This window comes from Cucumis melo, chromosome 12, assembly GCF_025177605.1.
Source record: "Cucumis melo cultivar AY chromosome 12, USDA_Cmelo_AY_1.0, whole genome shotgun sequence".
NCBI classification, from domain to species: Eukaryota; Viridiplantae; Streptophyta; class Magnoliopsida; order Cucurbitales; family Cucurbitaceae; genus Cucumis; species Cucumis melo.
Genome location: NC_066868.1, coordinates 27,138,994 through 27,192,038, shown reverse-complemented (window position 1 = coordinate 27,192,038; position 53,045 = coordinate 27,138,994). Strand labels below are relative to the sequence as shown.

The 53,045-nt window shown below is 34.1% G+C and overlaps 8 protein-coding genes and 1 non-coding gene across 20 annotated transcripts; 2 read left to right on the top strand and 7 right to left on the bottom strand.

Annotated features, from left to right (window-relative positions):
• The first annotated feature begins 1,835 nt into the window (after positions 1 to 1,835).
• On the top strand, positions 1,836 to 1,916 carry TRNAL-CAG (transfer RNA leucine (anticodon CAG)). Its single transcript has one exon. It is a non-coding gene; the product is annotated as a tRNA-Leu (tRNA).
• Positions 1,917 to 2,020: 104 nt separating this feature from the next.
• Positions 2,021 to 3,664, bottom strand: LOC103499929 (uncharacterized). The gene is made up of 2 exons (XM_008463118.2): positions 3,408 to 3,664; positions 2,021 to 2,378 (listed from the first exon to the last, which is right to left on the bottom strand). Exons 1-2 carry the CDS (start codon positions 3,616 to 3,618, stop codon positions 2,137 to 2,139), a joined length of 453 nt encoding a protein of 150 aa, XP_008461340.1. The 5' UTR covers positions 3,619 to 3,664; the 3' UTR covers positions 2,021 to 2,136.
• Positions 3,665 to 10,178: 6,514 nt separating this feature from the next.
• On the top strand, positions 10,179 to 13,174 carry LOC103500009 (E3 ubiquitin-protein ligase MBR2). 4 transcript variants are annotated; one of them, XM_008463356.3, is made up of 6 exons: positions 10,189 to 10,447; positions 10,694 to 11,265; positions 11,721 to 11,870; positions 12,177 to 12,278; positions 12,352 to 12,507; positions 12,601 to 13,174. In XM_008463356.3, the coding sequence occupies exons 2-6, from the start codon at positions 10,705 to 10,707 to the stop codon at positions 12,733 to 12,735; spliced, it is 1,104 nt and encodes a 367-aa protein (XP_008461578.1). In that variant the 5' UTR covers positions 10,189 to 10,447; positions 10,694 to 10,704; the 3' UTR covers positions 12,736 to 13,174. The 4 variants fall into 4 exon arrangements, with proteins under 4 accessions (XP_008461442.1, XP_008461578.1, XP_050936174.1 ...); XM_051080217.1 differs by having other exon boundaries at positions 10,191 to 10,447; positions 12,180 to 12,278; XM_008463220.3 differs by having other exon boundaries at positions 10,179 to 11,265.
• LOC103500486 (uncharacterized) lies at positions 12,509 to 16,671 on the bottom strand. Of its 6 annotated transcripts, none has more exons than XM_051080215.1 (10): positions 16,112 to 16,671; positions 15,805 to 15,882; positions 15,286 to 15,432; positions 14,929 to 15,129; positions 14,706 to 14,808; positions 14,479 to 14,579; positions 14,202 to 14,376; positions 13,922 to 14,092; positions 13,716 to 13,816; positions 12,509 to 13,624 (listed from the first exon to the last, which is right to left on the bottom strand). In XM_051080215.1, exons 1-10 carry the CDS (start codon positions 16,397 to 16,399, stop codon positions 13,565 to 13,567), a joined length of 1,425 nt encoding a protein of 474 aa, XP_050936172.1. In that variant the 5' UTR covers positions 16,400 to 16,671; the 3' UTR covers positions 12,509 to 13,564. The 6 variants fall into 6 exon arrangements, with proteins under 6 accessions (XP_050936172.1, XP_008462198.1, XP_050936170.1 ...); XM_008463976.3 differs by having other exon boundaries at positions 14,929 to 15,134; positions 15,258 to 15,432; positions 16,112 to 16,669; XM_051080213.1 differs by having other exon boundaries at positions 14,929 to 15,134; positions 15,264 to 15,432; positions 16,112 to 16,667.
• Positions 16,672 to 17,309: 638 nt separating this feature from the next.
• LOC103500410 (uncharacterized) lies at positions 17,310 to 21,215 on the bottom strand. The gene is made up of 5 exons (XM_008463735.3): positions 20,459 to 21,215; positions 19,530 to 20,381; positions 18,502 to 18,610; positions 18,277 to 18,412; positions 17,310 to 17,694 (listed from the first exon to the last, which is right to left on the bottom strand). The coding sequence occupies exons 1-5, from the start codon at positions 20,560 to 20,562 to the stop codon at positions 17,564 to 17,566; spliced, it is 1,332 nt and encodes a 443-aa protein (XP_008461957.1). The 5' UTR covers positions 20,563 to 21,215; the 3' UTR covers positions 17,310 to 17,563.
• A 1,502-nt stretch (positions 21,216 to 22,717) lies between these two features.
• Positions 22,718 to 24,810, bottom strand: LOC103500327 (uncharacterized). Its single transcript, XM_008463635.3, has 3 exons — positions 24,495 to 24,810; positions 23,143 to 23,639; positions 22,718 to 23,038 (listed from the first exon to the last, which is right to left on the bottom strand). Exons 1-3 carry the CDS (start codon positions 24,654 to 24,656, stop codon positions 22,942 to 22,944), a joined length of 756 nt encoding a protein of 251 aa, XP_008461857.1. The 5' UTR covers positions 24,657 to 24,810; the 3' UTR covers positions 22,718 to 22,941.
• A 317-nt stretch (positions 24,811 to 25,127) lies between these two features.
• Positions 25,128 to 30,962, bottom strand: LOC103500202 (nuclear poly(A) polymerase 1). Of its 3 annotated transcripts, XM_008463466.3 has the most exons (12): positions 30,077 to 30,961; positions 29,891 to 29,968; positions 29,629 to 29,736; positions 29,101 to 29,163; positions 28,832 to 28,993; positions 28,422 to 28,535; positions 28,271 to 28,333; positions 27,838 to 28,167; positions 27,123 to 27,287; positions 26,101 to 27,030; positions 25,663 to 25,730; positions 25,128 to 25,441 (listed from the first exon to the last, which is right to left on the bottom strand). In XM_008463466.3, the coding sequence occupies exons 1-12, from the start codon at positions 30,194 to 30,196 to the stop codon at positions 25,399 to 25,401; spliced, it is 2,244 nt and encodes a 747-aa protein (XP_008461688.1). In that variant the 5' UTR covers positions 30,197 to 30,961; the 3' UTR covers positions 25,128 to 25,398. The 3 variants fall into 3 exon arrangements, with proteins under 3 accessions (XP_008461688.1, XP_050936168.1, XP_008461746.2); XM_051080211.1 differs by lacking the exons at positions 25,128 to 25,441; positions 25,663 to 25,730 and having other exon boundaries at positions 25,932 to 27,030; positions 30,077 to 30,962; XM_008463524.3 differs by lacking the exons at positions 25,128 to 25,441; positions 25,663 to 25,730; positions 30,077 to 30,961 and having other exon boundaries at positions 25,932 to 27,030; positions 29,837 to 29,974.
• Positions 30,963 to 33,705: 2,743 nt separating this feature from the next.
• Positions 33,706 to 35,777, bottom strand: LOC103500729 (T-complex protein 1 subunit delta). Its single transcript, XM_008464168.3, has one exon. The coding sequence runs from the start codon at positions 35,586 to 35,588 to the stop codon at positions 33,987 to 33,989; it is 1,602 nt and encodes a 533-aa protein (XP_008462390.1). The 5' UTR covers positions 35,589 to 35,777; the 3' UTR covers positions 33,706 to 33,986.
• Positions 35,778 to 37,191: 1,414 nt separating this feature from the next.
• Positions 37,192 to 47,699, bottom strand: LOC103500812 (eukaryotic peptide chain release factor GTP-binding subunit). 2 transcript variants are annotated; one of them, XM_008464282.3, is made up of 20 exons: positions 47,555 to 47,699; positions 47,026 to 47,067; positions 46,827 to 46,895; positions 46,695 to 46,739; positions 46,395 to 46,439; positions 46,127 to 46,246; positions 45,726 to 45,837; positions 45,287 to 45,332; positions 45,008 to 45,079; positions 44,021 to 44,083; positions 43,753 to 43,907; positions 43,599 to 43,663; positions 42,905 to 43,055; positions 42,050 to 42,155; positions 41,820 to 41,955; positions 40,781 to 40,845; positions 40,489 to 40,653; positions 39,211 to 39,283; positions 39,040 to 39,110; positions 37,192 to 37,568 (listed from the first exon to the last, which is right to left on the bottom strand). In XM_008464282.3, the coding sequence occupies exons 1-19, from the start codon at positions 47,556 to 47,558 to the stop codon at positions 39,058 to 39,060; spliced, it is 1,587 nt and encodes a 528-aa protein (XP_008462504.1). In that variant the 5' UTR covers positions 47,559 to 47,699; the 3' UTR covers positions 37,192 to 37,568; positions 39,040 to 39,057. The 2 variants fall into 2 exon arrangements, with proteins under 2 accessions (XP_008462504.1, XP_008462576.1); XM_008464354.3 differs by lacking the exon at positions 46,395 to 46,439 and having other exon boundaries at positions 47,555 to 47,698.
• Positions 47,700 to 53,045: the final 5,346 nt, after the last annotated feature.

The following is a 53,045-nucleotide window of genomic DNA, read 5'->3' as shown; positions in this document are numbered from 1 at the left end:
TAATAAGAGATGTTTAGATTGATTTTTAAGTGACTTTTACTTATTACAAATATGTGCAAAGTCATTCCATCCTTTGTTTATTATTATTATTATTGTTTATATACTTTTATCATTTTATACAATTAAATATATATATCCTTAATAAAAACATGTTTTAAGAGTGATTATAAAAGGGTTAAAAATGGCTCTTTTTTTCATTTTTTAAATCAATGAGTTTTTTTTTTTTTTTTTTGATGAAATGCTAAATTAATTTGGAGAACTTGAATGCACGTTTTGAAGTGATTTTGAACAAGACAAAAGTGATTAAACAATTTAAAAATCACTTTCAAATATTTACAATGTTTTCAATACATAAAAGATTTACTAACTTTGTACCAATTGATGTTGTGAATAAGTTGTCTAACAAATTTTGAACTTTAGACGACATACTCGAATTGAAATTTTATGTAACATTTGATTCATTTTCTTAATATCAAAATTAATATCTTTTTAAAGAAAAGAAAAACTTCAAGAAAAGCAAATAATAATATTTCTAATAAAGTGAGAAAAGTAAGTATAATTATTATTGTTTAGAATAAAATCATGGGTTATACTTTATTTGTATGATGGTATTGCTTTGACAATGAAGAGTGGGATTATAATGCAAAGAAACCATCAAGCATCCACTACTCTCATTTTCACTCCCAAAATTCTGACACTTTTGCCTCCCAAAACTTTAGTGCAAATCCAATATCTTTCACACACACATACAAATAATGGACCCTTTGCCCCCAAAAAATAATAAACAAAAGAAAAAATTGGTTCTTTTTCTTCTTTTTTTTTTTAGAAAAAAATCCTACCTTAATACTTAATTAATAGTTTAGTTTAGATTAGAAATGCAAAAATTTGGACTTTTGAGCACTATAAAAGAAGCTCAATGGACAATGAAAACTTCCCAAAAAAACAAGAACTCGATTGGGTTTCTTCATTATATTCTTTGAAACCCATCTCAAGAAAAAAGAAAGAAAGGGAGATTGTAAAAATGGCAAGAATAATGAGAGAAATTAGCGGTCAAAATGGAAGCTTTGGGCTCGCCGGCGGTGAAACTTATTGGTTGTTTTGGGTGGCTCTTTTTACACTCTGCATAATTTCCACTGTAATTTTCTCTTGCTCCGATGGCATGTCGAAAGACCGGAATTCCACGGTGGACGTTGAGCTTTACGGCGGCGGTTGCGCTGCCGGGTGCGGCGCTGGATGTGGTGCTTGAAAAATAGAGAACCCCCTTCTGCTTCTTCTTCTTCTTTTTCATCTATAGGAAACAAATTATGTTTTGGATTTTTAAAGCCATGAGAGAATTAAACAGAGAGAGCTTGTTTTTGAAGATACTGACATCAATTTTGTTACATTTTAATTGTGATTTAGCAGCCTTCAGTTTAGTATTTCTCTTCTTTTATATATATATATATATATATATATTATTCTTAATGTTAATGCAAATTGTTAGAGCTTCTAACATGATTTGATATCTTTAATCAGCAAATATAATAACAACTTAAAAAAAAAAAAAAAAAAAAAAAAAAGCTAATATTTAAAATACATATAAATATACTTCACAATTGGTTTAATTTTGTTTTTTAATCTTTATCCCATTTTTCATACCCCAATTAGGTCAAACTAGCTTGACACGTATTATCTATTATTGGAGTTGCCATTTTAATTTGAAATACATGTAAATTCTTAAAATCGATCATTCGTATTAATCGATCTTAATTTAGTAATTTTGGAGGCAATTGTAGGATTGAGTTGTGTACTTCTTCAAAAGTTTATATAAAATCAACAAGTGGTTTGCTAACAAAGTCAAGATGGCCGAGTTGGTCTAAGGCGCCAGTTTCAGGTACTGGTCCGAAAGGGCATGGGTTCGAATCCCATTCTTGACATAACCTTTTTTCGTTCCATTTCTTTGGAGCAAATCCAATATTATCCCATAAGATGTTGTGCTAAACCCCAAGTAAAAAATAATAAAACATTATATAACAAAAGATTTGAAATAATAATGCTATCATTAACTATGAAAGTCCACTCCATCCAATTGAATTGAAGAAAAGATTCACTCAAAACGTAAAATCTAACATCACAACTATAAAATTCGCATTGTCTTTATATTCTTTTATCTTCTTCCTCAGAATCACTGGCGGCATCGTCCGTTAGTTCTGAATCATATTCTTCACCTTTGAAATCTTCAATTTCTCCGGGCATTCGCTGTCGAATTTCTTTCATCAGCTCATCATCGGCATCTTCGTGTTTACCCGACAGCTTCCTTTTCAAAATTGCTTCGAAAATTTCTGGTAATGAATCGGCATCACCACCCTCATAAAATTTATCAATTTTCCTCTTCAGCTCTGAATTCACAAATAAACAATTTCTGTATTAGCTCCTAAATCACAAGTGTAGAGGAACACCAAATGAAGAAGCTCAAAAACAGAAATTAATCATAAATAACAAGAATTTTACACATCTTTTAGGTCAATCAAACAAAGTGCCCTTGTTCATGACAGAAGTACTATTTAAATGGTTAATTTCACTAAGATCACTCATACGTATTTTTTGAACAAGTGAATGGTAGAACATAGGTGTTCTCTCAAGTATCTTTGACTACAATACATTACCCTTCGTTTCTCAAAATACAAACTTTCTTTCACTAACATTTCTATGTGAACACGTTTGTCTTAATACCTCTCTACACTAAAAACTCTTTCTACTCACTTTCTCTTCCAAACTTCCCTTTTATTTTTCTGAGCACTTTTGCTTTCTCTCACTGATCTCTATTTTCCTAACTTAATTGCTTTGTAATTCCAAGTATTCTCACATCTTTCTCAAATTATCGATCATTCAAAACTTATCTCTAATTTAATTAAAAGAACTTCCCATATACAGAACCAACAAACAAAATGAACTTTCATTTCACTACTTTTCCGGTTCCTTATAACGGAAATTTCTTGATTAAAAGTACTTTCTTCAACAAACGCTTTTTAACACATCTATTCTAAAATTTCCAGAATCAAACAACCTACACGTGAGAAGAGGATATAAATCCAAGATTGTATAGTCAACTATGGTGCTAAACGAACATCAACTCAAGAACTCAAACAATTAAACTGGAAAAAGTATACCTCTTCGTATCAGTTTTCAACAGAATGACAAAAAAATGTACAATAATCAGACTAACTGTAAAATTACGAAGAAGCCATCTCGTGAAATAAAGACAAAATTTAAAAGTAAAAAAATATCTCTGAACTTGAAATCCCACAATTATCAGCACACCAATATAATATGATAGAAGGCGATGACTCATGCTTAGAAATTCCTGGAGAGTATAGTCCATAGTGCCCCAATTTGAGAAATCGTTTTCAAATTGAATACTAATTTACCTTCTGTGCTGACATCGTCGTCGACGAGAGAGTCCTTGTTTTTGGTTGAGTTCAGTTCATTGTACTTGTCATTCCCGGATGAGTAACATCGCAAAGTGAAAACGGAAAATGGAGACAGTAAGGGGACGGAACGAAAGGTTCGTAGCGGAGGAGAGACGGAAAGCGTCCGAGAACAGACATTGAAGACAGCTCCCCATAGAGCTCGCTTCATGGCGTTTCTTTACAGTTTTAGGGTTAAACCCCATTTTCTGAGGGTTTATGATCGAAGAAACGTTTCGCAAAGACGACGAAGAAAAAGATATCGGGCCAATCAAGTGGGCTGTTGTATTAGTGGGCTAAGGCCCATTGAATTTCTTTACTTTATTTTTGTTGCAATTTATTCTCTTAGCAATCGAAGCCATCTAACCTCTTTCGGTTACATCAAGTTGGAAACAATTCAATTTGAGAAATTTATGTGTTCACTCTGTTCCACCCGAACTTACTACTAAGACTAGTTCTTGATGGATGATTCAATTTAACCATTTGATCTGGATTTGAGTAATGAAATATGCTCGATTATCGAACAAAGTAATAAACAAAACGAATGAAATACTTTAGATTTTTGAAATGGTGAATTAAGTGATTAAATACTTAATTAGTTAGTTTGAGATTACATAATATGTCGTAATGAAAAAGAGCAGTGAAGTGTAGTTGTTAGACAAAAGATAAAGTGGGAATTTATCTTTTCAAAATAGCCAAACTAACCCTCCATCTACCTCTCCCTCCTCACTCAAACCCTAACTTTCGTAGGCTTCCATTTTCACCCCAAAGCAGACCTCACTCTTTTCAACACAAATTCTTGAAGGAACCCCACTCTTGTTACCTCATCTACACATATTTAAATCTTTGGAGAAATCCATGAGCAAGAGTAGTATGAGGTTGCTTTTGTAAAAGTGTTTTGAATGTGTTTCAAAAGCACCTGATCACCTTCTTCAAGATATACCTTTGAAAGATGTAATAACATGTTTAGAAACCCTTATTGGATGTAAAATGGGAGAAAAGTAACAAACTAATTTTAGTTGTTGGGTTGATGAAAAACCAACTTATTTGATTCACAAATCAATAAATATTGGACTTGGCAAGTCTGTGGTTTCGAGAAAAAAAAAAAAAAAAAAAACTGAAGCACGTAATGGAAAACTGTTTCACTATGGAAATCAACATATATTTAGCAGTTGTGATAATCGTTTTAGTTGAGATTATAACTATTTTATTGACAAGATATGATACAACAAATGAGTGTTGGATATATCTTTAATGAAACTTTACGAAACCAATCCAACCAAAAACATATTTGAGAAACTTAACCGATTAAACAAAAATGCAAGCATGAGGTTGGATCAGCTAGGTGGCTATGGAAGTCAACATATTTTGTATGTTATTATGTTTAATCTAACATTATTAAAAGTTCAACAAAACACCCAGCTTATATATATAAACAGTGGAGTATGACTATTAGGTATCTCTAATTGATCAAGCATATATATATGTTAGTCCAGATCTTTGGCCGAACCATGAAAGTCACTGTGATCCTCTTCTTCTTCCTCTTCATCTCTTTATCACTTCATGCAAGAACAAAAATCACCTTTAAATCATTATATATAGATATGATAAATTAATTGTAGTATTTATTTTGATCTTATATCATTATCAAAAGCTGCTGTATATTATTGATCTTATATCAACTGCTAATTATAATTTCTTTTCACATGTAAATTAAACTATAGTAACGAAGAAACAAACAGATGATACCAGTTTTGAAATACTATGTTTTAATTTGATGGCATTTTAATTCACTAACCATAAGTTGGTCTCCCATATATGTTTGATGGTGTGCATTAATTAATTATTATTAACAAACTGTTCCATTTCTCTTTTGTTAATGTTTCCTAAGATGGTCTCTTATTTACCAACCAATAATTCAATTCTTTGTCTAATTAAACTCTAGTTTTGAAACCTCCATTAATAATATTAAATTATTGAGATACAAATTTTTGAAAAGTATAAACATAACCAAGTTGAATGTTACTGTTTTCTATTTAATATAAAGTATATGTTGTTGTGGGGAAATTGATGCAAAGTTCAAAATTTATACTTAACCTAACCAAGTAAGCCATGTTAATTTGAAAATAATTAATTGCCTTGAAGTTTACAAATACTTTTTGAAACAAAAGTTTTTCTATAATATTCTCATTACCATAATTATGACTTAATTAGTATATAGTATAGAAGGCATAAAATTAATTAATCATATTCATTTAAGTGTGTGTATTGGGGATAATTCTGCTGTGTGCATTCCGACATGCATAAAAGGCTAAGAAACAAAACATTGGCTTCGACTCCATAAAACAATTCATTTTGTTTCTCCAATTTTCGGGGTGTTTTTGTTTTTGTTTTCTTTTTTTTTAACATTATGTTCTTTGGTGTTTGTGAAAAAGGCTTTAGCTTCCCAATGCCAAACCCCATTTATTCTTCTTCTTCTTCTTTTTATATATAAATTAATTATATTATATAACTCTACTTTTGGTAAACTTATTACCTTTCATAGACACTTTTTTTTTTAATTTAATTTGCATTTTACTACTTAAAATTAGGGATGTTTGATTTCTAAACGAATAACTTTTGTTAAAAAATTTATCGATCTATCAATACTTGTTATTCTATTTGGATTTCTAGACTTCACTCGTAACCAAAAATTGGAATGGAGCCTAAAATAATTGTAAAAATATTCCCTTTAATAAAATAGAAAATGCCATTGTTTATTTATTATTATGTTTTTCTTTTTAATACATACTGTGTTTTGTGCTAAAATTATATAAAACATTAATTTATTGTTTTTAAATTTTGTTTATGTTTGAAACACACAACTATCAATTTAGATGTGATTTTTCTAAAGTTTCTTCACTCCCTTTATTTCGTTTTCTTGAATTTATTACCCAAACAACGTCAAAAGTTTGAAAAGAGAAAAAAAAACATAATCATCCGTTTTGAGATAAAGAAAAATGAAAAATACTTTTAAGAAAAAAGACAACCTCTCACTGTTATGTTTCAATGGAATAATTACATATTTTGGTAGCATATTCAAAAATGAAAATTTGTGTATTAAAAATCAAAACTGTTCACATTTTAGAATGAAGAGAGAGAGAGAGTTTGGTGAAACCAAAATGGTCATTGAAGGAAGAGAAAGGAAAGTGGAAAAAAGAAAAGTCAAAAAGATCTGTAGACAGCCTTTTCCCATTGGAAAAAAAAGTGCCAATCAGCTTCTCTTCTTTATTGGTTCTAATGACACAAATTTCTATGTGTAAATTTGTCACTTGTCATTTTCATCCTTCTCTTCCCCTAACCTTTCTAAATTTCATAACAAATTATATAATTTTATTTTATCCCCAAAGTTTTTGTAATCCCTTCATTCAATTTTCAAATTTAAATATCAAATTGTATTGGTTATATAAGTTTAAGATTCAATTTTTATCGTACGTAGATAAATTTTGAAATACTCTGATTCATCTTTGGCCGAGCGCATCACCAAGATGGTGTGTTTATTACTATAAATTTGAAAATAAGGGGATATATAGAATGACCAAAATATCCCTAAAAACCCAACCATGATCCTAAAGGACCGTTTGGGAGAAGAGTTGGGCTATGGAGGATTAGGGTTATGATAAACCTAGTTTTATCCTAACATGTGTTTTGGGGACATGTCGCCTGAGAACTAAGCGATAACTCCTAAAATCTTTCGAATTTTCCTGATTCTTGCTTCTCCAAATTTGAAGAAGCAATCCTCGAACTCAAATCGATCAAAGTGATTTACTTTGAACCATCTCATAGTTTAAATCTTAGGCTTTAGTTTATATTTTGAGTTTGAAATTTGAGACGGATGGGAAACTTTGTAGTTTTGGTATTCTAATGTATTTATCGTTGAATTAATATAGATTGATGTTGCTATTTTTTCTCTAATTTTAAAATATTTTCTTTCTAAATATCTACCGAAGGAATGTCAATATTAAGGTTCAAAATTGTAGATGAAAGAAATTGTTAAAAGTAATTAGTTAGCTTTACTTGGAGAAAAAGGAAATTAATAAAGGAAAAGTAATTAGTTAACCCTTTCTTTTTCTTTTAATTCCCAACTTTTAGTTTTGGTTTCAATTTATTGAAATGACTAATTTAACTTTTTTATAATTATTAGTATTTAATTTGTTTAAGAAAACCAATAATATAGATATAGATGTGATGTCATATTTGATATAATACTATTGAAAATAAAATGTCATGTTGCTATATCTCTAGTTTTAATTATTGTGGTTGTTGTTGTACTTATTTGTTGATTAAAAGCCAAAGACAATAATACTTTTATATTTATTTTTTTATTAAGAAAGAAAAACTCCAAATAATTAAAAAAAAAAAAATTAAATTCATTATTAGATGTTTTTTTAAGAATAATAATAAAATAAATATTTATATTTTACGGTAAAAACTCGAATCACATTATCATACGTGAATTTAAATATTTTGTCAAAGTTGATACTTTTTATCATTTATTTTTACTTTATCTAAAAAAATTTAAGTTTAAAGTTGTATTCAACACAATAGCAAATAAAAAATATTTTATTTGTAAATGAGAATGATTTGATCATTAGATTATAAGTTTCCATTTTAATTGAAAATATTGTTTTGACTTAATTAAATTTCAATTGTTAATGGTACATTATAAGAACCTTCATTGTATTTTTAATTACCTAAATATAATATTAGGTTTTCTTAGCTAACAAGATGTTTGAATTTCATAAATTAAACAAGTTAGCCTATCGTTTTTTTGAATTAATTATGATATCTTTTGCGAATAATTTAAGTAGATCACATAAAAGATTGAAAATAAAATCAAACTTATGTCATAAAAAAATTATAATAATACATGAACTAAGACTAACGGGGTAGGAGTTGATGAAATTATTTTGAAGTTCGTCACCCTAACTTCTAAACTCTCAAGGACTCAAATTAGTCAACAGGAATTCATTCTAAGATAGATGGTAGCTCGAGTGAGGATCGAAGCCTAACCCTATAACTATATAACATATTCTATTTTATTTGGTTTGAAAATAATTAGAATATGAAACAAAACTCAATATATTTTTCTCTTTCTTTCCTTTGTACTAAAATTTTTTTGTTTCACGTCGGTAAAACAACTGGAAAATGCTTATATACAACTATTAGTCTAAGGGAAACTTATATCAAAATGATTAAAGATGTATGATTTTATGACTTTTAATTTGAAGGTAGAATTTCAAATATTCGATGATTATATGCACTTGATTAAGTTTCTAATGATATCTTTTTCTTCCTGATTATGAAATTCTGTTATATTATATACTTTTTGAACCGATAATAATTATACGTGAAAATGATATCTATATTCTTTTACATTCCCTGTCAAGACCACCACAATCACTTCTTTACAATTTTAAACTTTATAGCCACACATATATTTGATTTTCTTCTAGGATTGAAATTACATTTTAGAACTAGTTTTAAATCCAATACAATATTTTATTGTGCATTTTTTTTTTGAAAAAGTGTTTTTTTATTATCATTGCTATTATAATTTTTGTAGAAGGTAAGAACATAATGATTCAAGCATGTAGTACTGTTTGGTTCCTTTACATATAAGACACATTTGAGTCAAAACAACACCAATCTTCACATGATTTCATCTCTTCTTACTAATATGCACAATGCCAATTTTAAATTTATTTTGAAATAAACTTTTTTTTTTCTGTTGTACGAAACAAAATTTAGTTCTCAATCGTACAAATTCACTGTTATTATTGATCAAATCCAAAATATTTATAAATATCGTAGATGGGTTTATAGTGTTCAAGAAATAGTTAAAAATCGAACCGATTGACAAACTGGACCGCAACCGAATCGAAACCAAATACACGTGGTTCGATTCAGTTTGTGTTAAATGGAAACCGATTGTTGTGCAATCCGATTCGATTTAAGATGTTAAATCGATTATAAAAACCTAACGAACTTGCTTTATTAAAAAAGAAAAATAATAATAATTAAATATTGTAGAAATTATTTGGATGAACTTTCAAATTTCATATGTATTATAATATTTATGCAAGATTTGATTTTATTTATGTCTAAATCGTCTGATTTCGATTCGGTTTGATATGGAGGATCGATTCAATTTGATTTCGAAATAGATTTTTTTATTTTTTGGTTTGAAGCGGTTTTCGCTTTGAACCGAACCGCAAACACCCTTTGTAAACTATGCTATAAGTGTGTAATTGTTTGAATGGTTTGAAAATGGGTTGCTGTTAAAAAATGCAATTACCCTTTGAAGGGTACTGTCCTTATTTTATAAAAACATCATATTGTTTGGTTCTGATTTAAATTTGGTAAACAGCCAATGAATAAAGTCTTGAAAGTTTTTTTATCTCAATGGGGAACACAAAATTCATTGATTCTGCACAAATCTGCATATAAGAGAAAGAAAGAAAGAAAGAAGAAGAAGAAGAAGAAGAAGAAGAAGAAAAAGAATCAAAATTTGACCCTCTGACCTTTCTCTGCTGTGGGACACTTCCATTCCAGCTGCAATCCATCCTGACCTATAGATCTGACTTTTTCAAACCCTACCAATTTTTATTATTATTATTACCACAATACCCTTTATTGTTATTGTTATTATTATTATTCTCAATAAATATTTGATTTGATAAGGAAGCATCAATTTGGCTTAGAATGCAATAAAGAGTTTAAAAAAAAAAGGGAAAAAAAGAGAGAAAAGGTTGTTCACAGATTCCTGAGTCTGTGAGACTCTGCTCTTTGTATGATGGCACATAACCCACAAACTCTAACAAGAAGACAAACTGAGCCCACCTAACAAACAGCACAAGAAAGGAGGAGAGGAAAAAGAAATAAAATCGCTTCATAATCACTCCTTTTTTTTTTTTTTTCTTCTTGTTTTTCTTCTTCCAATTCCTCTTCATTCAAATCTGGTAATGGAACAACAAAAAGTTTGATTTAACTAAAGTTTATTAAAGTTTTATGCTTTTCTCTCTTTCAACTCAATTTCACTTCCACTCTATTCCCTTTGTTTCACTTTCTCTTCTAAAAGCCTTTGTTTTTTGTTTCTTTCTTCCATTCATTTCCTTTTCTTCTTGTTCTTATTCTTCTTCTTCCTTCTCCTTCAGGTTCGTTCTTACATTCTAATCCTTGTTTAACAATCATGCCTGTTGTTACAGTTGGTGAACACATGAAATTGAGAAGACCCAGAAGTGATTTGAGCCATTTGAACCAACCCATTTCAGAATCAGATCCGAACCCATCAATTCCTTCTATAATTCAATCCACTCGTTGCAAATCCACCATTTCTTCTCTTCTTCTCTCTACTTTTTCCAATAATACAACCAGTGGCCCCAATGAGTCTTTACCCTCATCCATTATCACCACCAATAGGAAGAAGAACAATTTCTCTTCTGCAACTCTCCGGGGTCTCGGTTGTACCACCGCCGCTTCTCAACAAGTATCTGTTCCGGCTGTAATTCGAACTTCAGCGGATTGGGAGAATAAGAAGACGAGGAAAAAAAAGCAGAAAAGCTCTAAGAACAAAACCCAACAAGGAGTTCTTGATGCTTCTCATTTTCAACCCAATTCGAGTATGAACTCTGCTAGCTGTTTAGACGCTCAAGATGTTTGGTGTGGCCCTGGAATTGGATTCTCAGCAGATGCGGCTGCTTCTGTGGATTGTGTTGTTGCTAGAAGACATGCTTCTGGAAGAGGAAAAATCGATTTGGAGAAGATTAATCAGAGGGAGGTACACAATCTTCTTTGTTCTATTTTGTTCTGAATTTATATTTTGAATTTCTTTCTTCGGTGTCGATGTGTCGTTCTGTTGTTGTTGTTATTAAGCATTCGTGTCCATTCATTAGTTAAAGAAGAATTTGGATGTTTATTTTATTTCGGCTTTTGTCATTTTATTATCCAGATGTGGGTTTCTTCTGGGTTTTTTTAATCGAACTTTATAGTCTCCGTTTTTTTTTTCTTTTCTCAATAGGGTTCTTCTAATTTAGTTTTACCCTGTTCGTCTTCCAATCTTGGAACTTGTTTGATTTCATTCTTCTTCGTAAATTCGAGTAATTAATGCAAATGGGTATGGATTAGATTCGTTTCTTTGGGGCTATAAAAATGAGAAATCACTTGTTCATCGTCGAGTATCGATAACGAACTCTGTTTAATGCGTTTCAACTTCCTCTGCGTTTTCTATTACAGCGTTCTTGTTTAGGAAGGCGAACAGTGAGCCCCGAGACCCTCTTATTTTTGGATTCTGATTCTGATCTTTCAACTGCTCGATCATTGGAACTATCTAGGACTCGGTATTATCGCCATGTTCGTCATCCATCCCCTGATGGCCTTGCTGAGGTGAGCCATCATTCGTATTTTTGTTCAGTTTCATAAATACAAGTTTCTGTTGGAACCAGTTCGTTGATTCTACAATTCTATCTCTGGGTTCTAAAAATATATGATTCAGTTGAGTTCTTTGTTCGTTGTGTTAATCTTCTCATCCTCTCCCTTAATGGCCGTTTCTCATTTTGTTTTCTTGACACACTAGTTGGAAATGTTTTCACATTATGTTGTTCTTTTTATGTACTACTTAATAGAATCTCTGTTTCACAATGTTCATACGATATTGATTTGCTCATTTGATATTACAATTACGTTATCTAGCAGATCATGATGTTTCAGAGCAGTTTGCTAATGGGTGGAAGGTTCGATCTACACGACCAATTTAGAGAATTACGACTTGATGTGGATAACATGTCGTATGAGGTTAGTATCTTTCTCCAGCTTCTCCTTTTTGACACAATGTGATTGCTCACACCTTATTTCCTGATGGAAACAGGAGCTGCTTGAACTTGGCGAAAGGATCGGCCATGTCAGTACCGGATTGAAAGAAGATGAGATAGGAAGATGTATTAGAAAAATGAAACCCCTTGTAGTGAATGAGCTAACAACTCATTTACTATCTCAAATGGATAGGAAATGCAGCATATGTCAGGTGAAGTAGAAAGAGTTCAGTTTTGTTGCCTCTGATTGGCATTTGTATATGTAATCACATTGTTAACATCTTCAATTATTTTGTACAATACAGGAGGACTATGAGGCAGATGATGAAATGGGTAAGCTGGAATGTGGGCACAGCTACCATATACAGTGTATAAAACAGTGGCTTGCACAGAAGAATACGTGCCCGGTCTGTAAGACAGCAGCAGTGGGCCGAGGTTGAACGGTTAGTCCATCACGTCTAGCAGTTCTTCGACTCTGTCTGCTTGCTTTCTCCCCTATGTGGTGTATAGATTTCATTGCCTTTTTACATGAGCAAAAGCATTCGTTCATTTGTGTGAAGCTTCCCTATCTGCATATTTAGATATGATGGGCGCCATTTTCTTGTTCTTCAGTTCTCTAAACATTTCATGTGATGGTAATTTTGGATTGACTTGATTGCATAGCTTTAAGACCTCAAAGTACAATGTCTTTCTTGTGTTCCCCAACAATTTCCGTCGGGGTACTCAAAAAAAAAAAAAAAAAAAAAAAAAAAAAAAAAAAGCGAGCTCTTATCCAACTTATGAGCATGTAAAAATGTTGTAATCTGCTTTCATTGTGGCACAGCTCTGCCTCTAGAGTTGATGGTTGAAATCAAATGATAATTTGCAAAAACTTCTTTATGATTGCTTCCTTTTTTTTATAGCTCATAATTCAATCTCTTGGGTTTTTCGATGAACTACACTCTTGTGTTTTATTGAATTGAGTTGGGTAGTTGTACAGTGATTGATTCCACAGACTGAAGAATAAACTAAAAGGGAGACAAGATTTGAGTTTTACTGGAGAAGTTTTCCAGAAGTTGGTATAAACGATTCCGTTCCAAATTAGATAACCTAGAACTTCCCAAGCCAATAATTCGCTTCATATATTCCTCACAGGGTTGTATGTTGGCTATACAATTGTGTATATACAGTGAGAAATCTGTGTATACTTTATCATGGAAGATACACTACTGTTCCTTATTTCAACTAGTGGGATGTATATACCTAGAGGAGCCGAATGGTACGGTACAATCAAACCATGTCATGGCGGTTAAGAAAATCGGCTACCAAAGGATATACTTCACTTGATGCCTGCATCCCATGACATTGAATACAAAGAGGTTAGAGAAATTATAAATTGAGGTAGCTTAGAAAACTGGCTGTGAACGAGAAAAATCTGTACCAGACGGCTTCCCACAATATCATAGTGAGCATAGTGAGGTCCTCCAGGCTTGCCAAGAACTTTGTAGGAAACTAACTGCCTAGGAATTTCTTTCACAGTTTCTGATCAATGTTAAAAAGGATTGGGAAGAGAGTCAATGTGGGTGATGGATAGAGTCAGAGAGAAGTCATGGTGAGGGCACTCAGGTATTGTATTAGAAATCCTACCATATACAGCTTCAGGTGGACAAATAAGGTCTCGGTCTCCAGCAAGAGCAAGGATTGGAATATTGCCTTGGCGTAGATGATTCTTGTACTGGAATGTACCGTTCCTGTCATGTAAACCCCCCTCTTCAAACACGGAAGATAGCTGCAAGAGAACCTTTGCAGGCACAGATCCTGAAAAATGTATTATCAATCATGTCAACAAGTGTAGAGTTCCATAATGCTGAAATGAAACTGTCATTGGTAAGTTTTTCATTGACAAACAAAAGGATAAGCATTTAACCAAAGCCATTCAACACAAGCTTCTCAAGCAAGGTGGGATGTAACATGTCTTCCACGGATATTTGGTCCTTTAACCAAGCCAAAATATAAGGAGGACGTGATGCGAGAGGATGAGCAATAACAAGCAATGGCCCAATGGGAAACACAGGAACATTTAAATTTTGTGTAGGATCTTTCTGTACATTAAAGATGGATTTGCCATTAGTTTCTCAATCTAGTACACGTTATTAGCCAAATTGAGGAAGAAATTATCTGAAAATGCTTGTACGATCACTTGCCAAAGGTAAAAGAAGTCTGAGTGATGAATTTGATGGTCTGTAGTCAAGTGAAGAAGCCAAAGTAACAACTGATGCTAACTGCGGATTAACTTTCTTAAAGCCTGAAAAAGAATAATAACAGTCAAGAAAGGTCCATTATAAAGAGCCCAAGATTCTGAATGATTTGTCTTTAAGATTGTCGAAGTAAGAACATTATGAAAGATAATAGGAAGGCATGTCGAACTCACTACAGCGAGAGATCATAGCATATAGCAAGATACCCCCCATCGAGTGGCCAATTGCTAGTAACTTGCCATCATTTGGTTTGGATTGATTCCTTATGTACTCCATCTAAAATGAAACATCACATCCATGTTCATCATTAAAAATTTTCATTTGACGGTATTGTAGAAGTACTATATTCAGCAATGTATGGAAAAAACCCCCCAAAAAAAAAAAAAAGCATCTCACCGCAGCAGGCACATCTTCTTCCAAGTAGTTGTCGAAGTCCCAATCATACTTCTCATACACATCAAGTTGTTCCTGGAACTCTTCTAATGCAGAGGTAACACCTTGTACAAAAGGCTGGAATGGACCCAATTGTTGAGCTCCGTCAATTATACTGATAAGATTCTTATTCCATTGCCTAAGTTGAGTAGCAATGTTAGAAGTCTGTCCTGTAACAAATTTTTAAAAAATTAAAAAATGGTAACTAAATTTCTTACATCTCTCAATACCCGAAGTTAATACTATAGATCTCGGAGTGCAATTAGGAAAATGAAAGAAAATTTTCAACACACCATCACCTAAAGAGACACTGGAACCCACAGAATTTTCATATACACTGCCATTGACTAATGGCTGCTTTTCCAAAGTTTCAGATTCTATCTGCTCAGTTGTGCTAAGTCCCAATCCTCGAAGTTCAAGAATCCATGTGTCGTATCCTTGGTTGGACATGTAGCGAGCAAATGAGGACTGAAAATATTACATTGTAAATAGATGTAAGAACCGAGAATAATGGATGATCTACAGTTCACAAAAATAACATAAGAAGGTAGAAGAGAGCTCCTTATGCACATTCTACAGAAAATTACAGAATGTTCATTCTAAAACTGGAAAAAGAAAGATGAATCATAGTTGTTCAGTCGGCATGGCCGGCAGCCAAAAGAAACGTAGAGAATTTCTCAAGCGAACAGTTTGCAGATCAAGTTGGTAATATAGAAGTTTCAATTTCAATCCTCATCTTATTGCCGCAGAAAATGAAAAGTTTTCGAAAGAACAAAGTAATAATAGGAAAAAAAAATGAGAAAAGTAGAAAGAAAATGTAAGTCTATCACTCTCACTTACCTCTGGAGAAAGATCGTATCCAAGAGCATTGCTCCCAACCCCTGATAACAGCAAAAGCGGATGATTCCTTGATGGCGCCTGTTTGCAAAACAAAACACTCTCCTTTACACACACTTCTATCTGTTGACAAATTATCTCAATACCCACCAATCTAAATTAGAACCCATGTTCTATTATGTTCCACGAGAGTCGAACATTCACAATTTATACATCAAAAAGAAGCGATGTAGTTCAATAATAAAAAATTGAAGAGATTACAAAAGAAACTAAACCCAAATCAATTTAAAGGATCAGAGTGAGAATGAACCCGAAGAGAAGGGACGTAACGCCAGAGAGCGAGCTTCCAATCAGAGTTAGGAACCGAGACGTAATGAAGCTCGTCGGCAGTACAGATCAAACCCGTCTTATTATCATTCAATCCATACGCGCCACCGTAAAACGCCTTGACGGACTTCACGGCGACCACATTCCGTCGGCGTAAGGCCCACGAGGGTTCTAATTGCCCTTGTCCCCTGAATCGACGGAGATAACAGCCGCGGTTGTCGCTCCGGCCGATAGAAGAGAGATCGAAACGAAACAAATATAGGGTCGCCATAATTTGGTCTGAGTTTGAGGGAATCAGAGATTGAAGTATAGAATGGTAGAGAAGTTATTGCTTGTGGGTAATTAATTAGATAGCAAGAAAATGACATGGTCTGAAAAGGGGGCGGTTGCGGGAGAATTTAGGAAGAAAACAATTTTGGAGGAAGAAACTACAAATATCGGTGAAGGCGACGGTCGAGTCATCAAGTTGGGAATTTGGTTGTGCATCCCTCGTGGCTCCTACTTGACCAACTTTTGACTTTTTTATCACGTTGGTGGGCCCTATTTCACCGCTGACGTGTATGAACCACATCCATTTTGCAATTAACATTATCCATTAGAATAATCTAATTTTCTTGTGTTGTTACCAATTTAATTTTTGAACAAACTCAATGTCATCTATTTTTTGTTCTTAATTTCTAAAAGGAAATACTCTAATAATCTAACCTTCAATTCTATTTACAATAGATTTTCTCTCGATTTTTCATTAAATACATTAACTTTTATTAATTTATTTAAAATGATTATGTGTGAAATCTTAATTTTAATTATAATAGGGATGTAAAATATTGAAACTTACTTCATTATATGTTTTTAGTTCTTTTAAATAACTAGACATTGTCGTTAAAGACGAAAATTACATTTTTAGTAAAAATGTGAGTTTAATAAAAAATGTAAATATTGGAACTTATTAAAGACTAAAGTAAAATGCTCAAAACTTCAATGATGAAAACATAGGATTTTGAAATTTACAGAATAAATTAGAACCAGATGAGGATTGAAAAATGTAAAGATGAGATGAAAAATATGTTTGAGTTGACTTGAAGGAATAGAATAAGTGCTTTTTTTTTTATTAATTTTCGAAGTGTTTATAAGTGTAATTTAGAAATCCAAACAAAAACTTAGTCCATGAAAACTCCTCATAACAGAATATTCTAAATGAAGTATTTAAAAAATATGCCAACCAAAAGGAGCCTTTAATTTTCTCAAAATATGATTAAACCAAAAGTTGGCCGGTGGAAGTGGAACGTCTGGTAGAAAATCTGACCTTAAGGAGAGAACAAAAGAGAAAAAACAAAAAAGAAACAACTTTAATTTCCCCACACAAACAAAACAAAACTGTTATCAAATAGACCGATTTCTACTTCATGAAGGTAACTCATCCGCCATTATTATATCACTGCTGCTTGGCCTTCCTAGTTGACAAGTTTATTAAGGTTCCAATGTGTTGAACAATTTCAGTAGAGGCATTTGGTTTCGATACTCGCAATGCTCTTTCAGATAGATCTGCCATTTTAGTCTCATCACCTGTAAACAAACTCATACTATGAGATCATCTAAAGTTGATATTATTATCACTCTTGATTATTTATGAGACTAACCTCAGCTTCTTCACACAAAGTGAAGCAGAAGAATCACCAGAAAAGTCAATGAAACGAGGCAAAACAAAGAAAAATTATATACTGTATTGGCTAGTTTGTAAAGTTTTCAGTCTCATGAAAAATAGTTGATGTTGTAACAATAATAAAACTGGTTACAAAATGGCCTAAAATACATCTGCATGTGCATACAAACATTTAACTGTTCAAACATGCTCAAAATGGAGAGTATTAATTTTGTATTCAAGAAAGGATGGCATAAAGAATGATTAATGATTAACTAACGTTTGTTTAATAAGTATTTGTTTTAAAACAGATAGATATTAGACTTTCTTCAATTAACAAAGTTGCAGTACAGAATCTTTAGGGAACCTTACAAGTTATATAAGCAATAAGTAGTACAATTTTAGATGATTCGTACTGATTTAGAGTAAAGATCTCAAAACCACAAGCAAACTAACGCATGATTTTTAAAATAGATGATTTCATTAGCAGAGCATGTTCAACATACCTAATATCTCTTGAATTGCACTTGCAAGTGTAGTTGAATCTAGTTCGTCTTCATCAATGACTGTTGAACCAGCCATGTCAGCCATTATCGAAGCATTTCTAAGCTGATGTCCTTCATCGTCATGAGGTGATGGTATCTAAAGTTACAGAGTCAAAATTTGTAAGGTTCCTTCAAAGAATTTAGAACATTCAGAAAAGCTTTGTTTGGAGGGGTTGTAATTTTTACCAGTATAGATGGCTTTCCAGTTGCTAGGATCTCAGAGCAAGTCATGGCCCTTGCTCTAGAAACAACGAGATCTGCAGCTGCATAAGCCAAATGCAGAGAATGCATGAACCTTCACCAATAAAAGAAAAAACACCACTTCAATCTCAAAGCAGGATCTATTACATGCATGTACATTTATGAAGTTCATCATAAGATGTTTACGGGTAGGATTTTATGAAGGAAATAACGAACCAGAATATCAGGTGATTACATCCACGTCCAAAATGTTTGATTAAGACATAACCAATACTATACAAATGGACCAACCTTGGTCATCTAATCCTCAAGATTTGACTGTATTAAGTATCAATATGGCTAAAGCGAGCATAGCCCAACTGGCATTTATTAACCTATGCATGCTAGCATACGAGAGTGTATTAACCACAAGATTTGCAGTTCGAATCCTTCTACCTTTATTGATCTAAAGAATATCGAAGTAAGAAGATGAAAATTATTCATCAAGGAAGGCCGTGACACTAGACATACATCCATGTATAGTTCAAAGAGATGGGCTGAAGCTTCCATAAAAGTTCAATGTTGGCCAACATCATCATTATACGAGCATGGAGACAACAGGGTTTTAAGTTTTCTAGATTCAGTCATGCTTAATCTTATTATCTGCATTGATTAGCAAATGTCAAACACTCATATTTCAGTTCTAGCATACATATAGATGCTGGACTCTGATGTTCTAAGCTAGAGGTTCCAAAAGATCTTCAGCAGCAAGAAATAAAAATATACAAGCAGTTACTATGGTCTCAGAAAGCTCACTCCAAGTATTTGCTGTCCACCAACAGATGCACTCTAGAAGATAACGACATCAAAAATTTCGATTTATGAACAACCATGTACAAAGATGAAGACATCTAGATTTTAATATCAAGACTATAATCAACATGGAGGCAGGTAAAGCAGGTTGTTGGAATCCATATAAAACCAGTGAGCAAGAGGAAAATTGAGAGGCATTTAATACTGAGCAAAGAAATTACGGCGTTAAATGCAGACGGGGATGGTTTTTTACAAGGCTGTCCATCTCATCAAATGTCTTCACACCAGTCTGCCATATAATATACAAATTCTTGTTCTCCAACAACATCTGATAATACAGATTCAACATGGCAATATTGATGGCATTTGCACCCAAAGACCCTCCGAGAATAAGCAACACCTTAGCCTCCAAATCCTCACCCTTCCCTGATCTTGGAAAGAAATGCAAACGTGCCACAGCCTTGGGCACGTGCTGTTTCAATGTCAACCTCACCGGGTTCCCACAAACCAAGCATTTCTTCTTCCTTGGAAAGCACTCAACTGTGGAGTTCAATACAACAAACACCATATCTGCAAAATGAGAGAGAACCCAATTCGCAAAACCTGGAACCGAGTTCTGCTCTTGGATTGCAAGCTTGACGCCATTGATAAGCTTTGCAGCAAGGCAAATCGGGAACGAGACGTATCCACCTGTGCCAATGACGATGTGGGGTTTGAAATCGATGAGTTTTTTGTAACTCGCAACCACGGATTTGATCAGATGTAAAGGAAGGAGAAGGTTTTGGGGAGATATAAGAGGGTGAGCTAACGGAGTGGCCAGAACTGTGTCGAACTCGTACCCGGCAGAAGGGACGGCTGCGCTTTCCGTGCTGTTGGGTGTTCCCAGAAAGAGGATCTGAGCTGTGGGGTAAGCAAGTAGGAGCTCATCGGCAATGGCGACGGCGGGATAAACGCGACCACCAGTGCCTCCGGCGGCAAAGACGACTCTCAGGGAGTTAATCGAGCTGTTTGAAGTAGTGAGGTTTTCGTCATCTGATCGGTGAATAGACAGGCAACAGATGATTTTGAGAGGCCTGAAATGTTAAAAAGAAAAGTTGTAAAGATTGGGTTATTGATCACACAGTTGAGAGAGATTGAAGAGTAATCTTGCCTGAAATTTGGGGAGGAAATGAGGGAGTGGGAAGTCTTAAACGGCGGAGTTGAAGGGCTGGATTTGGAGGGTAGAGAGAAATGAAAAATACTTGTGGCCGCCATTAGAGCTGATTTTGAAGCTTTAAAGGAACAGAAAAATGCATTCTTTAAACGATCTTTTCTTCTTCCTCAATTCTGCTTCTACTTCTTGGCTGCAACTTTCGAATTAACAGGAAAGCAAATCATTTGTTTCTCGATGTTAAGGAAATTTCAATAAACAAACATTAACATGAACATTTAATTACACCATAATTCTAAAGCGAAATCTCGATTTGAATCTCAGCAAAAAAACTATTTGTTTTTTCTTAGTTCTTGAAGCTCTGGACTTAGATAAGTTATAGGAACCATTCACTAGATTCTCTTTGAAATTTTAAATTTTAAAATATAAAAGAGTTTGAAAGTGTAATTCTATATAAACTATTTTGAGTTATTCGAAGAGTCGAAGAAATTCAGAATCGTTGAAATTTGAGGAGTGTTGAAGTGCACGAATAATAAAAGGTAAAATGAAAATAGAATCGTAAAGTATGAGGAAGGTGGAAAAATCCATTAAGAGTTTAGTTAAAGACCCAAAATGCTCAAACCAAATATACATTTTTATTTATTACAATACAAACTCGTTTCTCTACTATCCAAAACAACTCGAGGTCGAAATGGCAACCAACGATGACAAAGTTTTTCCCAAAACGAAATTGATTTCAAATCCCTGATTGAAAGTTAATTAAAATTTTCTCTCTATCAAATTTCCAAAATAGTTTGCAAGTGAAAAATACCAATTTTTATTGCCCTATAAAGCAAAATAGTAATATAGTAGTAAAAGTATGAAAATTAAGTGAAATGAATAATTTAGTTTATACTTTCTAAATATGTTAGGTTTACGTCGTAAATATCATTCATAATAACATTTATTACATATTCTAAGAATAATACCGACAAGTTAACTATATATATATATATATTTATAGTAGGTATCTTTCTACCAACCGCTCTTTATTCTTTAACAAATAAAATCGATCTTTCTCTCTTTCAACCCTTTTCATACTTCTTTCTTAATCTAATGATAGTTAGATATATATCAATATCGCTTTGTTACTTAGGTGGTAAGTATGGTATGTAATTATATGGTTGAGGTTATTCCTTTTCCCCTTTTAGTAATATTGTTGGGCTATTTAATGATTTGTTAAAGTGATTTATGATTTGTTAGGCCCATAGACTTCAATTGAACATGGGCTACTTAGTTTGGTTTGGTACCCATTAACCTATTGCCCAAATTGATGGTAATTCAATATGCATGATCATAAAGTGTTTCTTTTTCCTCTTTGAGGAGGTAAATTCACTTAGAAGTTAAAACAATAGAGGAAGTGAATTCCTTTTTCTCTATGTGACAATGATAACGAAGGCTATTATCACGAATCACTTTGTACATCAGAGTAGGTGATACATCAATTCTTACCATTTTAAGAAACATTAATATAATTAAACATATAACTAACCTCGACAATAACATTTCTAATAAGGCAAGTTAGGAATCAATTTTTGAAGATAAAAAGTAGTTTTGGTTTACTAAAAAATTTTAAAAACATTTGAAGTTTTGATCATCAATATTTTTCTAATTTACTCCAAATTTTTCAAAAACTATATTAGTACGAGGTATTTTAGACGAAAGCAATTTTTCTCAAATTGTGTTCAATCTTTTCCATTTGTTCACCTTTATAAAGGCATGTAACAAAATTCCTCAAAAACTTTTTTTCCCTTGATATAATTGGGATTTGAATTTGGGATAGTGACAGAGAAAAGGAAGTGGGCAGAAGTGCTTTCCAGTTTCCATTCCACATAGCAAATAGCAATTTTGTGTAAAAAAGACAGATTGAAGCACATGGAAATATTGAGACATTGCATGTGAACTGATACTCATATTTAACCAAGGCAGCAGTATATTATAAGGTCAAATTTGACTTGCAAATTCATCATCTTTTCTAAGAAGATACTGTGCAAATTGGACTCAAACACTTCTTTAGTAATGAACAAAACGTCTCAAAGCACTTCTGTATTTTAGTGGTCAATGGCCAGATATTCTTTAGGAAGCTTTTGCCATAAGTAGAAGCCAAGTATTGGTTAAGAATCTCTCAAAATGACATTTTTAGTAACTGAGTAGGAGTTTCTTGCTATGATGTTATTAAGAGAAGATAAAAGAACAACACAAGATGGCAAAATTAATCCGTGGGGCAACTCGACTCGACATACCACAATATATTACCTACGTTTACATAACATGAATGTTTACATAGCAGATATCCCATAGCCAAACACTTGCACACCTTCAAGCAATGCCTGTGGATTATATACAAATGAAAATTTGCTTTCAATCTCACCCAAAACTCAATTCTCAATGTTAAGAATAAATGAAAGAAGTAAAGTATGTTCTTCTTTGTAGCAAATTGCGTTTCAGTTTTGATTTGCAGAGCCGTTTAAGTTGGAAGTCATACTGTGACTTGCAAGTAGAGGAGATTGAAGGGAGGAGTTTTCGACAAGATTGACTCCCCTGAAACCGAAAAAAGATTAGAACATCCATTTAGAAAACCATGGTGAATGTGCAAAATCATAGAGCCAGATATTAAGATCAATTAAACATATGAAAGCACTCACCTTGATTGACCAACTGATTCAATGTCATTGTTGTTCGCTTCTTCCTTTTGTACATATTCATAAGGATCATACTTGGAAGATCCAGTATAGTCCAAGAAGTAAAGAACAAATGTTATCAGGTAACAACTCGCAAACATTGATAGAGGCCCAAAGATCCAGAGGAAGAGAGGAATTGTGAAATAGAAAGCTCGTAATCCGAGCGACCAAAATAAACTTCCTCGATTCAATATAGCAGCAAGATACTCTTTTCTTCCTTCACCATCAGGCAAAGTGACTAAGAAGCTGGCATGAGCATAGTATCTAATAGACTGCACATTGCAAAGGAAGGCAACAAGAAAACACAATACAATGTAACGGTACTTTCCAGTACTTGATGTGCTGCTCACAAAAACACTGATCAATGAGCCGATGGTGATCGTCGTCGTGGCCATAAGCGTAGAAGCCATGATGTTGTTTCGTATGGTTTGAACAGCAAGAACACCATTCTTTGCAGGGTCCTAAACAAGATCACTCAAGTAGTCTAGTCAGCCATGAAAGTTTTTCTCCTCCTCCACCTCCATTGAAGTAGGAGAGAAGAGGACAAGATGACTTCTCAAGTCCATAAACTTAAAAAGTGAATTCTACCCTTCTGAGTATTAATTAGTTGATTCAATATAATTTCCGGACTTACAAGTTGTCTATCATTTAGAAATGCATGTGAAAGCTTAATGAAACAAGTTCTTTCATCTTGACACAAATGAAACCACTTAAATTTTTGTCTATAGAGAGGAAAAAAATTGTTTGTAATCCTCAGAACTAAACAATATTGCTATCATAGATATCACAAGACCTGGAAAAATAAATAAGAACTCTAAACGTTGTCCTCAGCTTCAAAATTTGAATTTCATGCTAGTTTTCACTCACTTGTAGATGTTTTTATTTTATGAACAGATATCAAACAAGAGAAGAATTTGTTGTAGTAAACTGAGTCACCTCAAGGCCACATCCCCTTGAAAGCGAAACAACCTAAAAGTTAAAGAACTTGATGTTTCGATGAAGGAGAAGAAATTGAAGCTAAAAGAAGAAAAAGAGGAAGAAATCGAAGCGGTGGAAGTTGAAGGAAGCCACCGAATTCTGGAGTTCTAGTAATTGAAAGTCTTAACGTGGGCTGTGGACCAAATATTTTGTTTATAAGAAAATGATAAATAAAATTTAATCACAAAGGCGAAGGCGACTGCCTGATTGAAGAGACTCGCCTTGGCATCCCAAGAGGCGCATAGGCCCCTGGGCGCTTCGCCTCTCGCCTTAGGCGCGCGCCAGGGGTCGCATCAATTTGACACACATGGAAGAAAAGAGAGACGAAAGGCACTCACTGAAATCATGGTGGAGACCCATTGTCTGCGAGACTCAGCGTTGACTCCGATTACTGTTCTTTTAGGCCTTCTGTAAATGGTGATTATCAGCCAAAGATGGTAGCTCACCAGCACCGCAAAGCCAAGTGGAACCATAAAAAATTCAAGATCTTTCACTTCCATCCTTCTTCACTCACCTCCTGCAAACTGCAATGTACCAACTTTTTGCTTCCCCCCAAGACTAAAGATTTTATATCAATGGCAATTTATATTAGTACCAACACTCAAACAGGCTTGCAACCACGTCTTTCTGTTATCATTGTCCATATGAGTTTGAATATCAAAAATTATTTTTTCAAGATTATTTATCACATCAAAGTGAGAGAAGCCATATTAAAATAGTTGACCAAGTAACTGTCAAACATGAAGCACGTGTAGCAAGACAAACAACTAGCACGCTACCAAGTGCTCGGTCTAAAAGTTAACAAATGATAAGTAATAATGAAATCATACAAAAAGGTCTGTATTCATTAAGAGGAATCTTTATCTTCTCGTTGAGAAAGACGTTTTTTCTTTTCCTTTAAAACAATCGATCTGTAAGTTAATAATAGGGGGAATGTGGACCTGAGGTTTTTCTGAAGTTTAGAGAAGAAATAATAGAAAATATCATCTGCTTTAACACGGTAGAAAAAGAAGGCATACATCGACTAGTACATTTGTTGAACTGTTGGGCACTTAGGGGGCCCTTCAAGCCCCATTATACAAATTACATAAAAACTTGGGACATTTTTTTTTCCTTTTTCCCTTTTGTATTATTAAGGCTCAAGAGTTACATGAAAGAAAATCGACTGGCAAGACAACGCCAGGTACATAACAGATTAGAGGAATGTTCTCTCGAGCTGGCTCCTTTTGGAAGAACCCTTCTTTACGAGCTTTTACCAGCTTTTCCCAAGGAAGTGAAGCTTAACCTGCAATTTGGAGGAAGAAAAGAAACTAGATTGAATAAGCCAATATTTGACAGAGTGTGTGGTCATAACCCAACCAAAATAGACGGGAAAAAACAAAAGGAAAAAGGAGACTAAAGAATGCATGCCAAAGAGGAGTGCGGGAAGGAAAAAAAGATATAAATATTTTAATCAAATGTCAACCATTCTTATTCCATGTATGAATTAAGAAAATCGGAGGCCACCTGATGATTGGCTTTCGCTCCGCTACAGGTGCTGTCCCAGTTGACAATGGCGCCACAATCTCAGCAGGCTTAACATAAGAAATTTGAAAGTGAGATAAAAATGGAGTAAAACTGGAGCTTATTAGTTTATCTAGTTTTAAATGGGATGGGAAATCAGTTTGTTTTTAAAAGTGCTCCGAAAATCCTTTCCCCTAATATATTAAGTTCACTACAAAGCTATATCTCAAGCTAGCATATATCTCACAACCTACTGTCTTTTAACGTCAGTATTTAAGACAAGAAAACAAAGAGAAGTAACATAATATGATCATTTAGCATTTTACAACTACACGCTACCAAGGCAGAAGTAATCTGCAATTGAAGTTGAAAGGAACACCTACTATATGATAGTACAGAGAAATGAAAGAAAATAGAAGTTTCGGTTGAAGTATATAAAACCTCAAGCTCTTCTAAGCCCCCATTGGAATATGAACTTGAGGACTGGCGTGCTTCATTGCAAGATACCGTAGGCAGTACTACTGGAGATGTGTTTGCAACAGAAGACATCATGGGGCTACCTTGCTTAGTGGCCCCAAAATCTTTAGCTTGTTTATTATAGTCAAAATCTTCCAGCTCTTCAGGCTCACAAGGAAAATCTTGGTGAGAGTCATATGAGTCGGACAGAATCTTTTGAATTGCCAGCTTCTCTGCTTCTTTACAATTTGATGTATCAGCAGCAGTATCTGATACATTTTTGGAGGGATTAACACCCATCGATCCATGATCTCCATTATTCTGAGAAGAAACATCTGCCAGATTTTCTAAGTTATTTGTACTGGTGGGAATAAAATTCACATCCTTAATGGAACATGAGCTAGTGTTGCTGACTTGGCTGACTTCGTGAACTTCCTCGTGGTGGGAATTGGCTGCAGCCAAGCACTCTCCATTTCTCAAGTTAGTATTTGCATCATCATCAATACGTATTTTTTTCCTTCTATCATCCCCATCTAAACTTTCTGTAACTTCAGATGGGCTGTCTACTTGAGTACTGTCAGAAGCTTTTAGTTCTGAACTACGCCTAATATCCCAAGTCAATTTTGATGCACGTGATGGTCGAACTCCACCTGGAAAGACAAAATTTGGTATACTCCTCCTTTTCACATGCGATACATAAATCTCCATCCCACGCTTCCGCTGTGTATACACATTGACAGAACGCTTAAATTCATCAACTGTCAACCTTATATCAAACTGTTCACTCCCACTTGCAGGACCTCCTTGTTTTCTCTGCAAACCCATAAAATAACAATGGTGGAAAGGCCTGGATTTGTCAGAAAAATCTCCAGGATAAGGATGGCATTGAAGCATGTTATACGTATGTCTCTCAATCTGCATCAACCTGACCAAGTCAATCTCCACTGAACAAGTACAAAATTTGATAAAAAGGCCAGAAGTAAATAACAATGAAATTACAATTTCACCTTCAATGTCAGTTGGCGAAGGCGAGACTCAACCCAACCTTTCCAAATTCTTATATCATCATCATTTTCTGCAGTAATGTCTATTTGTAAGTAGTTTTTGTATGCTTCAAAGAAGGGGTAGGGCTCAAAAAGTGTGTCCCAATCGGCCTTGTTTTCTTCCATAACCTAATAACATAAAACAACCATCAAAGTAAAATTAGAACAATGCTTCACTATCAAGATAATAAACCTGCTTTACGGACTGTGTAAAGAGGAACAGCTTTCTAATGTCAATAACATTAGTTGCCAAGTCAAATTGATTGCAAACCGGAACTAACACCTACACTAATAGTTGGACAAATAGTTATGAATTACATCATGAACAAAATGAAGACAGAACACAATTCAAAATCTCGTATACTAGCATGCAAAAAGAATATCACATAACCCGATACAAATTTCACTTGTACTAACAAAAGCAATTTATTACTAAAAACAAACCAAACAAAAGGATGGATGAGACATAAAATTAAAGAGAACATAAATTATACTGAACATAAATGAGGTACAAGTTGTAGAAAGATTTATCAGCACCAAGTAAAAAGTTCAGAGATAGATATATATCATAAGCCAGCAGATCAAATAACTGAATGAACATAGAATAGAAACCTAAGTCCAATTGAACTCATTATGAAAATCCCCGACCGGGTACAAAAGATGCATTGCAGAAATGTACCTCACAAATATCATGTCCCCTTTGAAATTCTTCGGTCATAATACGCAGAGTGCTTGCTGAAACATTGTAGCTAGAATTCATGCAAGGATAAGCAGGAGTAATTATAGGCATTAAATGGTATCTATCCTTCGGATTTCTCCTCGGATCCCAAACTGGAAGTCCAAGAGATCCCTCTTCATTAGCACAGAGCATGACTGGATTTGGCCAGCGCCACTGGGTGAAGACCCTGAAAAAACGAGACACGAGCATATTTGGCAATGCATTGGGGTATAGTTGACATATGCGAGCAACAAGCAATGCCCAGTTTATACCACCAAGAAATCCAGAAACCTGGGAAGGGAAAAAATTAAAAGTCAAAAGATGGTGTAAGAATACTAAGAAATTTTAACATAAACATAGAAGTAATCCACTTTATTAGGTATTTGTATCATACATTGGAATAAACACCCCGGCGTTTTGCCCAAAACCTCATGCATCTCAATGTTGTTCGAAAACTCTGCACTTCATAAATTAACCAATTGTTGAGAATTAACCAAGTTAGTGAGGAAAAGAGAGAAACATCTAGGCAAGTTTTGATCCACAACCTGAATATTTGGAACTAATCGCAGAATTCGATCAGTAACTCGACAACCATTTAAACTACGAACTGTCTGTTCATCTGTATTTTGAAGTATCGATTCCTGAGATATATCCAAGTCCTGGTCCAGCATAGAAAGTTTGAAAACAGATCATATCAAAATCTATTGGTAAAAGTAATTTACAAAGATTACAAGCCCTTTTTGCACTTCCAGGAGGCAAGCGGGGGAAGATGGAATTAAGAGTCCAGAATAATTAATACATGATGGAAAATAATCCAAAAAATCTAGAAGTCAAATTGCATATCAGCCACAAAATTTACTAAACCTATATCCTATGGCATGGCATCAATACATGATAATCACAAAATATAAGAGAGACAATTTCAAATGGATTATGCTAGCATACGACAACTTACTTCAGGAATAACCCATAGTGACAATTTCGCATAGAGAAGATCAATGGAAACCCCGGATAACTTAAATCTCATCACAGGGACATGAGCATCAGGCACAGGGTGCAACTCGGACACTTCAGGCATCTCTGATAGCATTTTATGTAGCTCACCAAAAAAGTCTTCCTACAGCCACGTGACAAACGCATTATTGAGTCTACAAAGCTAAAATAACAGAATATATGCAAAATTAATGTGCCACAAGCATTCATGAAAAAGAAAGCTGATCGCACTTCACGTGTTGCATGTCTAGGTCCCACACACAGTGTATCAATATCTGCACCAGGGCCATGTACCTACAAATACAATAAATAGAAAAGCTTTCCTCATAAGCAAAAGAAAATGACAACAAAATTAGAAATCTAAGCTCTATGCTAATCATTTACAAGTAGAAAGAGAAAGCTGCAGCATACATACTGAGGGACCTATTCTGTTACTTCTTCTTTTATTTCCTTTTCCTTTTTTCTTATCCCACTCAGCAAAGTATTTTGTAATGTTCCAAATTGGGGACTGAGTTTCCTCCCCTCCATTGTAGTTTCATTTTCTCACCGAAATTAGTTTCTTATTAAACAAATAATAATAATGTGTTGAAAAAGAAAGAGAAAACCCCATAGCAAGGAAACTATAACAAATAAAAGTACACAAAAATTTACTCGAAGGATAACCAACACAAAATCATTTATCTTAATAAGAAGCTCATAGCACATAGCACATCAAATTCTCATAGAGAATAAAGTTCTAGAAGAAAAATATTTCTGTACCCCTAAACGATATGAACCAAACGTGAAAATCTTAGCATTGGCTTCTTGTACCAGTTGCTCATTCAACCCCTTTGAACGACTAATTGCTTTAACCCAAATCTTCACAATCTGCTCCACATACACAAAATCCGCAACATTACTACGGCAGGAATGTTCTCAGTTAAACAACAAAGACGTGAATGTTGAAATTCAACCAAGCATCGCATACAAATCATTATTTTCTTCTTTTCCACTTCTCAATAGCAACTAAGGGTGACCCAACCTGGTCAAGCCTCCCAAGAACTTCTTCTCTATTCACGGCCTCCTCCTGACTCTCGTACAACCCAGCATCTTGCAAATACTGAACACTCCAAAAAACAGAGAACAACTAAGTTCAAGCGAAAACACAGCATACTTGCAAAAGAAAAAATAACATGATATAGCTCAAATGGAAACAACAACCCAGAACCTTTTCGAGTTCGCGAGTCTTTAGCACATCGTACTCCGTCGGCCCACTCAACGAAATGGGATCAGTAATGCCTAACCGCTGCTGCCCATTATTCCGGCCACATAATGCAGGGCTCCCCATTCAAAAGTAATACACTAGTTTTACAATCTCGTTTTTCTTTTCCTCTCTCGCTCTCTCTCTCTCTCTCTCTCTTATTAAGCAAAGGGGATGCCAAAAGTGTATTGCTTGATTATAGTTTTTACCAATTCTTTTCCTTTTTTTTTTTTTCAATTTTTTTCACACCTTTTCCCCGTAGAAAATCATATCAAGAAAGGGAAAAAAAAAATAAAACGAGAAGATAATAATCATATAAACGTCAATAATACAATACCGGGAAGGGAAAATCCATTAACATGGAGACCAAAGCTACAATCAATTGAAACTATATAAAAAAAATTGAAAATAGAACAAAAAAAAAAAAAAAGAACTTGTAACCCTAGTCTAGTTTTCTTATAATAAGTGACTATAGAACAGAGTACATGACCGATCAGGCCCAAAATTGATACAGTAAACTCAATCTTGTTGTGAGAAAAGAAGAATTAGAAGCAGCAAACAATGATCGGACAGAAAAGGGAGAGAAAATCGGCGAGACAACATGAGCAATAAGAACACGCAGGGGCTCCGCTTTGAGAGGTCGTGGGAGTGGAAATCCTTGGATGATCAGCGTCAGCAAAAAAGCTCAAAGAGATGCAGCTTGAAAATAGAAAAGAGAAAAGGTAGTCATCGATGGAGCTTTCGAGAGGGAAACATAAAGGAGTTTTGGAGAAAGAGAGAGCTTCAGAGAATTACCGAGAAGAGAAGAGAAGAGATTGGAAGTGGGGACGAACCGGCTCGGATTTGGGATCAATGCCGCCAATATTAATATATATATATATATATAATATTTTTTATGCTTTTTTTCTTCTTTTTCTTTTTTTTTTTTTTTCTTTTTCTTTTTTTTTTCTTTTTCTTCTTTTTTTCTTTTTCTATTTCTCTCTCCCTCGATTTGTGTAAGAAAATTGCAAAAACCGAACTATTTGAAGTTTAAATAAATGCAATACAAAGTTTTAAGTTTTATTTTAGTTTTCAAATTTATAAACTTGTTTATTGTATATCCTATTCACGTGATATTAGACTAAATATCGGTAAAATGCTAGAGTGAATTTAGCTCGACGATAATCATAATTTCTATAATTTTTAAATTAAAACAATGGTTTAAAATTTAAATAGCAACCGTTGCAAAAATGTCAAAAAAAAAAAAACCAAAACGCACCTCCATTACAAATATGTGATTGTATATGATTGTTATTTGATTATCATGCCAATTATACTAATTATTCATTGTGATATGATTGAATGGCTTTTGTTTGATCATTTTCGTACTATAACTATCGAATTTAAATTGAAAATGACGTTTATTTTCTATGATTAGTTTCAAATTATTAGTTGAAGGTAAATGCTATTTGATTTCCAATGATACTAAATATAATGTGATTGTCTGTCTAATTATTATTTAATATTGATCCCTAATAATAGATTCGATTATTGTCTTGTTACTCTTTGATATTGGTTACCATCTACTAATTATTATTATCTTATTTGTATTTTAAAATAATTTTTTAAAATATGGATTTATCATATGATTGTTTTTTAAATATTAATAATTGTAATCTCGTCATCAATCAATTGTTATCGAAACTAAAATCATATATAGTTTAACCTAAAAATTATTAGGCAATAATTTAATATCTATTAAACACAAGTTAAAAGAGGTAGAGTTAAGTTTTAACAAATAAACTTAACAGTAATGGTAAAATGGTAACAAAAACAAACCCACGTTCAAAAAAGAAAGTAAAACTGTCAGAAAAAAAAGAGAGATAAAATATGAACTTCTCTCTATTTCTCACCCTAACAAGTGGAATCGAAATTTGATTGGCTGAGGGGAAAATATGGGAGAAGCAAATCAAACTTCACACACTCATGACTAGATAAATGCTTGCGTATTAAAAGTTGGTATCCAAACCAAAGAAACCCATGAAAAAATGTTAGTTTCTTTTACCATAGCCAGTAATGCGATCAGGTATATTGATAGAACCTATCAATAATCAAAAAGTTGCGTATAAAATAATGCACTGTGTACAATATGCGACCTCTTGATGGTGTTCAAACAACAGTTCTTTTGTAACAACCTTCTGATGCAGAGATCGTATTCGTTTGAAGAGGATCCTAGATAGTGTCCACTTTCCTTTCCAGTCCTTGGTGAAAAGGGAGATTTCCCATCTTTGAAGTAGGTATAGGTAAAGATCTCTAAACTAGTTTCCCTACCCCCTGGAGGTCTTTCCTAAATTCACTTCATTTGGATCCATATGCTGGAAAAAATTCAATGGATGATAAGCCAAGTGGAGAGGGCTCTAATATTGGTAGAGTGCATCTTACCGTGGTTGAAGAAGTGCTAATCCATTCCAGACTTCACAATTACTCTATTTTTATTGATCCCTAATGTTGTGTCTTCTAAAAATAACGAAGTCTTAGAGAACTACTATTGGGAGGGTGTGAATCGTGATGGAGAAGGTGACCAAGTCAAGTGAAAAGTAGCTAGTCTTCATCTTCCCAAGGTGTATGCTGGCATAGATATAGGCAATATGAAGCAAAATTTTGTTGCCCTGTGGCTTCCAAATACATGCAACCACAGCAACTGGAAAAGTTCTTAGCATATCATTACTAAGTAGATTCTCATTTCAGTGATCAATATCGTGGGTAGCTAGAACTTTTTGGGTGGATAGGCGCCTAGAGTTATAGCCCCTTTCTAAAAGAAGTTTCAAAGGGTTTTCAATCTCATCGAGCTAAGTTGTTTTCACTAAAGATGTGTGGAATACTGCCAATACTATACTAGTTAATCGTTTAAGTCCAAAAGCTCTTTCCTTGATGGGATAGCGGGGATGACAAGGGCTTCTACTTCTCTGATGGACAGTATGTCGGTATCTCCCTCCCTTCCATGTGTGTGGCTAAGGAAGCTGTGTTCGAGAAGAATGGCCTCTTTACTTATAATCTACACGTGGAAGTTTCAGGAAGCTGATGTTTGAATCTTGGAATCTTAGACCTCATCTTAGTCTTAATTATATTGGTACTTAAAAGTCGTATATGCAGTTTGTTTTGGGCCACAGAAATTTCTTCACAACAGCATAGAACAAATGTTGATGAGATGGAATTAAGCTCGGCCAAAATTTATGTGGGGCAGTAATATGGTTCAATCTAAGCAACACAAAAATTACTCTTGCAGAATGTGTTGTACAAATCCATGCGATCAAATCAAACTGAGACTAAAAAGACAGTACATTAACTAAATCATATCTCTTGTTGACCAGAGAGAACTCCACTTCATGAATACTTCAAAAATTGGAAAGAATTACTAGCTCCAATAATGAGATTAGTTCTCTTACACTAATCTAGAGTTCCTACCAATTCTATCCCAATAATCATCCCAGCTACATCTTTAAGGATGACAAGTTTTCTTCTTTTCGGTTTTTGTAAAAGAAGATAAATATTATGATAGGGAATCCCAACAGAAACAACTACTAAACAGATAATATAGGCAGAAACCGGAAAAGCTATTAGAGAATCCCAATATGTGATATCTGAGAAAAGTAGTATCACAGTACAACTCAAATAATTGATGAAGTTTGATGACTACACGTAAACATGAAAAAGATAAGGATCCATATAATCTCCTAAGGAACAAAAGATCATGCCAATAAACTATAGGCAAATAGCAATAAAAATAACACATTAAAATTCTTTTAGCCATACCAAAACAGAGCACTAGATTCTACTAGCAAACCAAAATGAAAATAACAACAAAACCAGCATTTTTCTCTCAATTAAAGCCCATACTCTACCTCACTGTGACAATGTCATCAATCTTCAAAATCATTCGAACACACTCTGTAGCTAGAGTGATTGCACTTGTACTTACGAGAAGTGGCTGAACAACATTCTCCTCCAAGATGTTCGTGATCTGCCCCTTCCTTACATTAATTCCAGTATTGATCTCACCCTGAGCATGACGATTCCTCAGTTCTGTTACAATGGTGATTGGGTTCAACCCAGCATTTTCAGCCAAAGTATATGGGATAACTTCAAGAGCCTCCGCAAAGGAACGAACACAGTAACCCTCCATGCCATGCAACACTTTTGCCCATGCACCCAGCTGCCTTGACAGCTCAATTTCTGGTGCACCACCACCTGCAATCAAGAACCTTTTATTTACCAAACATCTCACAACGCACAGGGCATCATGCAAGCTTCGCTCAGCCTCATCAATCACTAGTTGGTTAGACCCCCGAACAAGTACAGTAGCCGTCCGCCCCATATCCTTAATGCCCGTGATCTTAACGATCTTCCCGTCTCCCATTGAAGCCTCCTCAACAAGCTCTGCATACCCCAACTTCTCAGCACGGAAATGTTCAATATTTGCAATTGGAAGACAATTGAGAGTCTTCGTAATGAATTCAATGTCATCGCGCTCAACATCCTTGATCACCAAAATCTTAGCTTTAGCAAGGTAATGAAGTGACAAATCTGTCACTGCATCTCTCAAGATACTCTTCTGAATCAACAATACGTTACACCCAGTTGCTCTAATCTTCTTAATCATACCTAAAATGTAATTTCTCTCCTCTTTCAATATCCTATCCATCTGAGTGTAATCCGAGACCACAATACTCTGCTCAATGTCAGTTTTAGGTGGTGAAATCTGGAATTGAATAACTGCAATCTTAGCATTCTCCATTCTGGTCGGTCCACCAGCCGCATGACTTACCTTCTTGTCAAACACCAATCCCTTCACAAGCACAGTATCATCCACGGTCCCGCCCAGCTTCTTCACAATCTTAATATCTCTCAAATCAACCAAATCTGGCTTACCAGGATCAACAACCGAGAGCACAGAATCAACAGCAAGCGGAGCAAGCAGTGTCGAGTATTGACTAACAACTTTACTATTAAGCGAAGTACTCGCCGATTTAATCAACGACTCTCTATCCGAAAGCTCAACGGGGACAGCCATTGCCGTCAACACATCAACAGCCTTAATGGCGGTCTTATGAAGGGAATCTGATATTACAGTGGGATGAATCCCATGAGACAAAAGAGAAAGACACTGTTTGAGAAGTGAACCTGCAATGACGACCACCGTAGTCGTACCATCTCCAGCAGCAGAGTCCTGAGACTTGGAGAGTTCGACAAGCATTTTAGCAGCAGGTTGGAGAACTTCCATTTTATTGAGAATGGTGGCTCCATCATTAGTAATAATGACCTCACCGGAAGCCGTGGAGATCATCTTGTCCATGCCCTTGGGGCCAAGACTAGTACGAACAGCATCGGCGATGGCTCGAGCTGCTACGATATTGGCGTGTCGAATGTCCTCTTTGCGCTTGTTATCAACGTAGGACTCGGTTTTAGAGGATCGGGGCTGAGGTACAGCGGGAGCCGCCATGGATGAGAGAGTTGGAGCTCAAAGGATCCGCCGATAGTACGTGAAAAAATGGAATAAAGCGAGGGAAATTGAGAGGAGATGTACACTTAGAAATGGCTGTTCGACAAAACCCTAGAGAGCTGAACTGAGAACAGAAGAGACTAGAGAGGGAGGGAAAATTGCCGAAAAAAGAAAACAAAATGGGAGAGTTTATCAAAGGTCAAAATTGCCCCTGCGTACAGATTAAGTAATCACTGTCCTAAGGTTAGGATAAGAATAACCCGATCTGGTTAATTTAAAATTTGGGTTGCATTTTGCTTTATCGAGTTAGGGTTAGAAATTTTGTATCAACCCAACCCAATCATATATATATTTATATGTTTATATTTATATTTTATTTTATTATTAATTTAGCAAATAGTAAATTTAAATTTGACCTCACTTTGTTCAACACAACTTGTAACGCCCCACATCTCTTTCCGACTCACTCTCTCCCTCTTGTCTCGGCTTCTCAACTCACGCCCCTCATTGTTGTCAGCTTCTCATTTCATCATCTTCGATCGTCTATCCTTTTCAGTCTCCATTGTGTTCCGCTGGTATTTCATTATTTTTTATGTTCCACACTACATTGCCATCGATGTAATCTATCGAATTTATGAAACAATACAACCCAATAACTTAACCGCTAATCAAATTACCAATCTAATCAACCTAAAAATATGAGTAAGATTGGGATTATTCTCTAACCAAACTCAATCCATTTTTAGTTCTATGTAAATGGAAGGACTCGCAATGAGAATATTTAAGAAATAGTTTAAGATATTGAAAAAAAAAACTATAACAAAATCCAGAGTACAAATTCTCATTTTGTTGAAATTTCAACAGCTGTTTTTAATATAATTTGGAGCAAATATTACATTTCAAAATTCTTATTGATAGCAAATGAAAAATAATAATAAACTATATTATAGATATATATTTGATTTTATCGACTCTTTTATATATAATTTTGGTTCTCTTTTGGTTCTAAAGAATATTGGAAGGACAAAGAAGCGATATTCTTTCTTTTTATTTCTAAACACAAATAGTAACTTCAAAATTCTAGAATTTAAAATTATCTGGTTTTGGTTTGATTTGATTTGAGAATCCACAAACCTCCCTCAAATCCATATAATTCCTAAGTTTCAGCCCTTAATATTTATTCCAAGGAAAACCCACCAGTATCACTTAAAAAAACTAAGGAAACATTACAATTTCAAAGAATCATTAAAACCTTATATAAAACACACCAAGAAGAATTTGACCATGATCCTCTCCAATCAACTCTCCCACACAAGAACATTTTATGAACAAGTACTTCGGAAGACTCGTTTACCTGAGGAAATTTTTACTTGTAAAGCGTTCAAATTATACCGAAGCACTAAAATCACAAAACATCAGTACACATTCTATGGTGATTTCAACTATTCAGAAGGAAATGCTAATATGAAATCTACAAAACAAAATAACTAATTGTAGTTGTATCCACGAGACGTGACTTAGCACAACCCATCCATTGTACCGTATCCATTCCAATTTTCTACCGTTTTCTTCTACTTTTTTTTCATCACAAAGTACTAAGAAATAAATAAACTCAAGCTTCATCATCATGTTTAGTAGCATCGTGAAGCTAGTGCAGAACAAAACCTCCATGACCATGTGGACACCAAAAAAAACATTCAATTACAGGGAAAAGAGCATGATAGTTGAGGCATATGGATTGGATTAACTAAGAAACTCTACGTTGAATATACGATGATGAAGCAAATCAAACTTTACACTCATAAATAGAAAAACACCTGTGTATAAAGTTGGTATCCAAACAGATGGAACCCATCAATAATTTTAGTTTCATTTAGAATATAGCCAATAATGCGATCAAGCATTGACTCCATGGAAAAACAGCTCCGAGCATGCTAGGCCTTTGTGCGCCAGCTCATGTCAAATTTACCATAAGTTACCCTGCTCAACATTACAAGTGTTTAAAGTCAGTATGAGTATAACTCGAATAAGACAACTGTTTAACCATGCTACTTATGGCTATTATGGAATCCAAACTTTATTATATTATATTGCCTACAAATTCTAAAATGTGGTTTCAGAATTACAATGAGTTCCAAGGTGAAATTTTAATTTAATCATATATTTACTGTAATACTTTTTGTAAATGTTCGCTAAAGCTTCTTGACTTTTATTATATGTTAAGCTTGGAAGAGCCTATGGAGTTCCGTTATTATCAAGGCTAAATATATGTTTGTTTTCTTTTTATAAGAGAGAATTTCATTAATAAATGAAACACAAAGATATCCAAGAGAACAAAGGAACCAAATCAAATGATATACAAAAGGTGTTTCCAGTTTGCAATAAGGGAAGTAAAACAGACACTGGCATTTTAGCGCTTTAGAAGACTCATATATTTCTCCTTGAAGATAAGAGCTTTTATTTCATCTAAAATCTTCCACAAAACCGCAGAGATAATGCACATCCACAATTTCTCTTCGGAAACTTTAAAAGGAAGACCGATGAACAGTAATCTGACGTCTGAACCAACTAAAAGTGTCATTTGGTAAGACCACATTCCAGTCAAAAGGTTAATATATGTTTAAGTCCATGATGTTTGGGTGTTCTTTTAACTTAGTTCCTTGTGTTTTCCCCCTCCAGAGCTTACAATGTAGGAAAGGTTCCATGCACATATTATCTCCGTAGTGGCATTGTTCTTTTTTCTTTCTGCTATTCTATTAAATCGCCCTGGGAGGATTAGAGAATGTGAATTTTCTTTTGAAAGATCTTAATTCAGTGATTTGGAATGATTCATTATATAATTAAACCAAAACCTTTCTTTGGAAGCTTAATTACAACAAATAGGTTGCAACGGAGGATTCCTTATATACACTAGTCGTCATGTGTTATGTGTGAAAACCTAGTGTTGAATTGCATGGTCACCTCTTCATGCATCGTCCATTTGCATCCCCTTTTTTGGATTGTTGTTTGGGAAGCTTTTGGATGGTCTATGCCATTTGCCAATATCGCTTATGATCATTTCAGGTCTGTTTTTGTGAGTCATCTTGCTCAGGATTCTACGAAGATTATATGGCTAGCTCTCACAGGTATTTCTTTGGCCTCTTTGAACAAATGGTCGTATTCTGGATATTTCCTTTTCTTTTGATCATTTTATGGACATGGTTCTTTCTACAGCTTTCTTTAGGTATAAAAATCAATAGTCCCTCTACAGCTTCTCTATTTAGTGTCAAATAAGAGATTTTTTCGTAACTCCTCAATAAGGTGGTTAGAATTTTACTTTTATGTTTCCTTAATTGATGAAATTGTTTCTTTGTTAAAATAAAATTGAAACAAATAAACAAAACTACGAGAAAAATCATGCTTTACTCAACAAAGAAGAGAAAATAGGAAATCAAATCTCCACACAACCAACCTCACATATCAAAATTGTTTAATTGCTAGCAGAAGAAATATCGGTGACTTTTCCTACAGCAACTGTTTTCCCTACAAAAATAAAAAAAGAATACAATAGATATAACTACAAGATTGTTATGATAAAGATTAGCATAATGAATTCATAAATAAGCAAACTGATATTTGTTACCTTCGGTACGAAGAGTAAATCTTCCAAGCTGAGGAACATCAGAAAACTTCTCGATGCAGATCAAGTTATTGACCTGCAAGGTACCATCCGCCGCTAATTAATAACTGTGGGACTTAACTAATTCCACAATAACCAATCAATAAATTGTTCAGCACAGACACAATGACAGGTCAATTTCTAAAAGCGTAGAATTTGGAAAAAGAACAATTTTTCTCTATAAAGAAATGAAATATATATATATATAAATTCATCTTCCATATTATATTAGAACAGCTCAAAGAAGTTTATGGCTAGAGATCAAATATTTCTCATAATGGTTAATAAATGATTAATAACACACACACACACACCCCTTTCCGAGGATATAGCACGGTTGTCTCCAATTTATACTTAGTGAACCAATGCTCGTCAATGTCTATTATCATTGGAAGCTGGATTTCAGAAGAAATTTTTCTAATTTGGAGGTGGATGAGTGGGCTACTTTATATGACTCATCATATGCTGCCTAATGCCAGGCCAAATGATAGAGATGATGGAGATACTTCAATCAACAATAGCAAAATCTATTAGATAGAAATTGTTGATAACAAAATTTATTGGTGATATAAGCTTTTCGTTGATAAACTCATATTAGAGATATGAGGTATATCAATAGATTCTATCAGTAATTAGAGTTTTAGACTTGTAGACTTGTATAATTTGAAGTCATGATATCCATCCAACTATAGATTCCAAATAATATAGTGAAATCTATCACTTAAATAGAACGTTACCATTGATAAACTTTTATTGTGTACTTTTAAGTTTCAATCATAGATTCCAAATAATATAGTGAAATCTATCACTTGAATAGAACGTTATCATTGATAAACTTTTATTGTGTACTTTTAAGTTTCAGTCATAGATAGCTTAGCTACAGTTTGGTTTATTTTACGAGTTGCAAATTAATTATTTACAAAAAAGAAATAGAAGGAAAAGTCATATCACTCTGTTGATACGAGTCTCGTTGACAAACTCACAACATTCTGCTGATATGAGTCAATGAGAAGATCCCTATCATTCCAGTTGGGACAGGGTTTACAATATCTATTTTAAAAAACACTAACATCTGCCTGAAAATTATTCTCACTTAAGAAAAAAATATTCAAAATTCCAAAATAACTTATCCAGGAAAAGTTGTCTAGGACGTGATGACACTCAAAATACTTCAGTCAGCATGTGGTAAAACATTCCAAGCCTTGTCTTGACATATATCAACTATTGGGTAAGAAATTGAACCTGGACACGGCACAAAATAACTGCACCATTCTTGACAAAGAGAACTTTCTTTTTCATAGGTTTCCTAGTCTTCGGATCAATCTGCTGTAGCAGCTCTATGATCTCACATTCTTCAACAACAGCATGAATGTGAAGTACGGCCTTATATCCAGCTGTAAATATTGCCTAAAGCAGTTGAATGACTTAGTTTACAATTTTGCATCACTAAAGGAGGGGAAAAAACCTTAAGTTTGAATCATAAGCTACAAGAAGAAACAGAAGACGAAGTAACAAGTTCAAAATTATTACTCACATTATCCAGCAGCTCAAGAATCTGCAACTGTGCAATAAACTCAGAAACAGAGGGTATTGGCTTCGCTGCAATTTTTTTAAGGGAAGGGTGCATTTTAGTGGAAAGAATAGGCAATAATATAGTGTGGAAGATCACATTGTTCATGACTATGGAATTATAGAGAATTAAAAATGGCAATAACGCTGTAATCAACATCAAAGCAGAAGCATCAAAGTTAATGCTGTAATATTAAAGATTATCCAATAATGGTATACTAGGGTTTTATGATTTGAAAATTTTGTCCACCAACATCAGCATGAGCATAGAATGACAAAAAAGCTCCTAAAGTATTTACTATTTAGGAGAAAGCATGGAACTTTTGATGGCAAGACAAGAATTTCATAGCAGATGAGAATCTTGAAGAGAAAACTGGAGCACCAGTTACAAGATAGTCCTTATGGTCAAGAGTCAAGGCTGCAACTAATTGATTTGAAAGGTAAGTTATAGCAGGAGCAGTTCCCATCTCTAGGGGAAAGTGATACCTTATCATAACCTGCCTGCTTCACCCATTTCTGGATTCATTAATATCATTTTAATATTTTAAATTTCTCTGGCCAATGTTGAGATCAACTAATCCTTCGTAATAGCTTTATAGATGGGCATTGAGTTTATTTGACTAAAACAGTAGTAAATTGAATGGAAAATAGTGATTACAATTATACACTATTACACCAGCAAGCTCAATTTTTCAAGAATAGCCAATAGCCCAGAGCTTTAGGAGTCCAAAAATTAATTTTCAATTGACCCTAATAAAATGTAATTCACTGTCAAATGTGCCTATGAATATTCTCACATTTTAGGATGTTTAAGTTGTAAAGTTGTATCCCGTACTTTCATCAAAATGGGATAACTACTTTGCATTGAAGACAAATTACAACCAATTTGATGATTTTTCATCATCAAACTTAATTCTGGGGAAGGAAAAAATACTGATCATCATAGACCTCAACCATGCATACTCAAACAATAAAGAAACACAGGAAGAATAACAGAACCATACCAATGCTTGATAGTACAAACCCAGACATTATATCTTCTTCTTCAATTCCAGATATTCTAACACGAAGATTTTCCCCAGGTCCAGCACTCCGAACTTTATTTTCATCACACATCACAGCAGTAACTTTCACCTGTATCTGTGTGTGCATAAAATCCCCAATCCCAATTGTAAGACAAAAGGCAGAAAGAAACTTGAAAAAACCCAAAAACAGTAAGTTCTATAGCAAATACCTTATTTGGCATTAACAATAAGGAATCTCCCTCACGAACAGTACCAGATTCCACTTTACCCATCACAGTTGTTCCCATGTCCTTGAACTTGTCAATGATAGGCATCCTACAAGTTGAATATCAATTATTTGCATTAACTAATCAGGACAGCACTCTGTAGAAGGTGTTGATAAATTTGCAGATGTGCCAGAAAGAACAGTTACTTGTGGAAACTTCAGGTGACTTTTTACCAGCTTGATTTTGTGTTTGGGTTTAGTTAGTACTCATAGATCTAAATTTGGACAATTTTTTGTAGTGAAAGGACTTTCTTTGTTGATTTTTATGTGTTTTATTGGTTGGTTGGTGAGAAATTTTTTCATTGGGGTATGCAAAGGTGTTTACTTCATCATATATTCAAATCCAAGGTTCAATAGAATGAATTTAGATATCAGCGTTTATGGCGAGAAAATGAGATATTTATACAAAACCACACTTTCATTGAGAAAAAATGAAAGAGTTGAATGAGCGTACAAAAAAAATATAATGTTATAAAAAGAGCCAAAGTAAAGCAAAAAGAGGCTCCAATCAGCAAAATAAGCCTAGGGGAAATTACAAAAATCCTTGTGCACAGGAGCTTAAAAAGAGACATGAAACCTCACAAGGTACCAAATCTCCTCCAAGTTCAGTATTATCGTAAATGTGAAGTTCCCCAAAATACTATTAGTATGAAGTCTTCATGAAAGTAGATGTTTGTCCTAGAACACAGCTAGGGACAAAAAAAATCTTAAACTAATTACAAGCAAAGTGAAGTAAAGAACCCATATGATAGGATGTTGGGAATTTGCGGCTAGAGTTTTAGAGGGTGGAAGTAATCACCTAAATGGATCTTTTGGATTTCTTGGTGGACCTTCAATCATATCAAGGATTTCAAAGAAGCACGGACCATCCCACCATGGGCATACTTTCTTATCCACTCTTGTTTTCATATTAACGCCATGAAGACCAGATATAGGTAAAAATTGGACATCTGCAAATTTAAACAATTATAGGACCACGTAACTAATCTACAATTTGTATCTCCAAATTCACGAATCAATATTGACAAACAAGAAAAGGAACATGGAGTCCCTGTACGTCAACAACTCCAAAGCATGTGTAAATTGAAAGCCTACCAAAAACAAGTTAAGTATGTGACTTTGGCATCCTAAAAGTTATGGACTTCTTTCACTATACCCATGATTCATGAATGAACACAAGTAAAAAGTGAAGATGCAAAAAACAGGCTCCCTATTACTAGTTAGAAATAATCATTAAAGCATTAATTCCTCAAATCATGATTGATATCTTCAATCTAACTCGATTAGTTCCTAAAAAGTTATTAACTTGATTTTCAAAAAGAAAAACACCCAAAAATCCAAAAGACACCTTTTATACAATCGTGAACTTAAGAAATTGCAAGAAAACTATTGAATAAGAAAGCGACAAAGAGAACAAAAATAAATTAAAAATAAAAACAATAACTGACAGAATAACACATAATATTGCTGTACACGGGATATTTTTACAGTACCTTTCTTTACATTGTAACCAGAAGACCTCAAGAAGGGTGCCATCTTGGACTCTATCTCATCATACCTGCAGATAGCTTCCAACAAAGTAAGGAACCAAGCCAGATGATAAAATAAGGGGGAATACGGGGGCGAGGGAAAGGAGGTTAAAAACACCTTTCTTTTGACCATTTAACAGTGGGATCGTCCATCTTATTCACTACAACAAGAAGCTTAGCAACACCCAAAGTTTTGGCCAGCAAAACATGCTCACGCGTCTGTCCACCTCTCTCATATCCAGTTTCAAATTCTCCTTTCCTGGCAGAAATTACCTTCAAACATAGAAATCCAAAGAAAACAAGTCAAGTGCATAGATACAAACGTACAGTGCAGCAAAGGTACCAGAATGCCAAGGCACAGAAAACTAGAAAGAGTAACAACTCACCAGAACCCCTATATCAGCTTGAGATGCCCCACTGATCATATTTGGAACATAACTTTTGTGACCCTGAATCAAGACAGAAGAAAAATATGAAAAAGCTACCACACCATAAATCACACAGATAATACATAATTAAGCAAATAGAAGAACATTAAAGAGAGAGAGCAGATAGAAGAGGAAGGAACACCTATATGAAAAGACTTCGAATAGTAGGTACTATTTTTCCTGCCTCTCAAAAGTTTTGAGTTAAAACTCCTTACAAAACAATGCAATTTAAAAAGGATTCACCTGCCTAGAGTTGGAAAAGGAAAACTGAAAAGTGATTACTAATCGTTCTAAAGAAAGGTAAGAGACAAAGTCTCTAGAGAGAGATGAAACATAATTATGAATATTTTAAATCCTCATTAGCAACAGAAAAAATGGGTCCAGGATAGCATTGGCCTTTAAATCGATCTGAAGAGGAACGTTGATCATAGAATCAAACAAAAAAGTATTTAGTCATTCATACCCAATCCCAACACTAATCAAAAGTTGAACATTGAATGTTTTTAAATGCCCAAGGCGCACTAAGGCACAATGGCCCTCTGGCCTAGGCTTAAGGCAAGGGGCTTTTTCTCGTGAGGCGAACTACATATAAAAATATTACATAACAAAGAGAAAGCATAGGTTGAAGTGGAAATATGGAGAAAAAAAAAAAGACCCCAAACACAAGAATTTTTGCATTTAGGCTTAGTAAACTTGATTCCTTTAGTTGGTAAAGAAGGATTATATTTTAGAAAAAATGAAAAAGCCCCAGAGCCCAGGGCTTGGAGCCTTGGAGCTTCACAAAAGGCGCTCCTTATGTTTAGCATTCACTTTATTCCCTCTGTTCATTCTTAATCAAAATGTGCCATAGTTCACTTCTTCTCATAAATATTAAGTATTATAGCACACAAAATTATGATACTAGTGATATCTACGAGCATTGTAGAAATGTATAAATACACTCACCGGAGCATCCAAAATTGTAAACCTTGTGGTCTCAGTTTCAAAATGCGCTCGACCCACTTCAACAGTTTTCCCCTACAATTACCAAAGCGAAAATGGATTAGTGATATAATAACATGGAATCTTCTGGCCATTAGTATTCGTCTTAAAAGTTACTAAGAAAAGAAATATATAGGAATTCAGCATGAGAGATAAATAAGGCAAAAACATGTGTACATTTTTTAGAAGCCAACTATACATCATTATGACTTGACAAAGAAAGATATCAATCAAAAACGATACCTTAACTCTCTCCTCTTCATTTGTGTCCATGATATACGCCATGTACCTAACCGAAGTAATAAGAAATAACAATAGAAGAAATGAAGTCACATTACATAGAAGAAATAACAAACAGATAGTGTTTGGAACTATAAGAATTCCATTAAACACAATTGTCTAAAGAGACATCATAAGAAACGGAGTTCACCTAGAACCATGAAGTATACATTTGGCCATAAAAAGTTGAACTTAATTTTCTTTTTCTATGAGAATTTAATTTCAATTTTAGAAAAGAGATTAGCCTTCTGCAAAATCTACTAAAATTTGTTTCCCTAAAACAAATGAAGCCTAATATGCATGATTCAGTGACCAGCCAACTTAATATTAAATTGAAGAATTGGAATTAGATAAACATTATTCATGGCAAAACAGTTAGTTAAAGTCAGGAAGTGAATCATACCAGCTTTCTCTGCTTTTATCTTTTGCTTCTTTTTCGTACTTTTGGATTGTACGCTCATCAACCTGATTGCTGAGGAAAAGTATCTGGCCTCCAATTGTAGACTTTCCAGCATCTATCAATTTTGATTTGAATGAATACTTAAGTGAACAGAGGAATTAACAAAAACAAGCTATTGAAAGGAGATTTGTTAGGTGTAAACAAACAGTAAGCAAACAAGTGAAAAACAAACTAAGCCTTTAGAATCCCAAAACACTAGAATAAGCATATGGGGCTCATCAAGTTAAACATGACCAGTGACCAAATGATTAGACTTGATGTTTCAGAATGTAACGTAAGCTAGCATGTGCAACCCTGTGGTCATACATGCTAACACATGCACACCTGCCAAATAGTTTACTTACCAACATGACCAATGAACACAACATTCAAGTGTCTTTTGCGATCCAATTCCAAATCCTCTTCAACTTCATTTTCATCAGCCAACGAAACTTCCTTCTCCTTAGCAGATGTGTTCTCCTTCACTGTAAAAGTAGCGCAATTGTTCATTCACAGTAAAGAAACTGCAAGAACTGCTTATACAAACAAGTATAGCTTAATGGCAACTAAAGAAATATCCTTAAAGCAAGCAAGTCTGTCTGAAATAAAAATAGAAATATCATTCACCATCACCTTGTTCTTCAAGGTGGTTAGCTTGGGTTTGTTGGGGATGATCCTCTGCCACCAAATCCGAAATTACCCCATTAAAGTCCTCAAAAAAGTTATATGTGATTGTATTCTTGGAGTAACTGATATACATCAGTTCTTCCATCAAATATATTGGCATGATTGAAAGCAGACTAGTTACACGGATCAACAAACAGTCCATCACTCATTCGTTCCTCCTTTACTAAAAGCTAAAAATTATCTTTTAATTTACTGCCAAACAATACGCAGGAGAAATATGTCACAGTGACTAGTAAATTGACCAACCTTCTTCCATCTCATCGGACTTCACAATTTCTTCTGTCTTCACATCTGGATTAGGAACACCATTATTAACTTTGGTATTATAACATTGAAGAGCCAAAGAGAAAATACAGTGACTTCAGAAAATTGACTGACCTTCTTCCAGATTTTTGGATTCCCCAACATCCTCCATCTTTGCATCTTGATTAGAAACCCCATTAACATCTTCAGTAAAGTTCCAAGCATGGCAGAGTCAAGGAGAAAAAACAAAATTAGGAAAACAGCAAATCACTGGGGTCGTGTATATGAATCGTTTGAAATGATCGACAATGCCAGTCTGCTGAAATTTCTGTACCTGGTGGATCAAGTTCTAATGCACGAATTTCCTCCTCGATATCTGTTAATTTTAGAAACAACACAACTCGTGAGTAACATAAAAATCTGACACAATGTTGTTTTACCAACAAATTCATCCAGAAGGCATGTACGGTAGTTTGCCTCCATTAATTGATTGCTATTGAGTGCTGGAAGAAGATAAGTAAAAGCATGCAACTTAAGGATGCGATGAACATGACTAATACCAGTTATTAACATCCAAGTGAGTTTCTAAAATCTTGATTAATCGTAAACCAGAAAAACCATTACAAGTAAATAAAACTGAAGATTCCGCGAAAGCTAATATAGCGGGAAAAATCAACAGTTCAACAAATCAATAATTCCCTCCGATAGCTAAATTAAACAACAGGATGAATTAGTCAAAATCAATAGATCCCGCGTATTAGTTTCTGGAAACCATGCAATATTTTAAGTTGGATGGATAGTTACGGGGATGTTGAAGGAAGTGATAAGCAATAGAAAAATGGCGGAAGATGCGAGATTCATACCCATGGAAGTGTCGCCGTAAGCTGCAGAGAAGTAAGTCTAGGGTTTCTCGTAGCGTAGTGAGCAGGAAGAAAGCTTCACGAGGTAAGATGAAGCTGCAAGGGGCTTATGGTACAGATGCTTATATCTGATTGATTGATTCTGCGTCTGTTACCCGGCGACCCGGTTCATCCGGACCGAGTTGGTTGGCTCGAATTGTCTTTGTTAACCGGGTTTAGATTAATTGTATTTTCGTATTTTCACACAACACTTGCCTTTGGATTAATGTTGTGATGTTTTTTTCTTCTCAAAATTACATCACTTTGTAACGGTTTAGAGATGATAGATAAACCAAATGGCTTGTCGAATAAATATTGTGAATAGTGTATATCGTTGATCGACTAGTCTCTCTCGTATTCATTGAAACCACGTGTTTAATATTTTGTATTTGATAAGCTTTGTTGTCTAACTAAATGTGACGGATTGAGTATCTACTTACATTTCAGTAGGCCTAATGCATTACATCTAGTTTAGATACTCATGAATGAAGAGATTGCAAAAAGGATCTCTATCACTATGTGGTTGGTGACCAATAAACTCATTGAGGCTCGATAGGTGGAAGAATGTTGTAAATTTAGTGTGATTGATTTTTTACGGTATGGTATAATCTCACCCCTTTTTATTAATACGATAGGCTATGTTTAACGTCGTTGTTCATTTTTAATGTACATGCAATAGTGTATTGTTTTTAACATTGTGATTGTACCACAAGAGGATGTCTTTCACAGTTTATCACTTCGTGTGAAGTTGATACTTCTCATAGCCCATCTACAACGACGAGTCAAGTCCTTTCGTCTATATTTGGCATAGATAAATTGTTTCTCTACATGCGATGAGATGGTAATGACTTGTTTTTTCCCAATAAACCTGACGTGTTGTCCACAAGTGTTTTTCCGTTCTCCCTGTATGATATAATTATTGAATAAAAAATAATGATATTTAGATATTTGTTTTACATGCTACCACATGTGTTGATCGCCCTTTTTTAGAAAATCTAAGTACAATGTTTAGTGAACATGGATATATCAACAATGCTAAGAAAGATAAATCAAGATAATGAAAACGATCAAATAGTTATGTATCTCAATAAATGGGGTATGTACTACTTACGACATTGATTTAATTTTGTTTTATTGGAGTTCGTTTTTTTCTTCAGGGTTTTGGACTTCCTTTCACGTTTTTTTTTTATATCACATGCATTTTGATCATTATTACATTTACATCTCAACTATGTTACGGTACCTTTGCTATATCAAACAAATATTAATATTATTTTAATATATAAACACAAATTAATTCAATCTTATTCATATTTACAGGATCGATACATCGCCCTAACTCCCATACATCAATGATACCCAGGTACAAAACATTAACTACCTCACATATTTCTATACGTACTATACTACATTAAAAGGTGAAAAGTTAGGAATATTTCTATTCTTATATTTTTTTGTAAATGACTGCTTTTCCATTCCATCGTTAAGGCACGATTTTTCATTTAGTGTTTATTGAAAAATGTTAGGAAGTAGAGGTGCAACTTGTCGATGGGACACAACTTATTGAGTACAATTGGTTACTCACTAGGTTGTTCTTAGATATTGTGGACACGATTCTTTGAGTTTAAGTGCACGTTGATTGTTTTTCCGTAGATGGCTACACATCAAATAAATGTATTCCTTTATGTATGGACGCGATCCATGTAAAAACCAACTTATCGAGTTTAAGTATTCATTACGAGACGTTAAAACAACAAAAATTATCTTTTGTATCTTCACTTTATAAAATAAATTTATTACATATGAAAGTTAATCTTGAAGTTGAACAAGTACACACAAACACTGGTTTAGCATAGTTGGTGTTACATAGATGAAATATTTGTATTTATTACTAATTTTACAGTTTTTTTTATAAATATTTTACTATATCATATATATTTACAAAGTTTACAATAGTAGGAAGCTATTTTAGTATATTTTCACAAGCATGATTTACTATTAGTAAATACAAATGAATGTCCAACATCCACACTAAACAATTAAAACATTAAGAAAAAAAAAAACTATAAAATATAAAATTATTAAATATGTGCCTCGCACGTGAATATTTACTGGGTCATAATAATTGTGATGGGCCAGTTAGTCCAGGCCCAATACAATCTCGCGTAGAAATGGCCGTTTGCAGATCAACACGGCCACGGGCGTCCAGGGCCCATGTTTTTATCTCTCGATGGCTCCAGAGGCCAACCCTCAACATCGCATAGCGGATGAAAATTCCTTAAATGTTTAAATGTAGCATCTTGGTCACTGAATTGAGTTATAAAGTATGTAGTTTCGATGTATATAATTATCTTTAGGAAAACATTAAATAGAGAGAGAAGATCGTGAAAATTACGAATAAATGAGTAAATTTAAACAGTAAAACTACATGTGATCGGTTGATCAAATACTAGAAAATGAAATACGGTCAAATACATAATGATCAATAAAAGTTTAATTCAACTAAGATATTTGACATACCAACAACCAATAACAAATAGATAATTAACTATTTCAAACCATTTGTCTCAATTTTTATTTAGAAAAATAAATCAAATACTTAGAATTGTTTAAGTCAAAGATTATCCTTAGGACGGTAATAACCACCTATTGCAAAAGTAAATATTATTTTAGTTACCGTAAACATTATTTCAAAACCCATAATTTTCTACCGTATTTACTATTTATTATAATTTTTATTATTTAATATTTATAATTATTTTATTATATATTAACGTTATTATTATTTTCTTATCAAATTAAAATGAACCACGACTGTTAAAATATAAAGTATAATAATATAATAGTTTAGGGAGTGAAAATTAGTGATTTACTATTAACTTTTTCTTAGAGAAAGTAAAAACAAGAATAGAATAAAAAAAGAAGAAGGCCGACAGGAGACGTGCCATCCAGCTCATGTTACGGAAAGTGTGGGTCATAATTACAAACCGCACTCTCTTTCATTCCATCAGTTTGACTGGAAATTCCACGTGGCACCAAGTTTAGCCAAGAGCGCAAAGAAGAATGTCAGATAACGGACTGGGCGCTAATGTTATCATCGTCGTACACCTTAAGATCTAACCCTAGATTTGGTGGGTGGTCTCCTTCCTCTACACCCGTTCCCACATTATTAACCCAACCCCCACCCCCACACCCACTCCATTCCCAATCTCATTCACCCACCCACCCACCCACCCACCTCATCCAAAACAAGACAAACCATCCATGAAACGCAGACGAGACGAGCAGCAGTACCCCCCCCCCCCAACCCATGGCCGGACTCGCTCACGTTAGGTCGTGGTCGGCGTAGGATAAAAGAGAGAAAAAAAAAGGAAAAAGGCTAATGTGCGCGTGGGGGGCCCAAGGCAGGTGTTGTCAATTCAAATGTCTCTTTCGGTTTAATCGAAAAAAAATAGTAATAATAATTCTTAAGTCAGCAACAGCCATTCATTCATCCTATACACGTGGCCATTCTTACCATCTCAGCATTATCTCTTCATATCTTATCGCTACGATATTTTAAACTTCTTCACATTTTTCATTGGAACCAAATATTTATATGTATTCCATGTAAAAAGAACATTAAAGTTTGGATATTTAAATTCATATTTTAAATTGACTTTATATGTGTGTGTGTATCGGTTATCGATGGTGAAGATTCCTCCCGTTAAACGAAGATGGGCGAATTGTCACGAGCTTTTGTCCGTTGGAAAGATGCCGTGCATTTAATACCGTGAAAAAGTACAAATATCAAAAAAGCATCGGAAAGATATTTGTTGATCTACCAAAAACAAATATAATATTAATATTAATAAAATTACAATTTGCTATCATATTGAAGTTGATTTCTATTCTAATTTAACTTTATACTAAATAAATGCAATACAAGGGAATAATTTAAATTTATTTTTCTACCTATCTATTGTTGTTGTGAATTATTATTATTATTTCCAATATATGTGATCAAAATCATTAATATCTAACCTAATTACCATCAAAGTTTATGTCAACTAACCTATACAAAAGTTGACAAATCTTTCTAATTTTAATATCGAAGTTGTAATACGTGAGTTTGAAAATTGAGTATCCAACCAACTATATTGTATCTAAAATATTTAATCTTTAGAAAAAAAATATTATACCTTAAAGAAAACATTGATCTATCACGGATATATATAATATTATTATCAACCTTAGATAAGGGTCACTAATTTCATCAAAACAAATTAATAGTAGAAAAAAATATTTTGTATTGCTAAGATTTCGATTACAATAGTTGATGTTTTCAATTATTGCGACTTACCACTAATTTACCTTGTATTATTGTCTCAAAACTTTGTTTGTTTTAGTGTTTACTATTAGTACATGTACGGTTTGTTATTTTCTACTAACTTGTTATTTCTCTGTACTTTTACCTTAAAACAGTGCACATTAAACCACGTACTTGAACGTTCACTCTCCAAGACAATATCTCTTTATTTGTTCAACGTGATATCTATTCTTTCCTAGTAGTCGATGAGTACCATAGTTGAAATGAAATCCAATTCACACATTTAAAAAGTATAAGTATGTTTTGTTTATTTAATCTCACTTTAATTAAAAAAAAAATGTCCTTTTGTTGAGGAGAAAATGGGTTGCATGGAGCATGGGGGGTTTTAAAAAGTGGGAATTTCGTACATAGATCAAAACATGTAGAAAACAAGTACATGAGGTTTGGTTTTGGTGAACAAATAAAAGAAGCAGTGTGACCCATTATTTGGCACTACAGTGTGCAATCTCTCCTTTGTCTATGTGTTTTGTTCGCTCACATTTATGCATTTATTGATGTGCTCTCCTATCTTATATGTTCCATGTCCAACATTATATCCTTGCATATAATTATCATTCAACGTCAATTTTCCTTTTTATTTTTATTGCATGGTCAAAGATATTTAATTTATTGTTTATTTATGAAAATATATTGGCTTGGAGAAGTCCACAAATTTAAGCCACATACTACAAAGTTACAGTAATTAAAATGATCAAGTAACATCAATCAAGCTAATTACGGTTGTATAGAAAATTGACCCCTAATAAAATAGACGATTGGACGTCAATAAACCACACACATCCACAAGAAGAGATTCCAAGTTTCATAAAGATTCAAATACTTTTCTTTTTCTCTTGAACTCTTGCAACAATGATACATGCTCGAACATGCCATAAAAATCAACGGTTAAAAAGGTGAATAAAGGAACTTTGTATTTTTCATATCTAACCAATGCTAAAGTTGAGCACATAAAACAAGAATATTCTACGGAATACGTCGAGCGACCACTTGAATAATCTAGAGGAATTGAGTATGGATTATTCGTAAACATAGTAAATCAACGACGAATGGATAACATCTATCTTGCTACCCATTAAAACATCAATA

Excerpts from the sequence above, each read along its gene's own strand:
- LOC103499929 (XM_008463118.2), bottom strand. The coding sequence starts at position 3,618 with ATGAAGCGAGCTCTATGGGGAGCTGTCTTCAATGTCTGTTCTCGGACG. Across the intron at positions 2,379-3,407 it reads CGACGATGTCAGCACAGAAG|AGCTGAAGAGGAAAATTGAT; the intron begins GTAAATTAGTAT and ends TTGTGAATTCAG.
- LOC103500009 (XM_008463220.3), top strand. The coding sequence starts at position 10,678 with ATGCCTGTTGTTACAGTTGGTGAACACATGAAATTGAGAAGACCCAGA. Across the intron at positions 11,266-11,720 it reads AGAAGATTAATCAGAGGGAG|CGTTCTTGTTTAGGAAGGCG; the intron begins GTACACAATCTT and ends TTTCTATTACAG. Across the intron at positions 12,279-12,351 it reads TGGATAACATGTCGTATGAG|GAGCTGCTTGAACTTGGCGA; the intron begins GTTAGTATCTTT and ends TGATGGAAACAG.
- LOC103500486 (XM_051080212.1), bottom strand. The coding sequence starts at position 16,399 with ATGGCGACCCTATATTTGTTTCGTTTCGATCTCTCTTCTATCGGCCGG. Across the intron at positions 15,907-16,111 it reads GTTACGTCCCTTCTCTTCGG|GAGAGTGTTTTGTTTTGCAA; the intron begins GTTCATTCTCAC and ends GTGTGTGTAAAG. Across the intron at positions 15,433-15,804 it reads GATACGATCTTTCTCCAGAG|TCCTCATTTGCTCGCTACAT; the intron begins GTAAGTGAGAGT and ends TAATATTTTCAG.
- LOC103500410 (XM_008463735.3), bottom strand. The coding sequence starts at position 20,562 with ATGGCGGCCACAAGTATTTTTCATTTCTCTCTACCCTCCAAATCCAGC. Across the intron at positions 20,382-20,458 it reads ATTTCCTCCCCAAATTTCAG|GCCTCTCAAAATCATCTGTT; the intron begins GCAAGATTACTC and ends TTAACATTTCAG. Across the intron at positions 17,695-18,276 it reads TGCAATTCAAGAGATATTAG|GTGATGAGACTAAAATGGCA; the intron begins GTATGTTGAACA and ends GTTTGTTTACAG.
- LOC103500327 (XM_008463635.3), bottom strand. The coding sequence starts at position 24,656 with ATGGAAGTGAAAGATCTTGAATTTTTTATGGTTCCACTTGGCTTTGCG. Across the intron at positions 23,640-24,494 it reads GGGTCTCCACCATGATTTCA|GACCCTGCAAAGAATGGTGT; the intron begins GTGAGTGCCTTT and ends GATCTTGTTTAG. Across the intron at positions 23,039-23,142 it reads GAATCAGTTGGTCAATCAAG|GGGAGTCAATCTTGTCGAAA; the intron begins GTGAGTGCTTTC and ends TTTCGGTTTCAG.
- LOC103500202 (XM_051080211.1), bottom strand. The coding sequence starts at position 30,196 with ATGGGGAGCCCTGCATTATGTGGCCGGAATAATGGGCAGCAGCGGTTA. Across the intron at positions 29,164-29,628 it reads TTGGTTCATATCGTTTAGGG|GTACATGGCCCTGGTGCAGA; the intron begins GTACAGAAATAT and ends TTGTATTTGTAG. Across the intron at positions 27,031-27,122 it reads TTCGCCAACTGACATTGAAG|ATTGAGAGACATACGTATAA; the intron begins GTGAAATTGTAA and ends AGGTTGATGCAG.
- LOC103500729 (XM_008464168.3), bottom strand. The coding sequence starts at position 35,588 with ATGGCGGCTCCCGCTGTACCTCAGCCCCGATCCTCTAAAACCGAGTCC.
- LOC103500812 (XM_008464282.3), bottom strand. Across the intron at positions 45,838-46,126 it reads TGTGTTCATTGGTCATGTTG|ATGCTGGAAAGTCTACAATT; the intron begins GTAAGTAAACTA and ends CAAAATTGATAG. Across the intron at positions 45,333-45,725 it reads GATAAAAGCAGAGAAAGCTG|GTACATGGCGTATATCATGG; the intron begins GTATGATTCACT and ends TACTTCGGTTAG.